This window comes from Lygodium microphyllum, chromosome 24 (genome assembly GCF_053477565.2).
Source record: "Lygodium microphyllum isolate KBCC chromosome 24, Lygodium_microphyllum_v1.1.10, whole genome shotgun sequence".
NCBI lineage: Eukaryota > Viridiplantae > Streptophyta > Polypodiopsida > Schizaeales > Lygodiaceae > Lygodium > Lygodium microphyllum.
Window position 1 is genome coordinate 76,832,411 of NC_141158.1, and position 72,089 is coordinate 76,904,499.

The 72,089-nt window shown below is 40.8% G+C and overlaps 1 long non-coding RNA gene across 1 annotated transcript; it reads right to left on the reverse strand.

Annotated features, from left to right (window-relative positions):
* Window positions 1-21,508: 21,508 nt before the first annotated feature.
* On the reverse strand, window positions 21,509-22,030 carry LOC148015260 (uncharacterized). The gene is made up of 3 exons (XR_015688353.1): window positions 21,846-22,030; window positions 21,648-21,749; window positions 21,509-21,555 (listed from the first exon to the last, which is right to left on the reverse strand). It is a non-coding gene; the product is annotated as an uncharacterized LOC148015260 (long non-coding RNA).
* Window positions 22,031-72,089: the final 50,059 nt, after the last annotated feature.

Genomic DNA, 72,089 nt, shown 5'->3' on the forward strand with positions numbered 1-72,089 from the left:
GGGTCTTATGGGAGAAAGCCATTACCAGCTAAGATACATGGGATTGACAAAATGCAAGATATGTGCATTACTATATCAAAAGCTCAAAGGTTCTTGGGACCATGTGTGTTCACATAATATGTATTCTGCATTTTATATACGTGGCTCATACTCTTTATTAAAATTTAAGGAAAGGTTAGAGGTTCTATTAAGACGACATAAAACACACAAAGGTTATGAAAATTTTGAAAAGGCTCTTAAACTCTGCGCCAACTTTAAGAACATTGGACTACTCAAAAGGGAGATTAATAATCATCATAGTTGATACAAGCCCATTTGGAATTGGATGGGCAATTGGACAAGATGATGATAAAGGATAGGATATGCTACTCGATTTGGTGCTAAAGTTGTGAATGAATAGCAATGACAATATCCTCAAGTGAAAAGAGAGCTTGGAGGGTTGATACAGTCCTTAACTGTGATAAGAAATATTTTATGGGTGCTCACGTTGTCATTCAAACTCATTCCTTTCCAGTATTGTGTATGATTTCTAGTTGTGTCATATTGGACATTGCCATGTTACGATATATAGCCTACACAAAATCATAGAATCCTAATTTCAACATATTATAGGGAGAAATATTCCAATGGTAGACATGTTGTCAAAAGCACAGTATGAAGATCAAAATGGCATGATGGATGAGGAAGGAAAATATGAATTTCATGCTAAAAATGATAAAATTTTCTAAATTTGAATTAGCAGCTGCTGCAATTATAGGTAGAATTTTCATTCATGTAGAATAGTAATAAATACACTCAATATAATATATAAAATGGTTGATAATAGTGCTATAATAGTAAATTCAGAAGTACATAATGTTATTACATTCATGAATACAGTTTGGATAGCAAGGAGGAAGCATGTTGGATGATATGTAAGTATTGTAGAAGTGTTTTTCAAAGACTCATGTATATGTTGCTTATTGAAAATTGAGCAATATCTCAACACTCTAATGAAGAGGGAAGAATAGATAGAAGAGGAATTCAAGAGGATAAAGAGGAAGGCACACGGTTTTTTCTTGTAAGATGGTTATTTATGAAAACATGGTAAGAAGAAGCAAGGTTCTCCACTATGGATTCTTGGTGATACAGTTTCATGAAAGTTTATGGGCTAGTCATAGGGGTGTGTAGGGTACATTTGAAAAGCTCAAAGGGAGATATTTGTGGCAGGGATGTATAAATACATTCCTCAATTTGTGGAATCTTGTGGTACCTCTTTGATGTATTCGATTGTGAGACATCAAGATTGATTACAACTAACTTACCCATTGGCTCTTCACTTTAAATGGGTAGTCGGCTTAATTACTATGCCCAAAAGTCTCTGACACATGAGATACCTTGTGCTAGTATGAGAAGATTTGACAAATCAAGAAGAAGTAAGAGCTTACAAAGACTACAGAGGCAATGCGTACATTTCTCTTGTAAGAGATATTTTGGCATTATGGCTATGTGTACATTTCTCTTGTAAGATATATTTTGGCATTATGGCAATGTGTACATTTCTCTTATAAGAGATATTTTGGCATTATGGCTATGTGGAAAAATTTAGAGTACAAAGAGGAGAGGTGGATCTAGATAAATATCAAGAGTTCTTCTCTCGACTAGGGATTAAGATTGCTCTAAATTTAGCTTACAACTCATAGGGTAGTCATGAATGTGAGAGAGGTCATCCACCTATTATTAAGGAACTGGCAAGTCATGTGGAGGAAAGATAAAAGAGTGGCCATAGTTGCTATCCTATGTTTTATGGACCGATAGAACCACACATAGTGTTGCTACAGATTATATGCAAGCTTAATTTATCTATAGCCAGAATCCGATTATGTTCGTAGAGGAGGTGGAAACTACATGGAGCATACAACCATGGGAAGATGGTTTAAGCTAATAATAATTGCTAGCATTGTGTATTAGACACTTAGAAAGACCGCCAGAGGACATTGAGGTAGCGATGGCAAAGATGGGGTCAGCAAGGATTAAGACAAGAGGCATAGACTCAGACCAAGAGTCATACGAGAGGGGGATTTGATGCTAATTTATGAGTCTAGAAATTTGGATAATCAACATAGTGCAATTCGGAAAGTTTCAAAGTGGTGGCCTGGTCCCTATGTGGTAAGAGAGGCACATGACAATGCTACTTATTTAGCGAATGAATTGGAAGGGATAGCATTCAAGATTTCTATAGCCCAAAAGAAAACCAAGCTCTTTACGAGGTAGGAGTCTACTACATAGGAGCTATATGAGCTACATATAGGTAGTGCACATGATAGTGTGGAAGAGAAGGAAGAAGAGGACATGTTGATGGATGGTGAAGGCTTAGAATTTGCAAATGATTGAGACATAGATAGAGGATGTGCAAGTTTGGAGGGGGGAGATATTAGAGGATTTTTTGTCTATACTGTGAAAGAATCTAACAAGTCATATATCAAATTCTTCCATGGTCTACACGCGGAATAGTAAAAGGAAGAATTTGTTTGTTATTTTCTCATTGCAGTTTACTTGCCAATGCATGGAAACAAAGGTGATAAGTATACTGAGATGGAGATTAGGTGGAATGTCCACTTCGAGTCACATAAGTCAAGAAGAGGAAGTTTGTGTGCATATGGGTTAAATTAATGAGGTAAGTGACTTGTTTTAAGGCTTTTCATGCCAAAACTTTAGGGAGGGGAACATGATGTTGAAAAAGATTAAAAAATGGAGAAAAGAAAAGAAGAGTAGTAGTAGAAAAAAAAAGATTGAGTTGTTTTCGAACTCTTCGAGAGGCCTCCATGGCTCATGAGAAAGCTAAAACAAGAGAGAAACTTAATGGGAGTGGACCTAATAACATCCTAGGAGTTGCTTGATCCTTAGAAGTTGGATCTTGAACACTATATTCTACCATAATAATAGTAACTAAGAGGGTATCTACTATCGTAAAGCATTCATAACATGATTCTAAGTCTTCAAGGGCATCTCCTCTATGTAGTATTAAATCATTGCTAAAATAAAAATCCATTGTTTAATGAATGATTGCACGGGAAAAGGCGTACATTTTCACTACTCTAATAATAGTAACTAGTAGGGTATCTATTGTAACAAATGTTTTTGAGGGTGCTCTAGGGACTTTAGAGGCATCTCCTTCATAAATCTGGTGCTCTCAAGATAATAAAACACTACTAGAACAAGAGTACATTCTGTATGAAGATTTAAGATAGCGTAATGATTATTTATTTTCTATAATAAAACTATCATAATAGGGTTCACCCAATTTTCTAAACTCTTTACTATTCTCAACCAAACATTCACCCACATATCTACAAACTAAAAAGCATGGGGGTCCCTTAATTTTTACCATACTATAATGGCAACTTCCAAGTTAGAGAGGCTCTAGATACCCATGTTGGGCCTAGAATGGAGATGAGAAAACCATTGTGGTCTAACATCTATGGACATTGAAAGACCCTATTCTAGATAAAGGGTAGATTATGGATTGTGTCCGTTGGATTTAAACAATGGTATCAAGGTTCTTTGGATATGCTGGGTCCCAATATAACAAAACATCAACTTGATGTTGAACCTTGGAGAAGGTGTGGATAAATATATTATTGCTACAATTTTCTAAATATTGTTTGATATTGTCTTTACAATTATACCTAAATTATGCAAAAGAATGCCATGCTAGCATCATGTTAGTTAAGGAATTTGTTTTTATATATTGAATTATTTATATTTGGCAAAAAACCCCATCTCAAAAGGAAAGTGAGAGGGTGGGTCTCCAATGAATACTATATTCGATAAGAGCTGTAGGCAAAAACCATCCCTTAGAAGGTTCATAGATACTTTTCACTTATATCACACATCCATCACATATTTTTCACATCAAGCATGGTGAGGTTCATGACATGGCACACATAAAATAGATCCATATATGGAATCCAACAAGTACCAGGATATCGATGAGCATGGGATCACATTGATTCCACCTTCCTAGGATTTTTATGGGAGATAAGGAATCTTTGGCTCAGTCTTGCTATGGATGGCATGAATCCATTTGGACTCCACTAAACTTCTTACAATGTGTGGCCAACCAATAGTCCTTGTGAACTACAACATTTTACCATGGCTTTCTATGAAGAAAGGATACATGATCCTTAGGTTGCTCATTCTTGGATGCTATAAAGTCAAGAATATAGATGTCTATCTCCATCAATTAGTTGAGAAGCTCAATATTTTTTGGGAGAAGGGGATTGGTATGGAAGATAAGAGCAAGTATATTGAGAGGAAATCTATTAATATATGAGTCATTATTTTGTGGAACAGTAGGTGGAGTTGATACTTTAGGCTAGCCACAAAGGGAGGCTCAAGGATGCCTCACTTGACTAGTGGAGGTGGTGTTGTGGCAGTGGATGCCTCATAGAGTTGTAGACTTTCTCTCTTTCTCATTTTAGGGGAGATTTTGGGAGGTATTGTAGAGATACACATGTTGTGACCTAACAGTTGGTTGCTACTCCCTCACTTCCATGATGGTTCTAGAGTGGGTGGCTCAACTTGATTCTCTTAAGGCATTGATATAGTTTCCCATTGGTGGCTCAAGTTGATAGTCTTGAGACATTGATATAGTTTCCCCATTCCATCAATTGAGTGGAAACTTGTCACCTCCAAGATTTGCTAAATTATAGGGAGTATATCTACTCCCTTGACTCCAAGTTTTTCTTAACCATTCATAGGTGGCATTTCTATGGTTGCTATTTCAAGAGATACAACCTTGCAGGTTTCAATGGTCTCCTAGTTCTACCCAGAAGAAAGGTCCTGAGTGGGAGAGGAAACACTTTAGATGCACCCACTACGGTACTTAATGGATGAGAAAAGTGACACCATGCTCATGAATGATGAGGGAAGGAGGGTAACAACATGCATGAGAACTTATGTCAATAATATTTAGGCACAATATTCTAGATCATTGAAAAAATACACGAGAGGTGAGCAAGGACACGATAGCATCCTTGCACAAGAATTTTCTAATACCTACACTCGGAGATTGGTTTTCTATTGGATCAATGATAGACTATATATATACATTTCATGGTTAGATTAATGCAAGGCAATCGAGAGTGGTGCATCACAGCCTGAGTGATTGGATACAAAGGATTGGAGGAGACTCCGAGAAGAGGCCATAGACTCTCCAGAAGAGTGATGGTAGTAGAAATCAGAGGTGGTGAGGACACAATAGAGAACTTAAGGAAGAGGTAATGCATAATCTTGGAGGTAGCACTCATAGAATCTATTTGGAAAAGTTTCTTAATCTTCTTCTTGTTATGTTTAGTTTTTAATTTGGTATTCCACTTGTACTAATAACCTTATTTCTAGCAATATTTGTTTATCCGCCTTGCAGTGTTCAATCACAAACCGCAACCTCATAGGTTTGGAGACTCTGAGTATGCAAAGATACATGGTCTCAATGCATTCATAAATAGATTATATGTATGTGGTAGTCCAATAAGTCATGCTTCTTTCGTGTTTCTAATTTTTAGTTTTTTGGGATACATTGTGTAATGTAGATTAATATTTGGTAAAGTCCATTTGACACTCCATTGCATTGGGACAAGTTGTTATAGTTGGTAAGGAGTTGTAGCACTTAGTTGGATTTATGGAACCTCCATCCCTTTCCTTTTTGCCTCTATGATTTATGCAAGCCCTTTCTATATAGCTTTCCTTAGATATATTTCCTATTCTTTGTATAGACTCCTATTTTGTAATATTTATGGATACATTTTTATGTTTTAGTTTCTTCTCCCTATCAATCCATGTAGTTTTATGATATGTCATCATTAATATTATAATTATTTAAAAATTAAATCGATGGAATGGTGTAGGCCCGTATTATCATTAAAAGAATTGGTGTAGGCATCTCTACAAATTCATTGCTATTTTTGTCACTATTTGAATTGTTGTTAGCATCACTTTTATAATGCAAATAGTTATGCTTTGTTACGCATATATCAACTCGGATAGCAATGCGTGCACTAAATTAGCAACACAAATAGTGATAGTTATAGAGAAAAAAATTTGATGGAAAGACAATAAGCCATCCACAGCACCATGTGCTAAATAATATTCTACAAAGCAATTAAATATTGAATACACAATCATCATAAGACAAGCAAAAAAACTACTTAAATTCACAAGACTAATAACTCATTAAATAAGTACAAGACTAGTGATGAAAACTCATAAAATTACATGAAATTATGGAGAGGAGAGTCCAAAAAAAACATGAAAGTCTATCTATAAATATCACAAAGTGAGATCTTATATAAAAGATGATACATATAAGGAGCACTACATGGAAGAGACTTTTACCAAGAAAGAAACTGATGTATGCTCCATGAATCAAAGTGCATGCTACAACTCCTCACCATCCGAAAGCTCATCCCAATGCAAAGAAGCATCAAACAGAATGCAAAACAAACAACCAAACATTAGTCCACCATACACAATGCATCATGAGAAAACTAATGACTACAAAAAACTAATAGACTATTGATCAGTTTAATGAGACCATGTCTCTTTGCATATCAAATCTAGAAACTTGTGGGATCGCAGTTTGTAATGGAGTTTTGCAAAGAAAATAATGTAGCATTGTTAGAAATAAGGTTGTTAGTAAAAGTGACACTCCAAATAAGAAAGAAAAAAGAACCAAAAGAAAACTTACAGTGTCCTCCAAATAAGTCCTGTGGCTGCCACTCCTTCCCAGATGGTGCACAATCCTCCCTACCTCCAATTGTGCCCTTACTACCTCCTATGGCTGTTGCTATCATCTAGGGGAGTTTGAGGCCTCCTCCTTGAGTCTTTACCAATCCTCTGCATTCAACCACTCAGGCTTTGAGCTGCCACTCTTGATTGCCTTACATGCGTCTGATCATCTATGTGACATGTATGTACACATACACTCCATCTTTCACCTAGTGAAAAATATCTATGATGCTGTAAGTATCGAGAACACATCATGGAAAGGCACCACTACATAGTCCTTGCTCCCTCTAGTATATTCTTCCAATGGTCAAGAATGTTGTGCTTAAATGCTTGTTGGCACAAATCTTTTATTTGAAACATCACCCTCCTCTCCTCATCATTCATGATCACAACACCTATTTTTTCATCTATAAGGTTTTCAAACCCTACTAGGATATGTCTAAGATGTAGCCTCTCCCATCTATGTTCATGCTCTTGGGCATAATGAGGAGACCCCTGTACATCTCATGTACTTGCGGAGGTAGTATCTCTCAAAAAAGCACCCATAGGGGCGTCACAATGCGCACGGTTGAGCAAAACCTAGAATCACAAGAGTAGATGTCCCTATAGGTATGGAAAATCCTTGAGATGATAAGTCTCTACCAAACCGATGAGACCAGAGACAGTGTATCAGTGTCTCTACAACATCCACGTGATCCACCTTTTTGGAAATGATATGAGAGTTAATAGTAGCAATCCTCTATGAAAGGAACCATAGGCTCACAAGATCTACATCTCTGCAACACCTCCCTGAACCACTCCCTCTATGTGGGGCCAGTCTAGAGCATCAATTCCGCCCATTGGAGATCAAAGCATTAGAGCATACTGAGATAGATCTCACAAAAATAGCCAATTGGTAGGACAACTCCTAGTTTACCATACCTCTAAAGTGAGCCATTTGATCTAGAGAAATACATGTGAAGATCTCCTATGGCTCCTCATCGGTCATCCCTCGACTCATCTTGCTCTCTAATATTGTCAAAGATAACCTGGACATACAAAATATGATATTAGCATAATCAATATAAGTTTTTAAGTAAAGTATGACAATATAACTCTGCAAAAAAGGTTATTATTTAAAACACATAGACTAAAGTATCCTTAAAAGAATATTATCAATGAATTGAGCAAGTGAACACAAATATGACTCGCCCTATGGCTCCATGTCAAGATCTTGGCATAGCTCGGCCTATATTGGAAGGTTTATACATAGGTCACCATAGAACGAAGAGTCCACTTCATTCTTGAAAAATTCATGGCTTCCTATCTCTTCGTCTATGTTATATGTGCATGTCTTCTTTGAAAACTCCAAGCCCTCTTTGCTCTTTACCCTTCGCAACATCAACCCCTCTATTTGTATACTCTCCTCGTCCACATTGAGGACATTGTTTTCATCATTTACTCATGCACTCCAAGGTGTTGATAGCATAACATATCACCATCGAGATTGTTAAGGATCTAGATAGAAGATTATCTATTCAAGATGACATACAAGAGTGTTGTGGAAAAATAAATAAAAATGGACAAAACTACAAAAAACTAACGTGATATTTCCAATTCAACACACAAAATGGTGTCCACCAATTGTTATTAGAAAAAAGAATAATAATCAGAGAGCGGACTGGGCTCTCTGATTTGCGGTTCTTCTTCAAATTCCTACTTGAAGTTTGGCCCTTCCTCATGCATCTATTCATAATGACCCAACAAGGTAAACCTATCGCATAGATCCATCAATATTTTCTCAAAATCTACCTCCAAAAATCCAAATGGATCTCGCCAAACAGTTGTACGAGATCCTTTCAATACTACTTTACACCACTATATATTGAATTTGATCATGAAAAATCTACATTAATCCACTGAGATAACACTTTGCAAGTTTCTTAAATACTCTATCTCATCTACTATAGTATTCAAATCCCTAACCTACCGTCCGCTCTATTACATACTCGAACTTTGCCATGACATTACAATTTGTTGTGGAGCGCATTTTCTCGATGCACTCTACTTAAAAATGTCACCCACGCAACCACGTTGTGTTGTACATTTTGTATTGTACACAAACAGTTAGATTAGTTGTCACACATAAAATGCAGATATGACAATAAAGAAAGCATGTGGTCACATGTAAACTACATTCCCTTGAGAATTCCCACTCCTCGGTAGAGATCTACTAGGATCAAAGCTTCATGCAACCATCACATAGACATAAATTATGGCATCTCCCCCATGTGTTGGAGATATCAAACTAGACAATGGCATGTGTACTAGGTTGAAATTCTAATCTCACTCCCTCCAACTCTCTTTTGACTTGCTCGTACCTAGCAAGCCTTTTCTCCATGGATGATAATGCAACATACAAAAGTGATTCACTTTCTCCTCCATGGTACCATCCATTATTTTGTTTACTTCATTTTCAACTATCACATCTCTGGTTAGTCTACCAACTTCCTTCAGCTTCCGTAGAATATTGTTGTCTGAATCCACTATTAGTACCCACTTCAAAATATATACGAATACCTTTAACACTAGCCAACCCTAGACCATACTACCTTCTGGCTGACCTCATTGTTCTAAAAGCCCTTCACGGGTTTCATGAAGCACTCTAAGAACATCCATCCCACATTGATAGGGCCTGCAATCTCCACTTCATCCATGAGATGTACAAGGAGGTGAATTTGTATGAGCATGCTCGTGAGTAGGTACTTCTCAAAGAGACAAATCATCTCCACTACTCCTTGCCTTATGGATTCAATAGAGAATGTCTTGATCTCCTTCTATGAGATCCATTGCACTAAATTCGACAACTTATAAATTGCCAAGTGTATTTCTTGAGTGAGACACCCCATAATCACAATCAGTAGTAGAAATTGTCAAAAATTTAAAGCATTAGAGACATTGAATAGAAACTAAATAGTGAAATACTAAGGTTACATGCTATCAAGGTCAAGACAAACCTAGCATATCTTATGCTAATCTAGGGATTTCAACCTTGATATAGTTGGTCATCTTTAGAAAAATAAGACTTGAGGGAATACATCATATCCTTCTTGGGGTCCAAATAGACCTGATAATTTGCTTCACCATGTGCTCTTCTTTAGTGGATAGGACCCAAGGAGCGGAAGGTAGTTACAAGCGACCGCCATCAGAGCGCCTCCATCTTCCCTACCTCCTTCAAATCCATTTGTGCCCCTACAATGTCTCTCTTTCCTATGATATGGTTCTATATAATAAGCTGCCCACGTTCTCAAAAATATGCATGGAATCCACAAAAAAAAAAGATCTGTAAGTGGGTCCAATATGGCAACTCGTAGAAAATTGAGAACCGACACATTCCACTTGAACTTCATGAACCTCTAGCAAGAAAGTGGTGTGTCCTTGATATGACATCTTCTTCATGGTCCATGGCCTTTGACAATGTAACTATGGCCCATACAGGGGACATGCATAATAATGTGAGATCACCAGAGCTATCACAATACCCATATCTAGTCAACACAAACTTGAAATAGCCATGTTAGATATCATGTATTCACAATCAAATCCAGCGATTATTTTGTAGAATGAATAGGGTCTAGGGCTGAATGAAACTATTACTGCCAAGGCTGAGACTTCAAAACAAGGAACATCTTTACTGAAATATTTAGAAGATCATGATGTAGAAAAATATGTGATGAATTCACCACCCAATTCGAAAAATCAACCTATTTTTTCAATTCCTTTAAGTTCTCCAAAGATAAAGGAAGGAATGGCTCCATTTCCTCAAAGATTGAGAGGATTGAAAGTGACTAAAGACAATGGCAAGGATATAGCAAAATTTTTTGATGTATGGGATGAACTAGAAAGTTTACACTTGTCTATTAATTTGAGATAATTACTTGAAATTTCTCCTACTTGTGGAAGAGAGATATATCGTAGATTAGTATGGTGAAGGGCTAAAAGGAGCAATCTCATGACTATCTTGCATAATGCAAGAAGTGATACTAAAAATTATGGGTGTTCAATCTGTAAGAATCGTTGATTTATTCTTGGATCCCAAAGCTCTAGTGGTAGACATGAAGGTGATGAAGCATATGATATTTGGGTCTCAATTGGATGGTGAAGCAGCAATGAATTTAATGAGAGAATAGAAAATTCTTAAATTGGGGTTGCATGATAAGAAGGACATTCTAAATATTGTTCTACAATTAGCTGATCAATGAAAAGTGACTCCTTTAGGTCTCTTATGTCAAATTCCATCAAATTCCAACTGTAATTGCAGGATTGGACTTTAGCATTAATTTTCTAGTAGTGCAACCTATCCAAGGAGCTACTTCATATCCACTTATTTTGTAGACCTTGGTTGTTGCAATCACAGTGCAACCAAATCTGGCACAAATGTATTATAACAATATATAGGACCCAAGCATGATAGGTTACAGTTGAGAGTTGTGGCTAGGGAGTTTTTGAATGAACCCTATAGACGAATCGGTCTGAAGGCCTTAGAACAGAGGAAAAATTTAATGAGAGCTTAGAGACTAAGGAAAAATATACTTGGTTATATAGAGATTTACATGATTGTGCCTCGTTAGATGAGGATAAGAGAACAGTCAATATGGTGCATCCAAAGAATATGGCAACCCCTTGGGTATGGGGGAATTTTTTTTGCACTATTCTTCAGAAGATGATAGTGATAGTGATATATCTAATTGGTTGACCACCTCTGATAGTGGTTTATATGATCTATTGGTAGTTTTCGTGGATGAGGAAAATGTTGGAGATGAATGGGGGATTACTAGTTTAGATGCTAGAAGCTTAGTGAGGGAGAGCCCAAGGTTAAATGTTAGTGGAATGCAAGAGCATGATCATTTTCAAGATTTCTTCTGTGAGTTTCATTCTTGAGTCAATACCAACACAAAGAAGAATCAGAGGATGGAATAGAGAAGATGAGTGATGAACCAGACATTGAAGAATTTACACTAGTGTTGGAAGTTAATGAAAGGAAAACAGAGAACCTACCTATTATATTTTCTTCTCTAGGGATGGATAAGATTCCATTTGGGTTTGACCAACTACCTTTTTCTATTCAAGAATTTTACTTCCATTATTGGAGAAAAATAATACAAGAATCTCATGGCAATGGGAGTTGTAGGTCTTTCTAGTCTCTATCTTCTAAAGAAGATGATGACGATTCTCGCAATGGTGGAGTTGCCTCCTGTTATGTTACCATGATAGATTGGGAAGAGAAGTGTGGGGATGACCTTAGTTATCATAGTAAAGCTATGGAGATGCCTTGAGGGAATGCATTTTACTCAATGGATGCCTTGGAGGAAGAATTTTATGTAATAAAGATGAGGTAGTAGATGATAGTGATCTCATTCAACCGTTGCAAAATAAAAATCACTCAACTAAAAATAGATAAAGCTACTGCAGAGCGTGAAGCGTTAAAGAATATGAAATTGGTTCAATCTTTACAATTATATTATAGTGAGGAGGTAAACTATCTAGAGGAAATTGTAAGTCAAACTGATAATTTTACCAAGTAGGCGTTACAATAGAAGCGACATATAGAACAAGTACAATTTCAATTGATGGAACAATTAACTATGAAGGATCCAACCATCAGCGCTTTGCAAGTAGAGGCAAGCTCGACATCTCATAACAATGTCTCTTTTGAGAGAAAAAGTGAAAGTTTCCTAGTGTCTCCTAGGGGCCAAGGGGCTACAAATGTCTCTTGGCTCTGTCATCAACTACGTCAAATAGATCATCCAAAAGGGGGAGTGCCTTTGAGATCCAAGATGGGAGATTTATTTTCATGTGTAAGTGACGAATATGGCAAGAGAAAGATTTTACCAAATCCCGCTAATGAAAAGATTATAGACTTTATAGTTAATGGTGATGGGATTGAACCACACCTCTATGTGGCTCCAACAAATTTTACACAGCTAAAGAGAATTATTCATTATTTAGGTTATTGCATATAAGGAGAAGAAAATGAAAAATCTTCATCTATTGATACTTTAGTTGAAACATAAGAGATGGAAGTGGACTTTTCAAGATCAATGATGTCTTGAGTTTCATACTTAGATTTTGTGACATTATCACCAAGGTTTACATGATCAAAGTAAGAATAAAAACAAAAGTACAATGTATTATTCAAAGGACTTACAAGTGACAGTGGGGAAGCAAGATGTGTTGGATCGTTATACAATTGAGATCACTGAGTTTTCTCCACCAGAGGAACGTGCCAGTGCATTAGTTGCGTATCAAACATCTTGCAAATCACCATCTCATGATCCATAATCTAAAGTTAATGTTGGAAAAATTGTGGGAGTCGGTAATTGGCTATGTCATGTACCCATGACGAATCCACTAATGTACTAATTATTACACCTAATAGGGTTTAAACAGCTTATGTGCACAATTCAAAAATTGAAACATGTTTTGAAGTGGCATCTAAATTTTTTAAAAAATTGGGCAGTCAGTTGCAAGGTGTTTTTTTGGAGAAGTTACAAAATGTTCTAAAGAAATATTCTCATGGGTTTTCTTGGAGCTATGTAGATTTGAAAGGCATGAAACTTGAATTGTGCCAACATTATATTGATATTGAACTAGGTGTTAGACCTACACACCAGCATCAATGGTGTACAAATCCTAACTATGCAGATAAACACATGCTAAAACTACTAAATTATTAGGTGTGGGTTTTATCTATCATGTTGTGTACAGTGATTGGGTTTCACCCATAATCATTGTTCCTAAGAAGAATTCCAATAAAATTCGCATAGGTGTGGATTATCGTGCACTAAATAAGCATACTCATAAGGATCATTTTCATTTGCCTTCTTTGATCAATTATTAGATCGTGTGGTAGGACATTAACTATATTCTTTTATGGATGGTTTCCATGGCTATAAATCAAATTCTTTTTAACCTTGAAGATCAACCTAAAACTACTTTCACTATAGAGGGGGAGACCTTTGCCTAGAAAGCAATGCCATTTCGTTTGTGTAATGCCATTTGACTTTAACTTGTCAATCAACCATAATTTACCTTCTTAGGGCTTGCTACACCACCAAATAATTTTTAGAGATGTAAGGCAAAGATTTTTGTAAAAGTTTATAAAACAAGATAAAAAGAAATGTTGTACTAAATGGGCATTAAACAAATAAAATACACCCATGTAACTAGCATGGAATTGAGTAACTACTTAATTTAAGGCCTAATTCATACGATGACGATTTTTCACATGTAATGCTAGAAAAACAAGTGGAGATAGTACATCTTGATATTGTTTTGTAATTCCGTAGTATGAGATGGGGGGATGGACTTCCCTATTTGTGGGTCTTATAGTTCCACAGTATGTTATATCGGGAATTTGACTCCCTAACTATATGACCTATAATTTGCTGGTCTAAGGTGTGGGGAATGGAATTCACTAGTTATATAGAGGGAATCTATATAGAGATACCTAGCATTTCCTACTATGAGATGTGAGGAATGTAAATACCTAGTTATATATAGAGAATGCATGGGTGCATAGGTAGGAAATATTAGAAGATTCCATACATTCCATGACATCTTCTAAAAATGTAATATTCAGAAGCTCCTTGTGTAATGAATCATACAATCTCCAATGATCACTACAACAGAAATGAGGCATAGACGTGCACGTTAGATGCGCAAAGTCGGGCGCGTCTATCAGAGCATCTATAAATGCGTGTAAACGTGCGTGCAAATAGATGCGAATTTTGCGTCTATATATCCGCACGAATAGACGCGCCAGCAGACACACAATTATTTAACCACCTAAAATTAGCAATTTACATAATTGAAAAACCAAAGTTAATAATTATTTAACCACCTGAAATTGATTCTTGAGCATGCGCATGGTAAAAACCATAGAATTAAGAATACACATTGAATCATTAAATTAAAAAAATAGAGTTAATAATTACTTTTTCATTGCTCTCTAATGAATGGCAGTTCCTCCAGTTGACAAGCCTGATATAAGTAATTAGCGGCAAGTGACAGAAACCTTATAAATAGTAGCAAGCATTGCAATATGTATCTCGTAATTTCTCTATGTAATTGAAGATGATAAAAGATACTTCCTTTTTATTATGGAAAATTCAATGCTTGCTTTAAAATTGACTATTGATTCTTGAATATGCACGTGTGCGCATGATAAAAGGCATAGAATTAGGAATACACATATAATGAATCAATAAGAAAATTAAGTATGTTACAGTGAATGATCCATCTCATCTTCAATGAGATCAGCCCTTGCTAAACTATCTACTTCTAGGTCTATGTTACCAAGAGGTAACGAAACAAATAAGTCTATCCCACTATTAGATGTGTTGCTATATTGCTCAATAACTTCATCAATATCATCGACAATCACATTATTGTCTTCTTCTGCATTTCCTTGAACATCATCGCAAGGTTCATCTTGTACTATATCACGCATATCATCCATTATGGTGTCATCATACACATCATCATTATTTGTTGGATTGTCATTTGCTATCTCCATGTCGGTAATATTACCATATATTGGTTTTGAACGATTAGATATAGGGATGACATACCACCATCGGTTATTGTTTACCATTGGATGATACACAACCTGTATTTGAAAAACAAAAGCAAAAAACTTAAGTACTTATTATATTGTGTATATGTATCACATGTATACATATAAAAAAGATAGCCTTTGCATATATACCTGCTCGCATTGTTGAGGTAGTACTAATGTGTCATTCTTGTTTTGGTAAAATTTTGTGGAGTCAATGATTACAAAACCACTTGGATGACGTCTGATTGTGCAATGCTCATCATTTGTTACCACTTCTTAAAACCACTTCACATCCAGTACATATATAAAGAATCGTCTGAAGTAAAGCTTCAGAATATCTTGGATCAAGCCACAATAACCTTCCATGGTACCATTGGCAGCCTCGAAGTGAGCAAGGACACCACAATCTTGGGTATTTCTCTTTTCATCTATACGTTGAGTTCGAATATGTTTACCCTCACACCAAAGTGCATTGAATAATGTGCACTAGTAGTAAAAGATAAAAGATCAAACATGTCAATTATTTATATAAAATAAAACTTATAGAGACAAATTAATTGATAGTATGTCTCACCTTTGAAAAGCAACCTCGTGCGTATTCCCACTCTTCTTGAGATATATTAATTTCCTCCTAGTTTTTCATTCTCTCCATTTCCTCATGTAACCAATCTATGTCAATATGACGTGGGAGCGCATTTAGATGATCTCGAAATGAGACATTACGTCCATATCTAGTGCGAAATTCTTGTCTTTCGCTTTTTCTTCTTGCCCTTGTTTCATTATAGAGTGTCACCCATTTGCTCATAACATCACTATTGAGCACACAAAAACTATTTAACTTACGAAGTTCTTGTTTTGTTAGCACTTTACTCATTCCTTTTCCTTGAAGTACTATAGAGGTCATCCTCAAGTCTTCATCATCTTTCCATAGTCATGGTTGAGAGGGATCCCCTTCAGCAAGATATTCAGAGATATAAACAAGGGATGATTGCACTAACCAACCCTCAGCCATGCTTCCCTTAGGCCGTGCTTTTTGCCTCATAAAATATTTTAAGGTTTTCATGAAGCGCTCAAGAGAAAACATCCACCTTACATGATCTGTCCCACAAAGTGCGATCTCATCAATCAAATGTACGAGTAAATGTAATTGAGTAGTCAAAATGGATCGAGGAAAAATTTCCTCCACCAAACAAACCACCTCAATAGATAATACTCTAGCATCTTGCAATGTGATTGGATCAATTTCCTTCGAGCTCACGTATCTATCAAGATGTATTTGAGAATTGTTTATTTTTGTGTAGAAATTGAAAGATATATAATGAAAAAATACAATGTATACACACCTCACAAGCTCTCCCATCTTGTAAATGATATCACGTACATCTTTGGAGGCACAATGGGATATGCTAGTAGGAAGTACGAACTAAATGTAAACAATATTCATAGATGCAAATTGTCAGTAGAGGAAAAAGTCATCATACCCCAAAGTTTACACATAGTTACGCCACTAATTACAATATTCACGGTTAGAGATACCCTTACTTGAATCAGTTTGTGCCAATCGTGGGACTTCAAACCAGATAGTTGCTCCACACCTCTTTTCTTTTTCTTTATGAAGGCTCCCTTGAGACATCTCATACATCTTGTGGGTGCTCGAAAGCTATATATTTGTTCCTTCACCATTTTTTCCTCGTTCTTTGACAATATCCAAGGTGCATGGAATAGCTCAATCTTTCCTCTGGGTCCAATTCGTGGCTAGGCTCGTCTCATGCGACCAATGTTACGTATATCCTCCCTTACATTAACTGAATCGCGAGCCCCTATCAAGTGATCCCATAATGTAGATACAATATTTTTGAATATGTGCATGGGGTCCAACAGGTGATTGATCTTGAGTTCAGTCCAATACGGAAGACAAAAGAATATAGAGAACCTAACAAACAAAAAATATATTATGTAAACATTTCATCATGCTAAATACTTTAAAGTTAATCGAGAGAAATGCACTTCTTACCGACTCATGCCATGTGGAGGGTGGCTGTCGGCATTAATCCATCTCTCCTTCGAATCTCGAATGGTTAGAGATTGTGGAGTCATTCCATTAGTAGGGAGAACATGTTTGGGATGGTCAATAGGAAGAAATCGATGATGATTGTCGTAGATAATCTTCTTTAAACCTACCGGCCTAGAGGAAACTAGAGAGGGACTGCAAATAGGACATGCATGATATCTTGATGTGGTTAAACCTGAAAAAACAAGTGAATTAATGAAATGCAATTGATTCAAGTCTTGAGTTTCAAATATAGAGTTATATACATATACCTGAACACTCTCCGTATCCTGGAAAGTCGTGCATGGTCCACAACAACATGGCCTTCAATGTGAAATCTCTAGAGGACGCAGATGCACTTGTATCTTGCACCTCAATACCTTCCCATAACATTTCTAACTCTTCAATCAAAGGCTCTAAGTAAATGTCCATGTTTTTTACCTTGTGCTTTCTAGGAATCAGAAGGGACAACATCACATGTCCCTTTTTAATTGCCATGGATGGAGGAATATTATAGTTCACCAATACCACTGGCCATACACTGTATGATGTGCTTTTGATGCCAAATGGATTGATTCCATCCATACCTAAACCAAATCTCAAATTTCTTGGCTCTTCTTTGAAAATGGTCCACAAATTATCTATATGTTGCCATGCGGGTGTGTATGTAGGGATCCTCCATTTTCCATCACTTGAACGATGACTAGCATGCCATGACATGAGCTTTTCAATAGACTTACACTTGAACATAAGTTTTATACATGGAACAATCGAAAAATGTCGCAAAACCTTACGAGGCACATCCATTGACTTCATCTCCACTTTGTATCTTGATTCGCCACAAACAGGACACTCTCATGCGAACTCATGAATCCCATGAAATAAGGCACAATCATTGACACATGCATGGATCTTGACATAATCGAGGCCTCCCATAGATGTCAAGTAATGTCTTTCTTTCTCTCTCTTAGCTGGCAATTTGTTTCCTTTTGGAAGCATTTGTGATAATAACCTACATATATTTTAAAAGTGAGTTAAAAAACCACCAACATATATTTCTGTCTGATTTCAAAATAAAGAGGTTAACAATTAATATTATCATTCATATATAAGCCAAACTGATTTGATACCTACTTCAATAACGCATCCAAACTGACATTACTCCATCCATAAATTGTTTGCAAGTTAAGTATCTCGAGGGACACATGAAGAACGGAGTACGTACAACCTTCATACAACGGAGTAGATGATGCTACATATAGTGGATCATCTGGCTTCGTAGAGTGACATTCTCCCTGAACCGGTTGCCAAAATAGATGGTTCACCATGTTGTCCAAAATCTCATCCTCTACAACTTGATGGGGCATTTCATGAGGGCTACTATCATGGTCGTCAGTATTTACTCTTCTTGAAGACTCTACCTCCTCGCATCGACGTTTTGCAGCCTCTCGACGCCCGGGAGGGAGCATGTGAGGATGTGGCACAGCATCCTGCTCAACCACAAAAGGGAGTTTCATGTACGTTGATATATAATTCCCGTAACATAGACTAGCAATCTTAGTGGTAGAAGAAAACAATGAATACCGGTGATTTTTCTTGGTTCCATTCTCCATACAAACTGAGGTGTGATATTGCAATTCGACGTGCTCGAAAAATATACCCTCGACAACAATCACACATGCATCTAATCTTTCATCGTAGCCATGCATCTCGATTATGAAGACACAATGTTTCATCCTCACTTGAGGATGTGCTCATTGACTCACCAGCTTGCATCGCACTAGGTGATGACGACATCGACATGATTAAACCTAATTCATGACAACATCAAAATATTTGTCCATCATATGTTTACATAAGATCTTAATTTTAAATACACAAAAATCATCATCTTAAAACTTATCTTAACTTATCAAAACTTAAGAAGAATTCACTATCAAAACTTATCTTAAAAACAAAAAATCATGATAAATCCCAAATGCGCGTCTACATGCGCGTCTAACTACGCGTCTAAATTCTTGTCTATACTCACGTCTATCTAAACAACAGACACACATATACACGCGAAAATAGACACACACATCAAAATTCAAACCATATTTAAATCATTTCTTTTCAAATTGCGCCTTTCCTTTCCTGCGTTTTTTGCGGTTCTGAAGCTTGAATTTAGCCGACATGCAGTCTCTTCATGCCTCACCTAGTCTCTTCATGCCTCACCTCCTCATGACTCACCTCTTCTTTCATTTCAAACATACAAGAAGGAAAAAAGGAAAGCCAAGGAGAGGAAGAAAGAGAGAACAAGAAAGAGGAGAACAAGAAGAAGTAGCAAGCAAGCAAACAAGCATCACGGGAGGGTAACTTACCAAGGAGAGGAAGAAGGAGAAGGAGAAGCGCCACCACCTGCCACACCAAACACCCAAGGTGACTCTCTCTCTCTCTCTCTCTCTCTCTCTCTTTGTTTCTCTCTTCTTCTCTCTGCTCTGTCTGTGTATTGCTCATTTGTGATTCCATTATAATATATTGCATTATGTAAATCGTCAATGGCTGTCGTCGGTCTAAAATCGGCCGACCCAGCGCATCTGCTAGCACGTATACATCTTAGTGTAGACGCGGACATAGACGCACAAAAATTGTCTCCTCTCAGTGCGTATGAGAGAGCGTCTTACAGCGCATGTGCTAGTGCGTGTGCTCTGCAATGCACACGCGATGATACACGCGCTGCACAAAAGTTTGACCTACAGTGTACACGCGATTTTAGATGCACATTGACCTATGATACGCGTCTGGAAGCGTGTCTGTGCTGCAGGTTAGATGCATAAATAGACACGCTGGACAGAAGATGAATAGCAATGTTATGTCAAAGGCTTAAAAGCTGCAATGTTATGTCAAAGGCTTAAAAACTGCAATGTTATACTTTTATACACATTAAAAACTGCAAGGTCCTATTGTGTGATATCACCTAGAGCAGAATCTTGTTGCGTAGTATTGATTAACTCCTAAATAGAAGTCTAGTTAGATCTAAAAGTGACAAATTAGGAAATGGTATACTTTTATACACATTTATACAAACATTACATTCTTTACATAAAGTGAGATTGAAACTTGTGTGTTCTATATGTGGATCTCCTGAATTAGAGCCCTCACCTAGGCATATAGGCGTGAATGTGCCCTCTAGTCTATGGATAGTCACCTCCACCCCTCATCCATGAGTTGCTTGTACTGCGCAATATCCTCCTATGTTTTTTGTATGTAAATAAATTTATCTTTTTCGTGTGTTTTTTTTGCAGATCTCATATCCTGGTTCATCTAGCAATGACCTAGATGTGGATCGTATGAATGATACATTGGCCTTCTTTGGTAGGGGATCAATGCATTTTTTGGAGGTTTTCCTAGTAGGGAAGACTTCATGGAAGAGATGACCAGACACCTTGGCTGCTCTCCCATAGCGGACGAGGTATTCAGTGTCATGTCTGGGACGCTTCTAGCGCCTTTGTCTAGCACTACTTCCCAGACTCCACATGCAGGCACTACAAGATATAGACCTTATAGCGACGTTTAAAGCGACGAAAATACAAACAACAAAATTTGCCCCCGTCGTCGCAAAAAGCGTCGTTATTGACGACGCCATGGAATCGTTGCTATTTGCGTCGCTATATGCGTCGCATTTGCGACGTATATAGCGACGCAAATAGCGACGCATATAGCAACGGTTACAGAGAATTTGCGACGCTGATAGCGACGACAATAGCGACGCCTGCAGTAAATTTGCGACGCAAATAGCGACGGTAACAGAGGAAAAAAAAATTTTGTGGCAGGGCAGCAAGCTGCCCTGCCACATATAGCACTGTGTGCTGTATGAGAGCCATATAAAATAGTTTCTGCACTGCTGCATACAAAGCGTTTGCAAACAAAAAGAATCTATACTGAAATCATAAAACTGATAGATGAAATAAATACATGATATCACATAAAATGCGATTGGTACAATCATAAAACAATATCACTAATACATAGAAAATGTCTACATAGATCGGGCGACTAAAAACTAAAGGTATGTGAGCGCTAAGGATCCGAGGGCGAGCTATAAATCGTCGTCCCCCGAAAGCTCGTCCCTCTGCAAAGGAGCATCAAACGGATTCTGCAGAAAAAGAAACAACATATCAATCCACCATACAATAATGCATTCAAATATCTCATGGTAACTACGGACATGAAAGATGAGAGACTTACTGGGCCGCCGCGTCTGTACAATCGGTCGATCAATGATCTGAGACCGTGCCTCTCTGCATATTGAGTCTCAAGGCCTTGCGGATCACGATTTGTAATGGAGTGCTGCAAAGAAAACAAAATGCTAACTGTTAGAAATATGATTGTCAGTACAAATAATATCTCAAAAAAACAAATAAGCAAAACAAAAGAGAAACTTACAAAGTCCTCCAAATATGTCCTGTGGCCGCCACTCCCAAGATGATGTACCGATCCGGCCTCGATTCGTGCCCTCGCCGCCTCCCGCTGCTGACTCCAACGTCCTGGCGAATTTGTAGCCTCCTCCCTCAGTCGGCGCCAGTCCTCTGCATCTAACCACTCGGGCTTTGGAGCCCCACTCTTGATTGCCTTGCGTGCGTCGGATCGTCTATGTGACATGTATGCACGCATGCAATCCATCATCCAGCCCGTAGAGAATCTATCCACTGCGGCTGGCACCGGGAACTCCTCATGCAAGGATGCTACTATGTACTCCTTGCTCCCCTCTGGTATGTTCCTCCAATGATCCAGGACGTTGTGCCGAAAAACTTGTTGGGACAACTCCCTCATGCGAGCTATCACCCTCCTCCCCTCATCATTCATGATGATAGCTCCTGACCTGCCATCCACTAGGTATCCATAATCCCTAGGAGTGTGCCTCGTATGGGCCCTCTCCCATCTCCGTCCACGCTCCTGGGCATATCCAGGAGACCCCTGAACATCCGGTGTACCGACGGGGGTACCCTCTCCCGGAGTGCCACTGAAAGGGGTGCCACCAGAGGGGGTGCCACCAAAAGGAGTGCCACCAGAGGGGGTGCCACCAAAAGGAGTGCCACCAAAAGGCGTGACATCTGCCGACGGCTGCGCAAAAGCCGGAGTAACTGGAGTGGACGTCCCCACAGGTGTGACAAATCCTGGAGGTGACCGAGCTCTAGCTGAACGACGAGACGAAGACACCGCGTCCGTGTCTCCACAGCAGCACCCCCCTGATCCGTGTCTTCATCTATGCCTGGAACATCGCTTTGATCGTATACTCTCGCACCTCTAGGAGTTGAAGGTATAACATACCACCATCGAGGTTGTCGGGGATTTGGATAGAAGATTACCTGTTCACAAACACTTACAAACCGTCTTCAAACCATTGTGACATAAAGCATGTCGTATTACAATTAGCAAGCAAATGACTAGAAGATTACCTGTTCACAATGTGCCGGCAACACAAAGGTATTGCGCAAATCCATCCATTTTTTTTCGGAATCTATTTCGAGAAATCCAGATGGACCTCGTCGAACCGTTGCGCCAGCTCCTCCAAGTCAGCCTGTCATCGTCCTTGAGCGTCCATAGCATTTCATTGTCTGGTTCCACCGTTGGTAGCCATTGTGAGATATGCACTAATGTCTCTGACACCAACCAACCCTCCGCCATGCTACCTTCCGGACAAGCTCGTTGTCGCACAAAGCCTTTCAGGGTTTTCATGAAGCGCTCCAGGAAGAACATCCATCGCGTATGGACAGGTCCGGCAATCTCCACTTCGTCCACAAGATGCACAAGAAGGTGAACTTGTATCGTGAGCATGCTAGTGGGCAGGTATTTCTCAAAGAGACAGACCGTCTCAACTGCTCCCCACCTTGCGGATTCAATAGAGGACGTCTTAATCTCTTTCTGTGAGATCCATTGCACCAAAGTCGACAGCTTGTAAATGGCCCCGCGAATTTCTGGAGTTAGGCATCCCGCGATCGCGATCGGTAGGACAAACTGCCACAAATGAGAAAGCATTAAGAATAATGGTCACTTTTCAAATTTCAAAATGTCCACGCTAATTAAAATCCATTCTGTTCACAAACCTGACATATCTTATGCCAATCATGGGATTTTAGCCCAGACATTTGGTCATCTTTAGAAAATGCGGACCTGAGAGAACGCATCATACCCGTCGGAGTGCGGATAGACTTGATTACTTGCTTCACAATGCACTCTTCTTTGGTAGACAAAACCCAGGGAGCGCGAGGAAGCTGCACTCCCCCTTCAGCACTCGACTGCGGCCAAAGCGCCTCCATCTTACCTACCTCCTTTAAATCCATTCGTGACCCTATAGTGTCTCTCTTTCCTGTGATGTGGTCCCATAGCAAGGTGCCCACATTTTTGAAAATATGCATGGGATCCAACAAGTGGTTGACCTGTAAGTGGGTCCAATATGGCAACTCGTAGAAAACTGAGAACCGTCGCATTCCATTTGGATGTGATTCCGGGTTTACCATTTTCAGCTCGTACCAGCTTGCAGCGTTCATACGTGCTGGAGGTCGTCCAAGAAAACCTTCCCTGAGTTCATGATCCTCCGGCAAGAAAGTGGCGTGTCCTTGATATACCATCTTCTTCATGGTTCGTGACCTTCGGGAGTCTAACTGTGGCCCACATAATGGACATGCATGATAACCTGAGGTAACGAGACCTGCAAGGCGATCCACGACCTAGTGAATACTTGATTGAATGAAATAAAATATAGATATTACCGGCGTGAACAAAGGTCTGCTCACCTGAGCACTCTCCCAATCCCGGAAAGTCATGCATCGTCCACATGAGAATGGCTCGAATGTTGGCTGACCGCCGACCATCGCGCCTGCTCATATCTTGCACCGTGACCCCCTCCTCCCACAAAATCTTAAGCTCATCGACTAATGGACGAAGATACATGTCCATATTTTTTACTTTGTAGCGGCCCGAGACAAGCAAGCTAAGGATGAGATGTCCTTTCTTCGTAGAAAGCCATAGAGGAATGTTGTAGTTGACAAGCACTATAGGCCACACACTGTAAGAAGTCGAGCGCAGACTGAATGGGTTCACACCATCCATGGCGAGACCGAGCCGAAGATTCCTTGGCTCTCGCGCAAAGCCTGGGAAGGTAGAGTCAATGTGGCTCCATGCGCGCGAATCTGCTGATATTTGTTGCACTCCATCCGTAGACCTATTCTGCACATGCCACGTTGTCAAGCTTGCCATGGCAGACGTGCGAAACATGTGGTTTATGCGGGGGATGAGCGGAAAGTGTCTGAGGACTTTTTGAGGGATGGTCTGCCCTTGCAAGTCCTGTCGATACCTGTGAGCACCACACTTTGGACATGTCTCCATAGTCTCATATTCATCTCGAAACAATATGCAGTCGTTGATACATGCATGGATGTTATTGTAGTCCATGCCAAGCTTCCATAAAACATGTCGTGCATCATCACGAGACTCAGGCATGGTGTTTGCAGGTGGCAATATATGATATTTCAATAACCTGAAAACATCATAAAACACCTTGAAAAATCCATCCATATTTACAATAATACTGTTTTTAAAAAAAACAATGAAGTCTGTATGCAAGGTACCTGAATAACTCAGTCACACTCATATCGCTCCAACCGTATTTCGCTTGCACACTTAAGAGTGCAAGCAATGTCTTCAACCGAGATACTCGGCACCCATCATATAATGGTATGGATGCTTCCTCTCTAAGCGGGTCAGATGTCTCAACATCCATGGGAATCAATGCATCGATCATTGCCTCCATCTCAGGCTCCAAGATTGTAGGCAAGTCGGGAAGGTTGTCTGTCTCCTCTGGCATTGACGATAGAGATGGGCCTTGCGAGTGGTCTATTGGCTCCTGCCATCCATCCATCTCACGTCCACGAACTCTTCTAATTGGCCGCAAAGGGTGCACTCCCCCTTGGGTCGAGACATCACCCCCCTGGACACAAAATTTGCCAACAAGACCCAATCTTATTGTGTATGGTTTTCAATTAGCTTGAGAGTACAATGCATGAAAAATGCTAACTTGAAAATACCGTTTGCTGAAAATCTGCAATCGCCTGATCAATAATCTCAGGTTGAAACTCGCCAAATCGTCGTACGTGTTCTATAGACAATCGGCGTTTTCGTCTAATTGCCAACTTGCATTGAGAGCAAGGACATGGGACATGCTGATTAAGATACGACTCGCGGTCTTGAACAATAGGACCTTCTTCGTTTGCCATCTTATCTACATTACAGCAAACGAGGCTTAAATGGATAGCTTTTTGGAGATGTACGTCAACTTGCAAGTTGACCATAAACCTTGCATTGTATATAGTAGTCGAGAGATTTTCCGATGTTATATCTCGGCCTTGTATCATGCTCAACGATTTGTTTGTCCCGGTAGATAATTTTTTGTTATATCTCGGCTTTGAGTATAAGTAATCCATTTTAAAATTAATGCGCGCCATCTATGAAATTTTACAACTATAGTAATAAAATTTATTTCAATCAATTCTACTCATAGTCATAAGACCTGAGAGAAATTATCCTATACTCAATTTAAGGGATCTCCACTTCTATAACAATAATTTTGGGTTAATTTTGATGAAGTACGTGGCCGTATGCAAAGCACATTGCATACCATTATCGATACGTATATTATCTTAAATTTCATTCCCTTCCCTCTCCCTCTCCCTCTCCCTCTCTTTCTCTCACCCTCTCCCTCACCCTCTCGTTCTCTTTCTCTCCCTCTCTCATTTCCTCCCTCCTCCTCCCTCTCCCTCTCCCTCCCTCTTTCTCCCTCTTTCTCCCTCTCCCTCTCCCTCGCTCCCTCTCCCTCCCCCTCCCTCTTTCTCTCCCTCTCTCATTTCCTTCCCCTCCCCCTCCCTCTCCCTCTCCCTCTCCCTCTCTTTTTCTCCCTCTCCCTCTCTATCTCTCTTTCTCTCTCATTTCCTAAACAAGCAAAAAATAAAGTGATTTAAACATCCTCCAAGCAAAAGGGAGAGGGAGAGATACAATGCACTCTCCCTCTCTTTCTCTTTCTATCCCTCTCTCATTTCCTTCCCCTTCCTATCCCTCTCACTCTCTTTCTCTCTCATTTCCTCTCCTAAACAAGCAAAAAATAAAGTGATTCAAACATTAAACAAGCAAAAGGGAGAGGGAGGGAGAGAGAGAATGCACTCTCCCTCCTTCTCCCTCTCTTTTTCTTTCTCTCCCTCTCCTATTTCCTCCCCCTCCCTCTCCCTCTCCCTCTATTTCTCTTTCTCTTTCTTTCCCTTTCCCTCTCCCTCTCCCTCTCTTTCTCTCTTACTCTCTCGTTTCCTCTCCTAAACAAGCAAAGAAGAAAGTAATTTAAACATTAAACAAGCAAAAGGGAGAGAGAGAGAGAGAGAATGCACTCTCACTCTCTTTCTCTCCCTCTCTCTCCCTCTCCCTCTCATTCTCTTTCTTTTCCTCTCCTAAATAAACAAAAGATAACGATTTAAACCTTCAACAAGTAAAAGAAAGAGAGAGGGAGACTCACCAATGAGATATGGCGAGCGTGGGCGGCTTCTCTTTGCAACGAGGGCTCCTCCTCTTCTTCGCGAACAACGACGGTGGCGGTGGCGGCGGCGGCGGCGGCGGCGGCGGCAACAAGTCTCTTCCTCCTCTTCTTTCACAAAGCCTTGGCTCTCTCCCTCGCTCTCGCTCTCAAAAGGCGAAGAAAACAAAATGAAAACGGCGCTCTGGTTTCGGCCGCGCTTTTTTCCCCTGCGGCGTCGCTATATGCGTCGCTATTTGCATCGCAAATGCAACGCAAATAGCGACGCATATAGCGACGCAAATAGCGACGCCAATAGCGACGTCGATAAACGCCGTCGCTAATCGGGGTCGCTATTGCCCCAGTCCCTTGTAGTGAGGTACTCCACATACAGGTACTCCACATACAAGTACTCCATATGCAGGTACTCCATATGCAAGTACTCCATTTGCAGGTACTCCACGTGCTCCACGTGCATTGGCTGAAGCACAAGCATTTGCAGAAGCACGTGTATCTGCAGAAGCTCGTGTGTCCAGCGAGGCAGAGGGCAGTTGATAGAGAGGAAGGAGGGAGAGTCGAGGGGGAGGACGAGGGTTATGTGGGGGTTGCCTAGGAGGTGGCGAGCAATCACCCTCGCCAGTAGATCATGTAGAGGAGGTTGTACGCCATTACTATAGAGTTACAGATGCCGGTGGCATCTTTCATGATGATGAGGGAAGGGATGTAATGGCGTACATGAGGAGCGTCGTGCATGCGGCATATAAAGATTGTTTCATTGCCTTCAAAAATCAGAAAAGCGGCTTGTGGCAGGAGGTGTTGAGGGAAGTCCATAGGAGGTACCCAAATCCTGAGGGTCAGCGATTCTCGGATGATTGGGGACGTACAAAAGTGAGGGATATGCTTCACAACAAAAAATCCCACCTCATGACACAAGCTAGGGAATCAATGCGGAGGCTGGAGAGGGGCGTGGAGCCTATAGCCAACCACCTATGTGCCACCGCATAGAGTGGAAGAAAGCCAAGAAGAAAGCAGCTGAGAAAGTGAAGAGTCGCCAGCATGCAGAGACGCGACAGATCCAAATGGAAACAATGGGATCGTCGCATTACGGATCGGGTGATAGAGAGTCGTGGGAGGCAGAGTTTGTAAGTATATTTTGATTTCTAGTTTTTTTAAATGTATATTTCTTTAAATTGTTTATATATTTTAGTATAATATATTGTGACGTCTAATTGTTTGTATATCTCTAAATGTTTTGCAGACTATCATCGTTGGTAGGACACCTACCCCTAGAGAGGTAGGTTACCATCGAGGCCATAACCGCGCAGCGACATGGCTTCACTTTTATGAAGAGGGTCTCATCATTGAGGACCAACACAACCGGGCCATGAGGATTCGACAGGCAGAGGAGGTATGTTTTTCTTACTTTCCTATTAAAAGTATAACTAATTAGAACTTTTTCTCCACCTTGTCTATGTAAGCAACCCTGATCTTTTGTGTGTGTAGGCGAACCCGGATGTGGAGCACAACAAGGAGGGGGATAGCGACGCTAGTACCCATGGTGGTACTAGCGAGGATGTTTTCTCTTCAGATTCGTAGAGGAGCATCATACCTCCTCATGAGGCCTTCTTTTCTTGTATATGTATGATATCTCTTTGAGCCTACTGCTTGCGGCCACGCTTTAGGTCGCAAGCACTCAAAACTTCCCTTGTAAATGCTTTGATATATAATGAATACATGGACTTTCACTTTCAATTCTCGTGCCCATAAGATACATTGTTTTTTTCCAAAAAACAAAATCTGATGTATGGGAGAGGGAAAAAAAAACCAGAGAGCAACCACATGCTCTCTGGTTTTTTTTTCCAGTTCTGTTTTGCGCGTCTATCAGCGTATCTAAATTGCAGGTAATTCGCGTTTATTCGCGTGTCTATAATGCAGACTACACGCGCTCATACACGTGCTGAATAATTCAAATTTTAAAAAAAAAAATATATCTTTTAAAAAAAAGACATTTTTTGTTTTCCGTTCGCGTATATCAGTGCTTGTAAAAGCACGTCTAAAAGCGTGTCTATATGCGCGGGTATATGTGCGTCTATTGCGCGTCTATTTGTGCGTATAAATTCGTCTATACATGCGATTATAGACGCAGAATGATAGACACGCAAATAGACGGGCGGGTAGACGCGTCCATAAGTTTTTCTCTGTATTCAAAAATCGCGTCTAAATGTATATGTATGAGGCTTTTTTGTTATAGTAGATTGTATGATTACTACTAAAGGATATTCTACGACAATCGAACATACAACTTACATCAATCGCACTATGCATAAAATGTATATTGGGAGAGTGCTCTCTCTCTCTCTCTCTGTGTCTGTCTGTGCCTCTCGTGCACATTTCGGAGGCTTGCCACCAAACTATATATGACTAAATATAAAATCTGCACAGGGTCGTACGAGTGGTTAACGTAATAGGATGTTACAATCGAGCTAGGCGCAATTGGTTGCGCATATTCTGTAGCCGCCGCCAGATGAGGATGTCGAGGGGCAGAAGTAGAAGCGCTTCAGTCAAGGGGCAATCCGCTGCAGTCGTACACATTAGACTGGAGAAGAGCATGTTTAATGTAATTGCTAGCTGCATAAAATTTCGGCGCAGCGCCAGCCGCCAGAATCGTCGTCGTCAGCATCATGATTATCACCACCATAAGCACGATAGAGAGACGGGCCGCTGCTACCTTCATCGCGATTAGCTGGGAGGACATCAATGATGACAAATTTGAACCAATGATGTCAGCTACCAGCAAGCACTAATGGACAACTCAGATGTGCATGGCTACAAGCAGATGATTATGGACGCAGTATGGCCACATACAATGTCTGTCCCCGCTTGCCCTAATTCACACGCACACACACACAGAGCAGATGTCATGGATGTATAAAACACGCAGTACATGTTTTCCAGACGCGTATTGATGCGGGCACGTGACGCAGTGCAGTAGCTCTGTTTAATATTATCGTCAATACTATACTATACCTACCCTCCCTTCTCCGGCGTCTGTGGCATCATTCCGACGGCAAATCCCAAATGTTTTCCTCATGTTCTACATCTAAAAACATCTTGAATATTGTTATAAAGTATTTCAAAATCGAATCACTTAATCAGATTAACGCTTAATGTATATGATACACTTCTAGCATATTTTATAGATATCATGTTTGTGTCAATCAAATATACTTTTGTTTATACTTCGAATCACGTGATGGCATGACTCTTTTCAATTAGTGTCACGTCTATTACTAGGAAATAGGGCTATAGACATAATAATAGACATGTATTTTGTATTTAAAAAAATAGTAACACTATTCACGTGCACATGCATACCTTGAATGATGCACATTTATATAGTCAAAATTGTAGCCCAAAATTGTAAAATTGTAGAAATTGTAGAGAGCTATTGGTTGCAAAATTGTAGCCCAAAATGGAATTATGATGATATAGTCAGTAGTTCCCCAATTTACTTAATATGTGTATGCACATGTATCAAGTATTATTTATTTAAAAAAACTATAACAAATCTAATCAATATCCAAGATGACATAATGCATGCCATGCCATGTTTAAGAATATATGAAGCAATACTAGAAAACACTCGATCCAAATGGATAATTCCAATATAATATGAAAATGAGACTCACCAATTAAGATTTTTTAATATTCATTTATAAATAGTCATGGTTGTGTATTTGTATATTTGTAAATACAATTTTGGCTGGATTTATTAAAGAAAATAGCTAAAGCCTAATGCCTATAAAATGTGCAAAAATGTGAAAGTGAAACTATGCTTCGTTGTGCCCTTTGAGATGCTCTGGAGATCCATTGTCATTGGACCTTCAATCTAGGCTTCTCATGGGATCTAGGATCCTTCTCTTCCTCTTCATCACCTTGTGCCTATTCATATGAGAGATTGATAAATATTTAATATTTATAAGAAAAATATTTCAATATTCACAATAATAAACAAGCTAATAATGAATTCTATTCTCGCAATGTGATGATACCCATGCTTCGCAATTGCTCTCTACTTTAAAAAGTATGCTTGATATGTACCCGCCTAGGAAAACCAAAGTATAGAGTTGGAAAGTCATGTAGCCATATGTCCTAAGTGTCATGACTCGAATTCTATGAGATTCACAAGCTTGGATGGCTAGGCTAGTATTCAATCTACCTCACAGGGGAACTATCCAATTTATGAGGATCAACCTAGATTTTTATTGACTCACGTTTGGTCTCCTAAGCAATATTCTAGTTACTAGTTAATAAATCCACTTTTGTAGAATAATCAAAGCTCAAACCAAGCTAGCACAATTATACTTGATTCAATGAGATGTTGAGGATGCATTGTAGAATGTACTAGTTCATTCATGAAATATTGACCATAATCCAATATCAATCATTAATAGAAATAAATAAAGTTCTCATTTTTCAGGGAATTTGACTAATTGAATATAGAAACTATTTGTGTGTATCAATTTATTTAATTAACTCATAATTGATCATATAATTATCTAACTATAAGGAAATTATTCATCCTTGATAAAGTGTATTTATTAAAATAAAACTTACCAACATTATTAACTAATCCATGATTAAGACTATCACAATTTAGTTAATTAAATAGCATATCTAGAAGACTCATACATGAGTTGCAAGGTGGGTAATGAGGCTTCATTCATGGTTGTAACAATCGGTTTCATCGTAATTGGAGCCTCTTCTCATAACATTCATGTGTTACTTATGGATCATTTTGGAATGTGAATTGCTAATTAGTTGTAAATATGAGCAACATTTTGAGCCTAATTATTTCCTCTAGATTTAGATTAGTTGGATGCTCAAACTACCTGCACAAGGTGGTAGTTTCAGGCTTGTGAGATTATATTTAATTCTTTGTATAAGCAACGGTCTGAATTTAAAAATGTCAGTACCTATATGTCTATGGTGCATTCATCTTCTTTCTAGTCTTCTTCTTCTTCTTTTTCTTATTCTTCTTCTTTGATGGAGGAGGGAGCTACATTCTGAGTGGAGCATCAATAGTAAGCTGGTAGGATTGTTGGAAGATTTCCATGGCTCCAACTTCATCCTTTCTATAACAAGCAATAGAATACTCACTAGACACATATAGACCATAGACGATTGTCAAAGGCATTAGTTGTAAGCAAGCATTGTGTAAGAGGTTTGGTTGAGTAACAAAAGACATATAATTCTCCATGTTAAATCTTAGCTCACAATGGTTTTGATGGTTTTATCTTAACCGAAAACTCTAGGCATTCACTATTGCATTTTAGAGGCAATTGTAGTGGTATAGGATGAGAGGAATAATCAAGACAATTTTCTAGTCGGTGGTCCTTGAAGTTTTTGTGGTACCTCTTAGACTTGGACGATTTTGGGCTATTCTTTTGTAGCTTAAGCGATCAATTGTTCATCTTCCAAAGTTTCATCAAATGAGGCATGGTAGTGTGGCTACTCTTGGTGGTTCTTATAGTGGTGCTTTTTTTGCAAGAGTAGTAGGGGAGTAGGTTGCTGTTTTGATCATCTTCAATTGCATAGCCTATTTGAATCTAGCTATCTCAATCACGTATACTTACATGTCCTATATTCTAGTGAAGGAATTTGAGAACTACTGTGTTTGATGGCTATTTATACAGTTTAGATTTTAATCATTAGGGTATTTAGATCATAGCATTACACTCTATTCCCATATCACTTTCATAGGTCATAATTCTAAGGTCATAAGCCAACTTCACAGATGATCCTTGTTTGTGTCTTCTAGGTCTTGTTGCTTTGTCTTCTAGGTCTTCTTCAAGCCTTCAATGCTAGCATTGAGTGATTTTTTGAGCCCTTCCATGTTGAATTAGAATATATTATTGAGTTCATTGTTTATGGGATGCATTTATTATCTTATAGTTTTGCTATGATTGGTGATGTTCCTCTTTTATCATTTTCTTTTTCTTCTAGTTAACACTATGTTTGCTTCAACCCTATAACGGCTAAGTATTTTCCATTAAGATCCTTTTGCAATATTATTTCACAGAGATCCAAATTATCCTCATGGACTATTTCGAATAAAATGATCTTGCTATGAGAACTAGATCATCTTGAGATATCTAGTTGGTCTACTTTCTTTATGAAATTCTATGTTTCTATTTAGTAAGGGCAATGGTTTGTTCCTAAGGGTGCAACTTTTGGGGAAGGAGAACTTTTGACCCTAGTACCTTAGTATCTGTATGGATACAACGACAAAGAGAATCTCCATTCTAAGCTAGAATGTAGATGGTTTATGCGTATCACATAGAAAGAAACCTTGTGGGAGATTAATCAAATATTGTAAACTTCATGTTATACATTTGTAAGAAACCAAACCTGATGAGAATGATGTCATGAATATTCAATTGATAGGGTGCTCTTTCTATAATAATCTTGAATGCAAAGGTAGAGATCATACTAATGGAAATTAATAAGGACTTATCATTGCTTGAAACTTATAATGATAATAAAAGAAACATTCTGGCTATGAAAGAGAAGTATACTAATGAGGAGTTTGATGTACTCTCTATCTATCCTACTAACTACTCTTGTCATAAAGCTATATGTTGGAAATGGATGGTGGGATCAATACAGAAAAAACTAAGGATAGCCATGACAGGTCTAATGGAAGTGGCTTGCTTGAATTAGAGAAGTTATCATGGAAAACTCTTAAATTGAGGGTTGGTTTGCTAGATAATGTCATATTATGTAGGAATTGCACTTTGACTATCACATGTCATAATAATAATCAAAATCACACATGGTGGGGGGTAGACTTGATAGAATCTATGCTTGTAGTAGAGGCAACTAGTTGTCCTCTAAACTCTCATTGGGTGTATTGGGTGATGTAGGAGATTCAAATCACCTCCCACTTTTAATTATGTTTGGACAAATATACTTAATTAGGTCCCCTCCTCCCTTCAAGCTAAATATCTATTTTATCTTTGAGAAGAAATACATGGAGTAATACTTCTTCATTTATGGTAGACCATATCACTAATTGTTCAACTTAAAGGTTAGGGTGTAATGTGTGGAGAACTACTTAGGGATAAACAATATAATAATTATCTCATTATTGCCATTAGTAATCATGATGAGATAATGGTAAGGGATCATATGAAACTCAATTCTTTTGTTCATGACTACCCATATGCTATGTTGTTGTGATAGTCGTAGTAGTGGTAGTGGTAGTAATAGCGGTAGCGGTAGTGGTAGTGGTAGTTATTGTTTAATTTCTTATTTTCTTGTTGTTTGTTGCTATGGTTGTCGTAGTAGTAGTAGTAGTAGTGGTAGTGGTAGCGGTAGACGTAATGGTAATTGTTGTTTGATTTCTTATTTTCTTGTTTGTTGTTATTGTGGTAGTCGTAGTAGTAGTAGTGGCAGTGGTAGTGATAGTAGTAGTTGTTGTTTAATTTCTTCTCTTCTAGTTTGTTGTTGTTGTGATACTCATGGTCGTGGTCGTAGTCGTTATAGTCATGATTGTAGTAGTAGTACTAATAGTAGTAATAGTAGTTTTCTTGTTTGTTGTAGTAGTAGTAGTAGTAGTTTTTTTTCTTTTCTTATTTATTGTTGTTTAGTTTTCTTGTTTGTAGTAGTAGTAGTAGTTTTTTCTTCTTTTATTTTTTGTTGTTATTGTAGTAGTAGTAGTAGTTGTTGTTATTATTATTGTTTTTTTTTCTTTTCTTGTTTATTATAGTGGTAGTGGTTTGTTGTTATGGTAGTCGTAGTCACCGTAGTCATGGTAGTAGTAGTAGTAGTGGTGGTGGTGGTGGTGGTGGTGGTGGTAAGAGTTGTTGTTGTTGTTGTTGTTGTAGTAGTAGTAGAGTGAGAGATATGTTAAAGGAAATGAGAGAGGGGGAGGCAAAGAAAAAGGAAGAAGGAATAAGAGAGAGGGAATAAACATACAACATAATAAAGAAAGAGAAAAAGAGAGAGATATGGAAGGAGAGGAGATAATGAATGGATAAAAAACAAAGAGAGAGTGGTGACAAGGTCTGGTGAGATTTGATGCAATACCACGAGATGGAAAACACTTCGACATACATTAATTTGTGGGTGGCTAGGTGGAGACTTTACATACGTTAATTTTTTCTAAGTTACAAGAGAAGAAATCCCTTCTCAAACAATTTAAGAAAGAAAAAAAGAATGATAACAAAAACAAATTGTTTGTCGTAACGTAGAAAAAATGGAAAATGATGAAGGTCGTGATGTTCAAGATCGCGAAGTGTATCTTAATCAGCATGTCCCATGTCCTTACTCTCAATGTAAGCTAGCAATTAGACAAAAATGTCGATTATCTATAGAACAAGTACGACGATTCGGTGAGTTTAAATCTAAGATCATTGATCAGGCGATCTTGGATTTTGAGCAAATGCTATGAAAAGTTAATATCAATCATGCATTGTATTCGCAAGCTAATTGAATACCATATACAAAAACATTGGGTGTGGCTGGCAAATTTTCTATCCAGGGAGGTCACGTCTCATCCCAAGGATTTCTATGAAGAAAGGACATCTCATCCTTAGCCTACAATATCCCTCCATGGATTTCTATGAAGAAATGTCATCTCATCCTTAGCTTACTCATTGTCGACCACTACAAAGTCAAAAATATGGACGTGTATCTTTGTCCATTAGTCGATGAGCTTAAGATTGTGTGGGAGGAGGGGGTCACATGGAAGATATGAGCAACTGCGATGGTCGACGGTTCACCAATATTCGAGCCATTCTCATGTGGATGATGCATGACTTTCTGGGATTTGGATAGTGCTCAGGTAAGTAGGCTTCCATTCTCGTTGGTAATATCTATCATAGCTAGTTCAAGTTTGTATTCACTAGATAGAGGTATTGGGACATGTTTGGTTACCTCAGGTTATCATGCATGTCCATTGTGCGGGCCACAGTTAGACTCTCAGAGGTCACGAACCATGAAAAATATGGTATATTAAGGACACACCGCTTTCTTGCCGCCAGAGGGTCATGAACTCAAAGAAGGTTATCTTGGACAACCTCCAACACGTATGAATGCCCAAAGCTGGTACAAGCTCAAAATGGTCCACACAGAGTCACATCCAAATAGAATGTGACGATTCTGAGTTTTCTACGAGTTGGCATATTGGACCTACTTACAGATCAATGAATCCCATGCATATTTTCAAGAATGTGGGTAGCTTGCTATGGGACCACATCAGAGGAAAGAGAGACACTATAGGGGCACGAATGGATTTGAAGGAGGTAGGCAAGATGGAGGCGCTTTGGCCGTAGTCGAGTATGTGCTGATGTTCGCTTGCAACTACCTCGCATTCCTTCGATTTTGTCCATTAAAGAAGAGCGCATTGTGAAGCCAATAGTCAAGTCTATCCGCACTCCGATGGGTATGATGCGTTCTCTCAAGTCTGCGTTTTCTAAAGACGACCAATTATTAGGGCTAAAATTCCTTGATTGGCATAAGATATGTCAGGTTTATACTACGAATGGATTGTAAGTGGCCTGCATATTTTTCTATTTGGAGTAGAGTCATTGTTCATAATGCTTTTTCATTTGTGGTAGTTTGTACTACCGATAGTGATCGCAGGATGCCTTACTCCAGAAATACGCAAAAAATACGCAGGGCAATTTAAAGGTTGTCGACTTTAGTGTAATGGATCTCAGAGAAGGAGATTAAGACATCCTCTATTGAACCCGCCAGGTGGGGAGTAGTGGAGATGGTTTGTCTCTTTGAAAAATACCTGCCTACCAGCATGCTCACGATACAAATCCACCTTCTTATGCATCTTGTAGATAAAGTGGAGATTGCTAGACCTGTCCATACGCGATGGATGTTCTTCTTGGAGTGCTTCATGAAAGCCTTGAAAGGCTTTGTGTGACAACGAGCTCGACCAGAAGGTAGCATGGCTAAAGGTTGGTTGGTGTTTGAGGTGCTAGTGCATATTTCACAATGGCTACGAATGATGAATTCAGACAACAGCATGCTATGGTCACTTAAGGATGATGATAGACTGACAGGAGATGTGGTGGTTGGAAATGGGATAGAAAAAAGAATGATGCTGCAATGGAGGAAAAAGTGAATTGCTTTTGTATGTTGCATCATGCCTGTAACGTGTCCACTAGAATCATTCCGGACACGTCTTAGCAGCCCATCGGGAAGGATGTCTAGAAAGCTCCGCCCGGCACTCCCATGGAATGTTACGGGACTTGCGATCTAGGTCTTCCCGCGTCTGCCACGTAGCGGAAGTATCATGGCCGTTCCCACTTAGGATCGACCTGAATTTGGGTTTTCCTGTTTGGTCATTAGCTAGCAACAACTAGCGTCAGACCCGAGCGAACTACTTTACGCAGAAACGCCAGGTCTGAAGCGGATTCACGCTGCACTTGGTTCAAGGAGAATGGGAAACGAGAGGGATGCAAGGCTCGACCTCTCTGCCATAAGGCATAGTCCCATTCCGTTCCCCTAAAACAACGTGAATCGGGTAATAGTTAATTCTAAGTCATCGTTCTCGTTACTTGTTTCGGTGATGACGATCATCCTCTGTTCGTTGAAGACTTTGAGAAAAGTTCCCGGCTAACCGGGACCACCCATCCATAGGACGGACCCATGGTCCATCCTCCGCACTTTCCTCGGTTTGTTTTAGTTATGTAATTACCTACCACATTAGTTTGACATATAACAAGCAGCTTCTTTGATTAACCCTGTTATGCACTGGTTCCTTCACGTAATCTTATCACAGGACATAAAGAAAAACAATGCCAAACAACATCTTTGTTATCATTTTATCCTTTTATCTTTGAAATACAAGGAGTTCCGCCCGTAGGTATATTCATAATCCGCCCGAAGGCTATCCAGTAATCCACCAGGGATCACTAATCCAAGTTTCCGCCCGTAGACTAGTATGCGGGCCTCGAGATCCAATCCCGAGTCACGTTATTCTCTTGTGCAGGGCCCGGAAGGCGAGGGATTTACGGCTAGAGCCCCCTCTGGCACCCAAGCGTCCTCCTGCTCCAAGTAGAACTCAACGGAGAGACCTCTCACGGCGGGTTCGGTCCACGTTCCCGGCGCGGTTAACAACCCCCTTGGTTAGGGTCAGGCAGGCAGTCGGGGGTAATTGAAGCTGCCTCTCCCTTCAGGCCTTCAACCTGAAGTATTTAGATATCTTTTCATCCTTTAGTTCATTGAGCAAACAATGCAAACAGTGCTTTCTAAACTGTTACAAGCACAATCAATTCCAATGGTCGTTTAGCTGGCAAACTGTTAAGGAGTGACTCCTTTTCTCCGAATGCAACCCGCATTCGATCCGGAATCAATTGCAACTTGGCAAGATTCCTATCATTCTTGGGTTAGGGTCATACCCTACCAATACTTTAGGTTTTGTTATGGTAGATTCCAGCGACCATGTCGCTTCAATCTATTGATTGGTCAATTTCTTCCAGGCAAATACCTAACTTTCCTTTTCCTTAGCAACTATTTCCCAGGAAAGGTGATGTAGCAGGATGATTACTCATCCTTTTGTAGGTTAACTTAGCGCAATAACTTGCCAACATCATTTCCAAGAAATGACAAAACTCTCTTGTGGACAAATCTCAAGTCTATGCGATGTTGCAACTTTTTGTACATGTGTTGTATCTATTCCACGGGATCATTTCACCCATTGAATGGCGTATTCAGGTTACGGAATTAACTTCAGGCGAGTAGCAGGGTTTAGGGTGTCTTCTTACCCAACCCATTCCTAATTATATTGGTCCACGGTCCTAGGAATTTCCAACCCAGTCGGAGTTTCATCATTTGAACGAATGATCCTTAGGATAAAACCTTAGATCATTTTATGCATGAGCATCTAATTGATTCGACATCTCGTGATTGTGTGTAAGATCTTTGGGTTTGCGGGTTTTGACTTGGCAACCAGTGTAAAACTAGGTCTAATTCTTATTGCACTAAACCCTAGTTAGCACTTGAGATATCTATCATATCGACCCAACCATGTCCATAAGAATCCTTGTGGTTTAGGTGACTTAGTCAACTCAATATACTTGTCTTGCGTCATGGATGAACCTTTCCTAAAGGTAATAAACTAGATCTAGTGGAGATTAATAGTTACAATTACACCAATACATGTAAACATGCGATTCACTGCTTCTACGCATCACATGGTTCACAATAACCCTATCCTTCCTTGGTAAGGTAAAAATGCCTGATAACCTGGACACACTAACTTTCCTAGGTCCTACTAGGACTTACATCAAATAGTCATGCCTACAACCTTATTGTCTATACTTAGAATCTTATGCTTTGACTCCTAAATGCGGCTCCTAATGAATGACATTTTACATGATGACTATGCAATACGCAACGTTCTCCTAGCTACAATGAAGTTCATACAAAACTACAGCTAGTGATAATTTATTCCATTTTACATGCCACTTGCAAGCCCATAAGATCATTTCCGTACTCTCTTCTATTTCTTTTCGGATAAAATCTTATGGGTGTTAACTTTTCCTCATGAAGTCATTACGAGGAGGATGTTGCCTAACACGCAGCACATACTTATTCCTACCATGTCTAAGAAGAAAAAATGCACTTATAAATTCCATTTCTTTGCCTAAGTAATATATGTTTAGACTCATTACTTTGATAATGTACCAAGATAGCATCATGCAGCTAGTCTCCTAAGGCGGGCAACCCGTTTCGAATTCATGACATACTTCAACCTTGCCTAACGTTTCAAGAGATACTTTATCAAATGTCTTTTTACCACTGCCACATGCATTAAAATTGAGCGTAAAATGCATTCTTCCCTATGGAGCTAAGCGCACCTAATCATTTCTTTAAGCGAAAATAAACTTGAAAGAACCTGGACTTGTGGGCTCGGGGAGATATCCACTTGTATGCTCCGAGATGAACCTCCCGCAGTCGCTCCTTGTGACTTTGGCTTTGGAGCCATCGTAGATGTAGAGGATTTGGGCTCCGGGGGTTGTCCTTACCCTTTTCGGCTCTTTAAATTTCCTCCGAGTCTTGGCAAGTAGTCTAAAAATATGTTTTTCTTCTCCCTTATGTAGGAATACCCCTTTATAGGGTATGGATTTAAGATTCCGGAAAGCTCGTGGAAACGGGGCTTATGGGAGGTCTTTATGAGCTTCACCTTCTCCTCTACAAGGTCCCGGGGGTGTGAATAGACCTTTGGGGAGATGTCGTGGGAAGGGGGGTTAAGGAAGCCCCCCCTTAGAAGCTTCTAAGAAGCTTCTAGTTGACAGCAGCAACGTCGAGGGGGGAAGGGGGTCGTGATCTAGGCGGCCGGCGGACTGGCGGACTGGCGGACTGCAGCGCGGCGACCTCCTCCTACAGCACGGCGACCTCCTGCTGCGGCACGGCGACCTCCTCCTACAGCACGGCCCTCTCTCTGCACGGCCCTTGCTCTAGCCTCCCCCCCTCTAGCTAGGGGGGTGTTTATATAGGCATGGGGGGAAAGAGGGCCTCCATACACGTGGCCAATGCATGGGTTTCCCCCCCCCCCCATGCAGGCCACGACTCAACCATGGGCCATCCCTCCCCACACTCCCTCTTCCCCAGCCATGCATCGGCTGGGGAAAAGGGATTAAAGAAAAAAAAATTGCCTTAAATATTTAAAATTGCCCCTCCCAAGAGGGTATTTTTGTGAGACTTGCGGTTTTGAACTCCCGGTTTTGATTTACCAATGCGGAGGACCCCATTTCATGCGTGCGGGTCACACATTACACTGCCAATAATTTCAATGCAAGAGATAACCTTTGCACAAGGTTTACGCCGTGTGCGGGACGTCAATATTTACGGTACGCAGTGTGCGGAAATATTACATTCTCTCCCCCTTAGAAGAATCGAGATGTCCTCATCTCGAGAAAAACTGGGGATATTGAAGACTGAGAGAGCTTTCATCCATCCAGGTAGCATCCTCTTCGGGATAATCTTTCCACTGGACGAGGTATTCCTTCAAGGTTCTAGATCTTAGCTGTCTCTCTCTGACATCTAAAATCTTTTCCGGTCTTAGTTCAAGGACTCCTTGACTAGGCATTACAATTTGTTGGTCATCAAGTACATGATTTGGGTTGGGTACATATTTTTTTAAGAGACTAACATGGAACACATTGTGAACCTTTAGGTTATCAGGAAGTTGCAATTTATAAGCATTGGGTCCCAGGCATTTGAGGATTTTATACGGTCCACAATACCTTGGACTTAGCTTCTTGCATTCACCTAGAGATAAAGAACTCTTTTTCGGCCGTACACGAATGAAGACCATGTCTCCTTCTCCGAAGACCCTCTCTTGGCGTTTCAAACCCGCATATGCCTTTTGTCTATCTTTGGCTGCTTGTATATCTTGTCTTATTGACCTTATTTGTTCATCCATGTCCTCCAACATTTGTCTTGAAGCTTCCACCCTTAGGGTAGGATCAGAAAAGTTTAGGGGACTTCGACAATCATGACCACACAATGCCTGGAAAGGCATCATTTGAATGCTCTGCTGGTAAGAAGCATTGTAAGCAAATTCTACTAACGGCAAGTATTGAATCCACCTCTTCGGTTCCCGACAGCAGTAAGCCCTAAGCATATCCTCAATGATTTGATTTACTCGCTCTGTTTGTCCATCTGTTTGGGGATGGTAGGCAGTGCTAAAACAAAGCTGAGTTCCAATAGCTTCAAAGATAGCTCTCCAAAAGTGTGAAGTGAAAAGAGAATCTCGATCGCTAATGATCCTTCTAGGTAACCCATGTAGCTTGAATATTTCTTTGATAAACACTCTAGCAATGTCGGAGGCTTTATAGTTTGTCTTTACTGGAATCAGGTGTGCAACCTTAGTAAGCATGTCAACTACAACCATAATGGAGTTGTACCCTCCTTGGACTTGGGGTAAGCCCACTACAAAATCCATACTGATGAATTCCCATTTCATTTGGGGAATGTCAAGTGGTTGCAATTTTCCTGGCATCATGACATGTTCAGCCTTGATACGTTGGCAAGACAAACATTCAGTGACATATTTGAGGACGTCACCTTTGAGCCTCTCCCAATGATAGCTTTTCCTAACCGCATTAAGAGTTTTTGCATAGCCAGGATGTCCTGCGAAAGGGGAGTCATGAGCTTCCCATAATATCTTTTGCTTAAGTGACTGGCTTGTTGGAATACATAGTCTTGTTCTGTAGTAAATAAGTCCATTGTCAATAGAAAATTCATGATACTTGGCCTGTAACTTCAGATTCTGATCCTTGGTAGATATTTCTTTTATCATTGCTTGGTAGGCTAAGTCATGGCTTGCTTCTTCTTTAGCTAGTTCGAGTATAGGGTTGCTTGGCATAGATACCTTTGTAGCCAGAGATCTGGCCGTTGATGGATTCTGCAAGATTAGGGAGTTTAGGAATGCCTTGCGACTGAGTGCATCGGCAACTACATTCTCTTTCCCCGGTCGATACTTGATTTCAAAATCATACTCCTCCAATACTTCGATCCATCAATGTTGCCTCATGTTGAGCTCGTTCTGGGTAAAAATCCATTTGAGACTCTTATGATCTGTTACTAGAGTAAACTTGTTACCCAACAGGTAGTGTCTCCAAAGCTTTAGAGCATGGATGACAGCTAATAACTCCAGATCATGCGTGGCATAATTCTTTTCGTGACTCTTCAATTTCCTTGAAGAATATGCTACTGGATGACCTTCCTGCATAAGAACACACCCCAAGGCAAGAATGCTGGCATCAGTTACTACCTCGAACTCCTTATTGAGTTCAGGAAGTTTCAGAATAGGTGCTGATACCAAACATTGCTTCAATTGGTCGAAGCTATTTTGTTCGGGAGTTGACCATGTAATAGAAGTCTGCTTCTTTAGTAAGTCGGTAAGAGGTGCTGCAATCAAAGCATAGTTTTTGATAAAGACCCTATACCATCCTGTCAAGCCAAGAAAACTACGTATCTCTTTGACAGATACTGGTATTGGCCATTCAAGCACATCTCTGACTTTGGCTGGATCTATTGATATTCCTTCTGATGATACTATGAATCCTAGATATTCAATCTGACGTTTGAAGAATGCACACTTCTTCATTTTTGCATACAGCTTGTGAGACCTCATTGTCTCCAAAACAATCCGTAGTTGAGGCTCATGATCTTCTTCCTGTTTAGAATAGACTAAAATGTCATCGAAGAAGACAAGCACGAAATCATCAAGATATGGTCTAAAAATATCCTGCATTAATCTATTGAAGGTGGCAGGTGCATTTGTAAGCCCGAATGACATAACCAAGAATTCAAAGTGCCCATATCTTGTATTGAAGACTGTTTTTGGAATATCCTCATCCTTGATCCTGATTTGATAGTAACCTGACCTGAGATCAATTTTGGAGAAGATCTTTGCACCTTGAAGGCGATCGAGAAGCTCATCTATTCTAGGAATAGGATACTTGTTCTTGACTGTTGACTGATTCAACCCACGGTAATCAATACATAGTCGAAGTGTCCCATCTTTCTTCTTCTGGAATAGAACTGGAGCTCCCCATGGTGAATTGCTAGGCCGGATGTAACCCTGATCTAACAGTTGCTTGAGTTGTTCCTTCAACTCAATAGCTTCCGGAATAGACATTCTATAAGGTCTCTTTGCAATTGGCGCAGCTCCAGGTATTAGCCTTATTTCATGATCAACTTCTCTTGGAGGTGGAAGTTCAGTTAATTCCTCAGGGAATACGTCAGCGTATTCTTTTAGCCAAGAGGGTCCCTCATGAGACTCTTGCTTTTGATCTAACTTGTTGAGTTTGATCAAGTAAACAGGTAATCCTTTCCTAACCCCTTTTATGATCTGCGATACTTTGGCTAACTGGATCCTTGGCACTCCCGCTTCACCTTGAGTTGTAACAAACTCTCTTTCAAAGTTTCGGAAAGAAACTTGACCCTTTCCACAGTGGATGTGAGCGTCATTAGGCTTAAGCCAATCCATCCCGAGTAGGCACTCATAGATACCTAAATTCATGACTCTGAATTTGACTGAGGTTTTCTTCCCTCCCAGATAGAACTCCTCCTTAGCAGTTTGCCTAGCACAAGTTACCTCACGACCGTTTGCCAATTCCACAAGTAGGGTAGGTGCTTCTACTGTGGCTATTCCTAATCTCTTAGCACACGCTGGTGAGATAAAGGAATGTGTACTGCCACAATCAATCAAGGTTTTGAAACCTTTACCTTGATAGTCCGACGGTGTTTGAATCACCGAGAATTGGCGATTCGGGCCCTTCTTATGTAGAGCGGCATGGACCATCGCTCTTTCGAAATCCGCTTCCATAGTCGGATCTTCCTCTTCCTCTGCTTCACATCTTTGCCTATTGATAATGCAGGCAGATCTTCCTCTACCACGGGTGGCGGCTCCTTGACCGCGCCCTGCACCTTGACGGTGTCCTTCGCTAAGCTTGGGACATTGCCTTTTGAAGTGACCGAGTTCGTTGCAATGGAAACATCGGATGTTTCGGCCATTACTGTGAGTAGGAACAAAGTTGTTGACGTTATTCATCCTTGCTTTCTTCCTTTGTCCCTGATTGTGGCCTTGAACTCTCTTAACCTGGGGTCTGAATGCTCCTCTGTTCGGGTCGCTATAAGACCAATTCTTAATACCCCTTGGTTTAGCTTGCACTTCCTGAATTATAGGTGCCGCTCGAATGAGTGCATCCTGAAGATCTGATGGACGCATAGATTCGAGACGGGTATTTACAGGTGGATTTAAGCTTGCGCAAAATTTGGACACCTGCTGTGTCGTGTCCATTTGTGGCGCATACTTTAAGAGTGAGACAAATTTAGAGTAGTATGCGTTAAGAGTGAGTCCTATCTGTTTTAGCTCATAGAACTCATTCATTTTCTGTGTACGATATGCAGGCGGCAAATATCTCCCTTGCACGGCTTGCTTTAACTTCTCCCAGGTAACGGACCCCTCTGAAATCCCTTGATCCCTGCACCATTGTTTCCACCATAGTCTGGCTTCACCGGTGAGTTTTAATTTGGTGAGCATGGCCTGATTGGTAGGTGCAGTGCCAGCTGCTTCGAAGTAGTCCTCCATAGATTCAATCCAAATCTCAGCATGCGACTGGACGAATCTGTCTCTCCCGTCAAACTCGGGTGGCTTTATCTGTTTGAGGAGGAACTTCTTCTCCTGGATCACAGTAGTACTTGATGTAGGGGACGAATTTGGAACCTGTACCTGGGGTTGTGCCTGAGTAAAAGTTTTCTTAACATTATTGTATGATAATTGACATTAGCTTATCTTTAGTTCAGCTATCTCGTAAATCATGAAGCTACTTAACTTTTTGCAACAACCCTGATGCACAATCGGATAATGATAAAAAGAAGTCCTTATTTATATTTATATGGCGTAGCCTTATACAACATCTCGTGTGATGATAATCCAATCATTACATTTAGTTTGGGGAGAACAACATTGTATTGGATTTGTCTACAGGAACTGTGTAATAGTAGGGTTTTGGGTCATGAATCTTTAGGAATCGATAACTCATCGGAAGTTCAGGATATCCTTTCCGCTGGAATCCATACTTCCCATGGCGGTCCAATACCTTAATCCTATCAGCTGGAATTACACGGGTTACTTCCTCATATACATATGAGTTCAATTCAACTCTCCGACCTCGAATATGCAAAGTCGAATTTACGTAAGCTTCCACAAAAATGAACAGCTTCATGATTTCCAAATCTTCCAACCACTTGATCCTCTTCAGGTTGGTCTGTAGATAAGCGAACTGGTGGGCAGCTATGTAGTAGATTCCTGAAGACCCCGTCCATCTTCGTTCTATATATAAAGGTGATGAGTTATAAATCTGCTCCAGGATGTTCATCATTTCGATTCTCTGCCTATAATGCGGAGAATGCATTGCAGTCATAAACATGATCCGGAACACCAAAAACTTGTTCCACGCCTCGTAATTCTGCAAGACAGTATTGAAGATGAGGAAATGTCTGGACAGGAACAATTTCTTTACTTTATTTTTAATGAAATCTCATGAAAAAAAAATTCCATTGTTGGTCGGCTCTGATACCAACTGTAACGTGTCCACTAGAATCATTCCGGACACGTCTTAGCAGCCCATCAGGAAGGATGTCTAGAAAGCTCCGCCCGGCACTCCCATGGAATGTTACGGGACTTGCGATCTAGGTCTTCCCGCGTCTGCCACGTAGCGGAAGTATCCTGGCCGTTCCCACTTAGGATCGACCTGAATTTGGGTTTTCCTGTTTGGTCATTAGCTAGCAACAACTAGCGTCAGACCCGAGCGAACTACTTTACGCAGAAACGCCAGGTCTGAAGCGGATTCACGCTGCACTTGGTTCAAGGAGAATGGGAAACGAGAGGGATGCAAGGCTCGACCTCTCTGCCATAAGGCATAGTCCCATTCCGTTCCCCTAAAACAACGTGAATCGGGTAATAGTTAATTCTAAGTCATCGTTCTCGTTACTTGTTTCGGTGATGACGATCATCCTCTGTTCGTTGAAGACTTTGAGAAAAGTTCCCGGCTAACCGGGACCACCCATCCTAGGACGGACCCATGGTCCATCCTCCGCACTTTCCTCGGTTTGTTTTAGTTATGTAATTACCTACCACATTAGTTTGACATATAACAAGCAGCTTCTTTGATTAACCCTGTTATGCACTGGTTCCTTCACGTAATCTTATCACAGGACATAAAGAAAAACAATGCCAAACAACTTCTTTGTTATCATTTTATCCTTTTATCTTTGAAATACAAGGAGTTCCACCCGTAGGCATATTCATAATCCGCCCGAAGGCTATCCAGTAATCCACCAGGGATCACTAATCCAAGTTTCCGCCCGTAGACTAGTATGCGGGCCTCGAGATCCAATCTCGAGTCACGTTAGCCTCTTGTGCAGGGCCCGGAAGGCGAGGGATTTACGGCTAGAGCCCCCTCTGGCACCCAAGCGTCCTCCTGCTCCAAGTAGAACTCAATGGAGAGACCTCTCACGGCGGGTTCGGTCCACGTTCCCGGCGCGGTTAACAACCCCCTTGGTTAGGGTCAGGCAGGCAGTCGGGGGTAACTGAAGCTGCCTCTCCCTTCAGGCCTTCAACCTGAAGTATTTAGATATCTTTTCATCCTTTAGTTCATTGAGCAAACAATGCAAACAGTGCTTTCTAAACTGTTACAAGCACAATCAATTCCAATGGTCGTTTAGCTGGCAAACTGTTAAGGAGTGACTCCTTTTCTCCGAATGCAACCCGCATTCGATCCGGAATCAATTGCAACTTGGCAAGATTCCTATCATTCTTGGGTTAGGGTCATACCCTACCAATACTTTAGGTTTTGTTATGGTAGATTCCAGCGACCATGTCGCTTCAATCTATTGATTGGTCAATTGCTTCCAGGCAAATACCTAACTTTCCTTTTCCTTAGCAACTATTTCCTAGGAAAGGTGATGTAACAGGATGATTACTCATCCTTTTGTAGGTTAACTTAGCGCAATAACTTGCCAACATCATTTCCAAGAAATGACAAAACTCTCTTGTGGACAAATCTCAAGTCTATGCGATGTTGCAACTTTTTGTACATGTGTTGTATCTATTCCACGGGATCATTTCACCCATTGAATGGCGTATTCAGGTTACGGAATTAACTTCAGGCGAGTAGCAGGGTTTAGGGTGTCTTCTTACCCAACCCATTCCTAATTATATTGGTCCACGGTCCTAGGAATTTCCAACCCAGTCGGAGTTTCATCATTTGAACAAATGATCCTTAGGATAAAACCTTAGATCATTTTATGCATGAGCATCCAATTGATTCGACATCTCGTGATTGTGTGTAAGATCTTTGGGTTTGCGGGTTTTGACTTGGCAACCAGTGTAAAACTAGGTCGAATTCTTATTACACTAAACCCTAGTTAGCACTTGAGATATCTATCATATCGACCCAACCATGTCCATAAGAATCCTTGTGGTTTAGGTGACTTAGTCAACTCAATATACTTGTCTTGCGTCACGGATGAACCTTTCCTAAAGGTAATAAACTAGATCTAGTGGAGATTAATAGTTACAATTACACCAATACATGTAAACATGTGATTCACTGCTTCTACGCATCACATGGTTCACAATAACCCTATCCTTCCTTGGTAAGGTAAAAATGCCTGATAACCTGGACACACTAACTTTCCTAGGTCCTACTAGGACTTACATCAAATAGTCATGCCTACAACCTTATTGTCTATACTTAGAATCTTATGCTTTGACTCCTAAATGCGGCTCCTAATGAATGACATTTTTACATGATGACTATGCAATACGCAACGTTCTCCTAGCTACAATGAAGTTCATACAAAACTACAGCTAGTGATAATTTATTCCATTTTACATGCCACTTGCAAGCCCATAAGATCATTTCCGTACTCTCTTCTATTTCTTTTCGGATAAAATCTTATGGGTGTTAACTTTTCCTCATGAAGTCATTACGAGGAGGATGTTGCCTAACACGCGGCACATACTTATTCCTACCATGTCTAAGAAGAAAAAATGCACTTATAAATTCCATTTCTTTGCCTAAGTAATATATGTTTAGACTCATTACTTTGATAATGTACCAAGATAGCATCATGCAACTAGTCTCCTAAGGCGGGCAACCCGTTTCGAATTAATGACATACTTCAACCTTGCCTAACGTTTCAAGAGATACTTTATCAAATGTCTTTTTACCACTGCCACATGCATTAAAATTGAGCGTAAAATGCATTCTTCCCTATGGAGCTAAGCGCACCTAATCATTTCTTTAAGCGAAAATAAACTTGAAAGAACCTGGACTTGTGGGCTCGGGGAGATATCCACTTGTATGCTCCGAGATGAACCTCCCGCAGTCGCTCCTTGTGACTTTGGCTTTGGAGCCATCGTAGATGTAGAGGATTTGGGCTCCGGGGGTTGTCCTTACCCTTTTCGGCTCTTTAAATTTCCTCCGAGTCTTGGCAAGTAGTCTAAAAATATGTTTTTCTTCTCCCTTATGTAGGAATACCCCTTTATAGGGTATGGATTTAAGATTCCGGAAAGCTCGTGGAAACGGGGCTTATGGGAGGTCTTTATGAGCTTCACCTTCTCCTCTACAAGGTCCCGGGGGTGTGAATAGACCTTTGGGGAGATGTCGTGGGAAGGGGGGTTAAGGAAGCCCCCCCTTAGAAGCTTCTTAAGAAGCTTCTAGTTGACTGCAGCAACATCGAGGGGGGAAGGGGGTCGTGATCCAGGCGGCCGACGGACTGGCGGACTGGCGGACTGCAGCGCGGCGACCTCTTCCTACAGCACGGCGACCTCCTGCTGCGGCACGGCGACCTCCTCCTACAGCACGGCCCTCTCTCTCCACGGCCCTTGCTCTAGCCTCCCCCCCTCTAGCTAGGGGGGTGTTTATATAGGCATGGGGGGAAAGAGGGCCTCCATACACGTGGCCAATGCATGGGTTTCCCCCCCCCCCCATGCAGGCCACGACTCAACCATGGGCCATCCCTCCCCACACTCCCTCTTCCCCAGCCATGCATCGGCTGGGGAAAAGGGATTAAAGAAAAAAAAATTGCCTTAAATATTTAAAATTGCCCCTCCCAAGAGGGTGTTTTTGTGAGACTTGCGGTTTTGAACTCCCGGTTTTGATTTACCAATGCGGAGGACCCCATTTCACGCGTGCGGGTCACACATTACACTGCCAATAATTTCAATGCAAGAGATAACCTTTGCACAAGGTTTACGCCGTGTGCGGGACGTCAATATTTACGGTACGCAGTGTGCGGAAATATTACAATGCCTCTATGGAGATGTGTCTCGCTAGCTACCAGCAAGCTAGGAAAGATGAGAGGAAGCACGATCTAAATTTCGACATGCACTACAAGACAAAGGCCCTATAGACGTGCATTGTACATGCAAAATAGTGGGCGCATTTATCAACATGTTTATCAGCGCGTCTATTGGCGCTAGTATATAGACGCGAAAAACGTGTCTATATACCTGCATTTTCAAACGCGCTTATATATGGAAAAATAAACGAACATATGCTTCATTTCTCACAAATACATTACCAACTTTACTCCTTTCTAAGTATTACAAATATACATCCAATCATTCAAAGCTAATTATATGCTACAATGAATGATCAATCTCATGTTCAATGAGATCAGCCCTTGCTAGACTATCTACCTCTAGGTCTATGTTACCAATAGGCAATGAAACAAATAAGTCTATCCCATTGTCAGATGTATTGCTATGCTCAATTTCTTCATCATCATCTGCAACCATATTGCTATCCTCTTCTGCGCTTCCTTGAACATCCTCGCGGGGATCATCTTGCATTGCATCATGTATATCATCAATCATGGCATCATCATGTACATCATCATTGATTGTTGGATTATCATCAACTATCTCTATATTGGTATAATTGCCATATATTGATTTTGAACGATTAGATATGGGGATAACGTGCCACCATCAGTTATTGTTTACCATTGGGTAATACACAACCTGCATTCAAAAAACAAAAAGTAAGCAACTTAGATATTTATTGTATTTTGAGAATATATCAAGGAATAATATATATAAAAATAAATAGCTTTTAATATACATGCTCACATTGTTGAGATAGTACAAATGTGTCATTCTTACCTTGGTGGAATCTTGTAGAGTCAATCACTACAAAACCACTTGGATGACGTCTAATTGTGCAAGGCTCACCCGTTGTTACTACTTCTTTAAACCACTTCACATCTAGTATATATATAAAAAATCGCCTAAAGTCAAGCTTCAAAATATATTGGATCAAGCCACAATAACTTTGCATGGTGCCATTGGTATCCTGGAAGTTTGCAAGGATACCATAATCCTGGGTATTTCTCTTATCATCTGTACGTTGAGTTTGAAAATGTTTTCCTTCACACTAAATAGCATTGAACAATGTGCACTAGTAGTACATTGTTGCGATCATATTAATGGTTTAGTTAAAGATGAAATATGTAAAATTATTATATGATATATAACTAAAGATAATTTAATTATAAGTATGTCTTACCTTTGATAAGCAACCTCATGCGTATTCCCACTCCTCTTGGGATATGTCCATCGCCTCCTCTTTTTCCATCTTCTCCATTTCTTCATGTAGCCAATCTATATCAATATGACGTGGAAGTGCACTTAAATGTTTTGGATATGGGACATTACGTCCATGTTTAGCACAAAATGCTTGCCTTTCACTTACTCTTCTTGCCCTTGCTTCTTTATATAGTGTCACCCATTTTCTCATTACTTCGTTGTTATGCACACAAAATACATTTAACTTACGAAGTTCCTCCTTCATTAGCACTTTTCTCCTTCCTTTTCCTTGAGGTATTATAGAGGTTATCCTCAAATCTTCATCATCTTTCAATAGTTGTGGTAAAGAGGGGTCCACTTTAGTAAGATATTAAGAGATTTGTACAAGGGATGATTGCACTAACCAACCCTTAGCCATACTTCCCTTGGGCCGTGCATTTTTTCTTTAAAAATATTTTAGGGTTTTCATAAAGTGCTCTAGAAAAAATATCCACCTTGCATGAACTATCCCATAAATTGCGATCTCATTAATCAAATGTATGAGTAAGTGTACTTGAGTAGTCAAAATGGAGCGAGGAAAAGTTTCTTCCACCAAACAAACCACGTCCTCAATGGACAATACTTGAGCCTCTTGCAACCTATTTGGATCAATTTCCTTCAAACTCACAAATCTACCAACATGCAATTGAGAACGATGATTAGTTTTGTCCATAAATTCAAGCGGGTTTACTACGTGATGTACGTAATATGTAAACTAAAAAATAAGTATAATATATACATATCTTGCGAGCTCACCCATCTTGTAAATGATATCACACACATCTTTCGAAACACAATGGGATATGCTAGTAGGAAGGATGAACTGTATATAAATATTAATATATTGTTAATTAGTCTACATAGTTACTCCACTAATTAATATATTTATGGCTATGAAAATCCTTACTTGAATCATTTTGTGCCAATCATGAGACTTCAAACCGAATAGTTTCTCCACATCTCTTTTCTTTTTCTTTATGAAGGCTCCCTTGAGGCATCTCACACTACAAGGATTTGAATTGATAGCGACGGCTGGTAGCGACGTCGCTATTTGTGTTGCTATTCAAATAGCGACACAAATAGCGAATGTCCAAAGGGAACAAAAACGGGCCGAAATCGAGGGTGGCTTTATTTCGCATTTTCGCATTTTGTGTTTTGAGAGCGAGAGCGAGGGAGAGAGCGATCGTCGTGAGAGAAGGAGAGGAAGAAGACTTGCTACCGCCGCCACTGCCGCCGTTGTTCGCGAAGGAGAGGAGGAGCTTTCATCGCAAAGAGGAGCCGCCCCTCACTTGCCATATCTCATCAGTGAGTCTCCCTCTCTCCTTCTTTTGCTTGTTTAAGGTTTAAATCACTTTCTCTTTTGCTTGTTTAGGAGAGGAAATGAGAGAGAAAGAGAGGGAGAGGGAGAGAGAGGGAGAGAAAGAGAAAAAGAGGGAGAGGGAGAGTGCATTCTCTCTCTCCCTCTCCCTTTTGTTTGTTTAAGGTTTAAATCACTTTCTCTTTTGCTTGTTTAGGAGAGGAAATGAGAGAGAAAGAGAGGGAGAGGGAGAGGGAGAGGGAGAGAGACGGAGAAAAAGAGAAAGAGAAAGAGAGGGAGAGGGAGAGGGAGAGGAAGGGAGAGTGCATTCTCTCTCTCCCTCTCCCTTTTGCTTGTTTAAGGTTTAAATCACTTTCTTTTTTGCTTCTTTAGAAGAGGAAATGTGAGAGAAAGAGAGAAAGAGAGGGAGAGGGAGATAAAGAGAAAGAGAGGGAGAGGGAGAGGGAGGGGGAGGAAATGAGAGAGCGAGAGAAAGAGAAAGAGAGGGAGAGGGAGAGGGAGAGGGAGGGAGAGTGCATTCTCTCTCTCCCTCTCCCTTTTGCTTGTTTAATGTTTAAATGACTTTATTTTTTGCTTGTTTAGGAGAGGAAATGAGAGAGAAAGAGAGAAAGAGAGGGAGAGAAAGAGAGGGAGAGGGAGAGGGAGGGAGAGTGCATTCTCTCTCTTCCTCTCCCTTTTGCTTGTTTAATGTTTGAATCACTTTCTTTTTTGCTTGATTAGGAGAGGAAATGAGAGAGAAAGAGAGAAAGAGAGGGAGAGGGAGAGAGAGGGAGAGAAAGAGAGGGAGAGGGAGGGGAAGGAAATGAGAGAGGGAGAGAAAGAGAAAGAGAGGGAGAGGGAGAGGGAGAGGGAGAGGGAGGGAGAGTGCATTCTCTCTCTCCCTCTCCCTTTTGCTTATTAAAGGTTTAAATCACTTTCTTTTTTGCTTATTTAGGAGAGGAAATGAGAGAGAAGGAGAGAAAGAGAGAGAGAGGGAGAGGGAGAGAGAGGGAGAGAGAGAAAAAGAGGGAGAGGGAGAGGGAGAGGGAGGAAATAAGAGAGGGAGAGGGAGAGGAAGGGAGAGTGCATTCTCTCTCTCCCTCTCCCTTTTGCTTTTGGAGAGTGTTAAGATATATTGTGAGAGGGAGAGGAAATGCGAGAGAAAGAGAAAGAGAGGGAGGGAGAGGGAGAGAAAGAGAAAGATAACATATATTGGAATGATAGCATATCCATGATTATGGTAATGGTATCCACTTTACTTTTTTTATGGGTACCATTATATCGACTTCTTAAGAGGGCTAAAAATTAGTCATACACTTTATAAAGTCTAATTAGGAGATTTCAGATGCACGATAATAGACTTATCGATAATGGTATGCAATGTGCTTTGCCATGGGCCACGTACATTGGTGACTCTTTAAGATGGCTTAAAATTGGTCATGTCCTTCATAATGTCCAAGTAGGGGATCTAATTGTGATATGCATAATTCATTGTTTTTGTATTAACTTTATAGGCATAACAAATTAGAAATCATGCCAACCAGTCAACGGAAGGACTAAAAGAAAATGATACCCTAGCTAATGGTCACTACGGTACTTCATCAAAATGAACCCAAAAGTATTGTTATAGAAGAAGAATCCCTTAAATTGAGTACAGTATATTTTCTCTCAGGTCTTATGACTATGAGTAGAATTGATTGAAATAATTTTTATTACTATAGTTGATAAATTTCATAGATGGCATTAATTTTAATACGCGATCCTAGGACAAAAAAACCACATTTCTAAGATGCTTTTTGTTGAGACTGATTTATTATTAGACTAAGAGATCCTCAATGATGCTCATAAATGGATTACTTATACTCAAAGCCCTCTAGTGCAGTTTTTTACCATAGCGAATAATTATCTACTAGGACAAACAAATCCGTGAGCATGATACAAGGCCGAGATATAACATCAATAAATCTCTCAACTACTATGTACAATGCAAGATTTATGGTCAACTTGCAACTTGACATACATCTCCATAAAGCTATCCATTTAAGCCTCATTTGCTGTAATGTAGATAAGATGGAAAACGAAGAAGGTCTTATTGTTCAAGATCGCGAGACGTATCTTAATCAGCGTGTCCCATGTCCTTGCTCTCAATGCAAGTTGGCAATTAGACGAAAACGTCGATTGTCTATAGAACACGTACGACGATTTGGAGAGTTTCAATCTGAGATCATTGATCAGGCGATTGCAAATTTTCAGCAAACGATAATTTGACGTTAATATTAATCATGCATTGTACTTGCAAGCTAATTGAAAACCATACACAATAAGATTGGGTCTTGTTGGATAATTTTCTATCCAGGGGGGTGATGTCTCGACCCAAGGAAGAGTTCATGGACGTGCGATGGATGGATTGCAAGAGTCAATCCACCACTCGCAAGGCCTATCTATACCATCAATGCCAGAGGAGACATACAACCTTCCCGACCTACCTACAATCTTGGAGCCTGAGATGGAGGCAATGATCGATGCATTGATTCCCATGGATGTTGAGACATCTGACCCACTTAGAGAGGAAGTATCCATACCATTATATGATGGGTGCCGAGTATCTCGGTTGAAGACATTGCTTGCACTCTTAAGTGTGCAAGCAAAATACAGGTGGAGCGATACGAGTGTGACCGAGTTATTCAGGTACCTTGCACATAAGCTTCATTGTTTTTTTTTTTTGACACTATTATTACAAACATTTGTGCCTTTTCAAGGTGTTTTATGATTTTTTTCAGGCTATTAAAATATCATATATTACCACCTGCAAATACCATGCCTGAGTCTCGTGATGATGCACGACATGTTTTACGGAAGCTTGGCATGGACTACAATAACATCCATGCATGTATCAACGACTGCATACTGTTTTGAGATGAATATGAGACTATGGAGACATGTCCAAAGTGTGGTGCTTACAGGTATTGACAAGACTTGTAAGGGCAAACCATCCCTCAAAAAGTTCTCAAACACTTTCCGCTCATCTTCCGCATAAACCACATGTTTCGTATGTCCGGCATGGCAAGCTAGACAACGTGGCATGTGTAGAACAGGTCCACGGATGGAGTTCAACGAATATCAGCGAATTTGTGTGCATGGAGCCACATTGACTCTACCTTCCCAGGCTTTGCGCGAGAGCCAAGGAATCTTCGGCTCGCTCTCGCAATGGATGGTGTGAACCCATTCGGTCTGCGCTCAACTTCTTACAGTGTGTGGCCTATAGTGCTTGCCAACTACAACATTCCTCCATGGCTTTCTACGAAGAAAGGACATCTCATCCTTAGCTTGCTCGTCCCGGGACGCTATAAATTAAAAAATATCGACGTGTATTTTCGTCCATTAGTCGATGAGCTTAAGATTTTGTGGGAGGAGGGGGTCATTATGCAAGATATGAGCAGGCGTGATGGTCGGCGGTCAGCCAACATTCGAGCCATTCTCATGTGGACGATGCATGACTTTTCGGTATTGGGAGAGTGCTCAGGTGAGCAGACCTCCGTTCTTGCTGGTAATATCTATATTTTATCTCATTCAATCAAGTATTCACTAGGTTGTGGCTCGCCTTACAGGTCTGGTTACCTTAGGTTATCATGCATGTCCATTGTGTGGGCCACAGTTAGACTCTTGAAGGTCACAAACCATGAAAAAGATGGTATATCAAGGACACGCCGCTTTCTTGTCGAAGGATCATGAACTCAGGGAAGGTTTTCTTGGACGACCTCCAACACGCATGAACGCCGGAAGCTGGTACGACCTGAAAATGGTAAACCAGGAATCACATCCAAATGGAATGCGACGGTTCTCTGTTTTCTACGAGTTGCCATATTGGACCCACTTACAGGTCAACCACTTGTTGGATCCCATGCATATTTTCAAGAATGTGGGCAGCTTGCTATGGGACCACATCACAAGAAAGAGAGACACTATAGGGTCACGAATGGATTTGAAGGAGGTAGGTAAGATGAAGATACTTTGGCCGCAGTCGAGTGCTGAAGGGGGAGTGCAGCTTCCTCGCACTCCTTGGGTTTTGTCCACCAAAGAAGAGTGCATTGTGAAGCAAGTAATCAAGTCTATCCGCACTCCGACGGGTATGATGCGTTCTCTTAGGTCCGCATTTTCTAAAGATGACCAATTGTCGGGGCTAAAATCCCATGATTGGCATAAGATATGTCAGGTTTGAACAGAATGGATTGTAATTAGCGTGGGCATTTTGCAATTTGAAAAGTGGCCATTATTCGTAATGCTTTCTCATTTGTGGCAGTTTGTCCTACCGATCGCGATTACAGGATGCCTTACTCCAGAAATTCGTGGGGCCATTTACAAGTTATCTACTTTGGTGCAATGGATCTCACAAAAAGAGATTAAGACGTCCTCTATTGAATCCGCGACGCGGGGAGTAGTGGAGACAGTCTGTCTCTTTGAGAAATACCTGCCCACTAGCATGCTCACGATACAAGTCCACCTTCTTGTGCATCTTGTGGACGAAGTGGAGATTGCTGGACCTGTCCATACGTGATGGATATTCTTCATGGAGCACTTCATGAAAACCCTGAAAGGCTTTGCGCGACAACGAGCTCGGCCAGAAGGTAGCATGGCCGAAGGTTGGTTGGTGTTAGAGGTGTTAGTGCATATCTCACAATGGCTACCAACCATGGAACCAGACAATGAAATGCTATGGATGCTGAAGGGCGATGATAGACTGACTGGAGATGTGGCGGTTGGAAATGGGGTAGAAAAAAGAATGAATGCCTCAATGGAAGAGAAGGTGAATCGCTTTTGTATGTTGCACCATGTCTCCATGGAGACATGGCAAGGCAAGATCGAGAGGAAGCGCAAGCTAAATTCTGACGCAGTATGCGTCATCGACCGATTCGATATCCCAAAGGCATGGAGGAGATGTCGCGGTTTATGTCAACACAATGTTTGCATGGCCTTGACCATAGCATCCAACGAAGGGACAGAGGTCTCAATGGAGGAGTGGGAGTTCTCGAGGGGATGTAGTCCAAAGGTAGGTAAGGGGTTTAGAATATGTCGTATCTAAATTTTATATGCGACATCTAATTTGAGTGTTTCAATGTACAATACAAAATATATAGTGCAGCGTGGTCGCGTAGATGACATTTTTGCGTGGAGCATATTGACAAAATGCGCTCCACAATGGACTCTGGTGTCATGGCAAGGTTTTAGCAAGAGAGCCGGCGACGAGCAACGGATCCGAACACGGTTGTGGATGAGATGGAGTATTTTGGGAACTTGCAAAGTATTATTACGGTGGATTACCGTAGCTTCTCCATGATACTATTCGATGTGCAATGGTTCAAAGTGGTAGTTGGAGGAGCTGGAGCAACAGTTCGACGAGGTCTATCTAGATTTCTTGAAATAGATTCCGAAAAAAAATGGACGGATTTGCGCGACACCTTTGTGTTGCCGGCCCATTGTGAATAGGTGCATAGAGTCATTTGCTTGCTAATTGTAATACGACATGGTTTATGTCACAATGGTTTGAACTCACTTTGTATGTGTTTGTGAACATGTAATCTTTTATCCAAACCCCCGACAACCTCGATGGTGGTATGTTATACCTTCAACTCCTCGAAGTGCGAGAGTATATAATCAAAGCAATGTTCCGGGCATAGATGAAGATAATATTCAAATAGAGGGGTCGATATTACAAGGGGTGGAGGCCGCTGCCGCAAGCTTGGAGCCCGCATCAGCTAACAATGATGGAAATACAGGAGTCCAAGAATTTTTTGAGAACGAGGTAGACTCATTCCTTTGTGGTGACATGTCTATCGACCTTCTAGTGTATGTAGAGTTGTGTTAGGAGATTAACATGGGACCATATGATACTTCATTCTTGGAGAATTTTATTACTCTATTCGTTGTTTAGATCATCCATAAAGGTACATAAGATATGCATTTTAAGAGGGATTTTTTAAAAATGATTTATATTACTGTGCTTTGTATAGTTTAAATTGATTATTCTAACACCATTTTTATCTGTGCAGGTGACATTTTCAAGATGAGTCGAGGGATGAGCGATGAGGAGTTTCAGGACATGATGGCACGCATGTCTCCAGACCAGCTCGCGAGATTCAGAGAGATGGCAGACTAGGAGCTGTCTCGTTCTTCATCAGGGCGCTCTGCTAGATCTGCTTCAGCGCGATCAAATGCATGAGCTTTGAGCAGACGATCTCGACGCTCACGACTTGGGCCAGAGGGAGGGACTACATCAAGATCAGGGATGCTATTGTGGAGACAGTCTCCGTCTTGTCGTTTAGCTGGAGCTGCGTCACCTCCAGGATTTGTCACACCTGTGGGGATGTCTACTCCTCCTACTCCGGCTTTTGCGTAGCCGTCAACAGGTGGCACCCCTTTTGGTGGCACTCCTTTTGGTGGCACCCCTTTGAGTGCCACTCCGAGAGAGGTTACCCCCGTCCGTACACCCGATGTAGAGGGGTCTCCTGGATATGCCCAAGAGCATGGACGGAGATGGGAGAGGACCCATCTTAGGCAGACTCCTAGGGGTTATGGATATCTGGTTGATAGTAGGTCAGGAGCCATCATCATGAATGATGAGGGGAGGAGGGTGATGGCTCGCATGAGAGAGTTGTGCCAACAAGTTTTTCGACACAACGTCCTAGATCATTGGAAGAACATACCGAAGGGAAGCAAGGACTACATAGTAGCATCCTTGCACGAGGAGTTTTCGGTGCCAGCCGCAGTAGATAGATTCTCTACAGGCTGGATGATGGATTGCATGCGTGCATATATGTCACATAGATGATCTGACGCACGCAAGGCAATCAAGAGTGGGGCTACAAAGCCCGAGTGATTAGATGCAGAGGAGTGGCGCCGACTGAGGGAGGAGGCTACAGATTCACCAGGACGTTGGAGTCAGCAGCAGCAGGAGGCGGCGAGGGCATGACTCGAGGCCGGAGTGGTCCATCATCTTGGAAGTGGCGGCCACAAGACATATTTGGAGAACTTTGTAAGTTTCTCTTTTGTTTTGCTTGTTTGTTTTTTTGAAATATTCTTTGTACTGACAATCATGTTTCTAACAGTTAGCATTTTGTTTTCTTTGCAGCACTCCATTACAAATCGCGATCCGCAAGGCCTTGAGGCTCGATATGTAGAGAGGCACGGTCTCAATGCATTGATCGACCGATTATATAGATGCGGCGGCCCTGTAAGTCACTCATCTTTCTTGTCCGTAGTTACCATGAGATATTTGAATGCATTATTGTATGGTGGATTGATGTGTTGTTTCTTTTTCTGTAGAATGCGTTCGATGCTCCTTTGCAGCGGGACAAGCTTTCGGGGGATGAGGATTTGTAGCTCGCCCTTGGATCCTTAGAGCTCACACACCTTTATTTTTTAGTCGCCTGATTTATGTATACATTTTCTATGTATTAGTGATATCCTATCATGATTGTACCAATCGCATTTTATGCGATCATGTATTTATTTCATGTATCAGTTTTATTATTTCAGTATACATTCTTTTTTTTTGCAAGCGCTTTGTATACAGTAGTGCAGAAACTATTTTGTATGGCTCTCATATAGCACACAGTGCTATATTTGTGTCGCAAATTTACTGCTCGCATCGCTATTGGCATCGCTATGTGTATCGCAAATTTACTGGCAATGCATATAGCGATGCCAATAGCGACGTTTCTATGGCATCATCAATAACGACGCTTTTTGCAACGACGGAGGAAAATTTTGTTGTTTGTATTTTCGTCACTTTAAACGTCGGTATAAGGTCTATATCTTGTAGTGGGAGAGGGATGGAGAGAAAGAGAGAGAGAGAGAGGGAGAAAGAGAAAGAGAAAGAGAGGGAGAGGGAGAGGGAGGGGGAGAAAATCTCTTTCTCTTTCTCGCTCCCTCTCCCTTTTGCTTTTGGAGAGTGTTAGGATATATTGTGAGAGGGAGAGGAAATGAGAGAGAAAGAGAGGGAGAGGGAGAGAGAGGGAGAGAAAGAGAAAGAGAAAGAGATGTATACTCAAATGGATAGCTTTTGTCTACTCAAGATGTAGTTCACCTGTGTGTGTATATATTGGAACAGTAACATATCTATGATTATGGTAATGGTATGCACTTTGCTTTTTTTATGGGTACCATTACATCGACTCCTTAAGAGGGCTAAAAATTAGTCAGACACTTTATAAAGTCTAATTAGGAGATTTAAGATGCACGATAATAGACTTATCGATAATGGTATTCAATGTTACCATGGGCCACGTACATTGGTGACTCTTTAAGATGGCTTCAAATTGGTCATATCCTTCATAATGTCCAAGTAGGGGATCTAATTGTGATATGCATAATTCATTGTTTTTGTATTAACTTTATAGGCATAACAAATTAGTAATCATGCCAACTAGTCAACGGAAGGACTAAAAGAAAATGATACCCTAGCTAATGGTCATTATGGTACTTTATCAAAATGAACCCAAAAGTATTACTATAGAAGAAGAATACCTTAAATTGAGCATAGGATATTTTCTTCAAATGTTATGACTATGAATATAATTGATTGGAATAAATTTTATAACTATAGTTGATAAATTTCATAGATGGCATTAATTTTTATACGTGGACCTAGGACAAAAAAGCAACATTACTAAGATGTTTTTTGTTGAGACTGATTTATTATTAAACTAAGAGATCCTCAATGATGCTCGTAAATGGATTACTTATACTCAAAGCCCTCTAGTGCAGTTGTATAAGTAATCCTAGTAGAGCCCCTCTAAGATACTCAAAGTACATAACCTAGAGACCATAGCTAGGTATATAAGGTATAATGGTTGCACAAGAAGACACCTCAATAATTGACTGATCACCACTAAATCCCAAAGAAGAATCATGTTTCATCCCCTTCAACTCTATATTCACCTCATGAAGAACTTCATTAATCATAGCATCCTTGTCACCAATATTTTTGTTGCAATGATGAAGTAACATATTCATCACTTTTCCTTTTAGCATCTAAGGCATTATCCAATCTTTTAGTCAAGTCCAAACATTTAGTCTTTGACTCATGAACCTTATGAACCAATGTTTTTTTTTTTTACAATAATGAATAATTATCTATCGGGACAAACAAATCCTTGAGCATGGTATATGGCCGAGATATAACATCAATAAATCTCTCAACTACTATGTCCCATGCATTCTTTACATCAATCAGTATAGCATTTCTTATATCTTGAAGTTTAGATTTCAACACCATGGATGCATCAATATCAACCTCAATGTTTTACTAAATTTGCTTCTCAATCTCTTACAGAGGCTAAAACCTCTCAAGCAAGAGCTTATGGTCAACTTGCAACTTGACATACATCTCCATAAAGCTATCCATTTGAGCCTCGTTTGTTGTAATGTACATAAGATGGAAAACGAAGAAGGTCTTATTGTTCAAGATCACGAGGCGTATCTTAATCAGCGTGTACCCTGTCCTTGCTCTCAATGCAAGTTGGCAATTAGACAAAAACGCTAATTGTCTATAGAACACATACGATGATTTGGCGAGTTTCAATCTAAGATCATTGATCAGACGATTGCGGATTTTCAGCAAATGGTAATTTGAAGTTAATATCAATCATGCATTGTACTCGCAAGCTAATTGAAAACCATATACAATAAGATTGGGTCTTGTTGGCAAATTTTCTATCCAGGGAGGTGATGTCTCGTCCCAAGGGGGAGTGCACCCTTTGCGGCCAATTAGAAGAGTTCGTGGGCGTGCGATGGATGGAGTGCAGGAGCCAATCCACCACTCGCAAGGCCAATCTATACCATCAATGCCAGAGAATACAGACAACCTTCCAGACCTACCTACAATCTTGGAGCCTCAGATGGAGGCAATGATCGATACATTGATTTCCATGGATGTCGAGACTTCTGATCTACTTAGAGAGAAAGCATCCATACCATTATATGATGGGTGCCGAGTATCTCGGTTGAAGACACTGCTTGCACTCTTAAGTGTGCAAGCAAAATACGGGTGGAGCGATATGAGTGTGATCGAGTTATTCAGGTACCTTGCACATAGGCTTCATTGATTTTTTTTTGACACTATTATTACAAACATTTGTACTTTTTCAAGGTGTTTTATGATTTTTTTCAGGTTATTGAAATATCATACATTACCACCTGCAAATACCATGCCTGAGTCTCGTGATGATGCACGACATGTTTTACGGAAGCTTGGCATAGACTACAATAACATCCATGCATGTATCAACGATTGTATACTGTTTCGAGAAGAATACGAGACTATGGAGACATGTCCAAAGTGTGGTGCTCACAGGTATCGATAGGACTTGCAAGGGCAAACCATCCCTCAAAAAGTTCTCAGACACTTTCCGCTCATCCCCCGCATAAACCACATGTTTCGTACATCCGGCATGGCGAGCTTGACAACGTGGCATGTGCAGAATAGGTCCACGGATGGAGTTCAACGAATATCAGTGGATTCACGCGCATGGAGCCGCATTGACTCTACCTTCCCAAGCTTTGTGCGAGAGCCAAGGAATCTTCGGCTCGGTCTCGCAATGGATGGGGTGAACCCATTCGGTCTGCGCTCAACTTCTTACAGTGTGTGGCCTATAGTCCTTGTCAACTACAACATCCCTCCATGGCTTTCTACGAAAAAGGACATCTCATCCTTAGCTTGCTCGTCCCACGCGGCTATAAAGTAAAAAATATGGACGTGTATCTTCGTCCATTAGTCGATGAGCTTAAGATTTTGTGGGAGGAGGGGGTCACTGTGCAAGATATGAGCAGGCGGGATGGTCGGCGGTTAGCCAATATTCGAGCCATTCTCATGTGGACGATGCATGACTTTCCGGGATTGGGAGAGTGATCAAGTAAGCAGGCCTCCGTTCTCACTGGTAATATCTATATTTTATCTCATTCAATCAAGTATTCACTAGGTCGTTATGTTGGAACATGTCAGGCTACCTCAGGTTATCATGCATATCCATTGTGTAGGCCATAGTTAGACTCTCGAAGGTCACAAACCATGAAGAAGATGGTATATCAAGGACACGCCGCTTTCTTGCCGGAGGATCATGAACTCAGGGAAGGTTTCCTTGGACGACCTCCAACATGTATGAAAGCCACAAGCTGGTATGAGCTAAAAATGCTCCACGCGGAATCACATCCATATGGAATGCGACGGTTCTCAGTTTTCTACGAGTTGCCATATTGGACCCACTTACAGGTCAACCACTTGTTGGATCCCATGCATATTTTCAAGAATGTGGGTAGCTAGCTATGGGACCACATCACAGGAAAGAGAGACACTATAGGGGCACGAATGGATTTGAAGGAGGTAGGTAAGATGGAGGCGCTTTGGCTGCAGTCGAGTGCTAATGGTCGCGTGCAGCTTCGTCACGCTCCTTGGGTTTTGTCCACTAAAGAAGAGCGCATTGTGAAGCAAGTAATCAAGTCTATCTGCACTCTGACAGGTATGATGCGTTCTCTCAGGTCCGCATTTTCTAAAGACGACCAATTGTCGGGGCTAGAATCCCATCATTGGCATAAGATATGTCAGGTTTGTGCTACGAATGGATTGTAATTAGCGTGGGCAATTTGCAATTTGGAAAGTGATCATTATTCATAATGTTTTCTCATTTTGTGGCAGTTTGTCCTATCGATTGCGATCGCAAGATGCCTTACTCCAGAAATTTGCAGGGCCATTTACAAGTTGTCGACTTTGGTGCAATGGATCTCACAGAAAGAGATTAAGACGTCCTCTATTGAATCCGCGAGGCGGGGAGCAGTGGAGATAGTCTGTCTCTTTGAGAAATACCTACCCACTAGCATGCTCACGATACAAATCCACCTTCTTGTGCATCTTGTGGATGAAGTGGAGATTGTTGGACCTATCCATATGCGATGGATGTTCTTCCTGGAGCGCTTCATGAAAACCCTGAAAGGCTTTGTGCGACAGCGAGCTCGGCCAGAAGGTAGCATGGACGAAGGTTGGTTGTTGTCGGAGGTGTTAGTGCATATTTCACAATGGCTACCAACGATGGAACCAGACATTGAAATGCTATGGACACTAAAGGACAATGATAGACTGACTGGAGATATGGTGGTTGGAAATGGGGTAGAAAAAATAATGGATGCCTCAATGGAAGAGAAGGTGAATTGCTTTTGTATATTGCACCATGTCTCCATGGAGACGTGGCTCGCCAAGTACCAAATTGCAAGGCAAGATCAAGAGGAAGCGGGAGCTGAATTCTGACGTAGTACGCTTCATCGACCGATTCGATATCCCGAAGGCATGGAGGAGATGCCGCGGTTTATGTCAACGCAATGGTTGCATGGAGCCTTAACCACAGCATCCAGCGAAGGGATAGAGGTCTCAATAGAGGAGTGGGAATTCTCGAGGGGATGTAGTCCAAAGGTGATGAGGGGTTTAGAATCTGTCGTATCTAAGTTTTATATGCGACATCTAATTTGAGTGTTTCAATGTACAATACAAAATATATAGTGCAGCGTGGTCATGTGGACGATATTTTTGCATGGAGCATATTGACAAAATGCGTTCCACAATGGACTGTGGTGTCATGGCAAGGTTGGAGCAAGAGAGCCAGCAACGAGCAACAGATCCAAACACGGTTGTGGATAAGATGGAGTATTTTGGAAACTTGCAAAGTATTATTACGGTGGATTACCGTAGCTTCTCCATGATACTATTCGATGTGCAGTGGTTCAAAGTGGTACTTGGAGGAGCTGGAGCAACAGTTCGATGAGGTCCATCGGGATTTCTCAAAATAGATTCCAAAAATAAATGGACAGATTTGCGCGACACCTTTGTGTTGCCGGCCCATTGTGAACAGGTGCATGGAGTCATTTTCTTGCTAATTGTATTACGACATGGTTTATGTCACAATGGTTAATCACTCTCTTGTACGTGTTTGTGAATAGGTAATCTTCTATCCAAACCCCCGACAACCTTGATGGTGGTATGTTATACCTTCAACTCTCCGAAGTGCGAGAGTATATTATCAAAGCGATGTTCCGAGCATAGATGAAGATAATATGCAAATAGAGGGGTCGATATTACAAGGGGTGAAGGCCGTCGAAAGCTTGGAGTCAACATCGACTAACAATGATGGAAATACAAGAGTCTAAGAATTTTTTGAGAACGAGGCAGACTCATTCTTTTGTGGTGACATGTCTATCGACCTTCCAGTGTATGCGGAGTTGTGTCAGGAGATTAACATGGGACCATAGGATACTTCATACTTGGAGCATCCACTTACTCAATTCGTTGACCAATCTCTTATAAAGGTACATAACATATGCATTTTAAGAGAGATTTTTTTAAAATGATTTATATTACTGTGCTTTGTATAATTTAAATTGATTATTCTAACATTACTTTTTATCTATGCAGGTGACATTTTCAGGATGAGTAGAGGGATGAGCGATGAGGAGTTGCAAGACATCTTCGTACGCATGTCTCCAGACTAGCTCGTGAGATTCAAAGAGATGGCAGACCAGGAGCTATCTCATTCTTCGTCAGGGCGCTCTGCTAGATCTGCTTCAGCACGATCGAATGCTTCGGCTTCGAGCAGAAGATCTTGACGCTCACGACTTGGGCCAGAGGGAGGGAGTGCATTGAGATCAGGGGGATGTTGCTGTGGAGATACGGATGTGGTGTCTCCGTCTCGTCGTTCAGCTGGAGCTGCGTCACCTCCAGGATTTGTCACACCTGTGGGGACGTCTACTCTAGTTACTCCGGCTTTTGCGCAGCCGTCAGCAGGTGGCATCCCTTTGGGTGCCATCCCTTTGGGTGCCACTCCAAGAGAAATTACCCCCATCGGTACACTGGATGTAGAGGGGTCTCCTAGATATGGTTGATAGTAGGTCAGAAAACATCATCATGAATGATGAGGGGAGGAGGGTGATGGCTCGCATGAGAGAGTTGTGCTAAGAATTTTTTCGGCACAACGTCCTGGATCATTGGAAGAACATACTGGAGGGGAGCAAGGACTACATAGTAGCATCCTTGCACGAGGAGTTTTCGGTGCCAGCCGCAGTAGATAGATTCTCTACGGGCTGGATGATGGATTGCATGCGTACATACATGTCACATAGATGATCCGACGCACGCATGGCAATAAAGAGTGGGGCTGCAAAGCCCGAGTGATTAGATGCAAACGAGTGGCACCGACTGAGGGAGGAGGCTACAGATTCACCAGGACGTTGGAGTCAGCAGTGAGAGGCGACGAGGGCACGACTCGAGGTCGGAGTGGTCCATCATCTTGGGAGTGGCAGCCATAGGACATATTTGGAGGACTTTGTAAGTTTCTCTTTTGTTTTGCTTGTTTGTTTTTTTGAAATATTCTTTGTACTAACAATCATATTTCTAACATTTAGCATTTTGTTTTCTTTGCAGCACTCCATTACAAATCGCGATCCGATAGGCCTTGAGACTCGATATGCAGAGAGGCACAGTCTCAATGCATTGATTGACCGATTGTATAGATGCGGTGGCCCTATAAGTCACTCATCTTTCTTGTCTGTAGTTATCATGAGATATTTGAATGCATTATTGTATGGTGGATTGATGTGTTGTTTCTTTTTCTATAGAGTCCGTTCGATGCTCCTTTGCGGCGGGACGAGCTTTCGAGGGACAAGGATTTGTAGCTCGTCGTTGGATCCTTGGAGCTCACACATCTTTATTTTTTAGTCGCCTGATGTATGTAGATATTTTCTATGTATTAGTGATATCCTATCATGATTGTACCAATCTCTTTTTATGCGATCATGTATTTATTTCATGTATCATTTTTATGATTTCAGTATACATTCTTTTTGTTTGCAAGTGCTTTGTATACAATAGTGTAGAAACTATTTTGTATGGCTCTCATACAGCACACAGTGCAAGTTGCCCTGCCACAAATTTTTTTTAATCCCTGTTACCATCGCTATTAGCGTCGCAAATTTACTGGTTGCGTCGCTATTGGCGTCACTATCAGAGTCGCATTTGCGACACTAATAGCGATGCCAATAGCGACGTTTCTATGGCGTCGTTAATAACGACGCTTTTTGCGACAATGGGGGCAAATTTTATTGTTTGTATTTTCGTCGCTTTAAATGTCAGTATAAGGTCTATATCTTGTAGTGTCATATATCTTGTGGGAGTTTGAAAGCTATATATCTTCTACTTCACCATCTTTTCTTCAGTCTTCGACAACATCCAAGGTGCATGCGGTAACTTTATATTCCCTCTGGGTCCAATGCGTGGCCAAGCTTGTCTCATACATCCAATGCTACATAAATCCTCCCTTACATTGACAGAATCACGAGCCCCGATTAAGTGATCCCATAATGTAGAGGCAACATTCTTGAATATATGCATGGAGTCCAACATGTGATTGATCTTGAGTTCAGTCCAATATAGGAGATGAAAAAAATATAGAGAATCTAAGGCACAAACAATATATTATTTCTTGTTCTCATAATGGAGTGTACTTTAAAGACAAACAAAAGAAGTAAACTAGTTATCGAGTGGAGGATGATCATTGGCGTGTGTCCAAGTGTCCTTCCAATCTTGAATGGTCAGAGATTGTGGAGTTCTTCCATTAGTGGGGGGGTGCATATTTGGGGTTGTCAATAGGAAGAAAATGATGATGATTGTCATAGATAACCTTTTTCAAGCGTGTCGGTCTAGAAGAAACTAGAGAGGGACCGCAAATTGGACATGCATAATATCATGATGTAGTTAAATCTATAGAAACAAGTGGGTTAATGATGACATATATTTGATTAAGGGTAAGAATGAATAAAATAGAGTACGAAACTATCTGAACACTCTCCATAGCCTTGAAAGTCATGCATGGTTCACAACAAGATGCCCTTTAAAGTGAAATCTCTAGAGGACAATGATGCACTCAAATCTTACACCTCAATACCTCTCCATAGCATTTCTAGCTCCTCGATCAAAGGCTCTAAGTAAGCTTTCATGTTTTTTACTTTATGTTTTCCTGGAATCAAAAGGGACAACATTAGATGTCCTTTTTTTATTGCCATGAACGGAGGGATATTATAGTTCACCAATACCACTGGCCATACACTATATGAGGTGCTTTTGATGCCAAATGGATTTATTCCATCTAATCCTAGACCAAATCTTAAATTTCTGGGCTCTTCTTTGAAAGTAGGCCACAAATTGTCTACATGTTGCCAAGCTGGTGTGTCTAAAGGAAATTTTCACTTTCCATCACTTGAATGGTAACTAGTATGCCATGACATGAGTCTCGCAATAGATTCACACTTAAACATAAGTTGAATATGTGGACTAATAGGAAAATGTCGCAAAACCTTACGAGACACATCCATTGATTTCATCTCCTGGTTGTATCTTGGTTCACCACAAATAGGACACTATCGTGTAGATGCATGATCCCCACGAAACAAGATGCAATCATTGACACATACATGTATTTTAACATAATCGATACCTCCAAGAGATGTCAAGAAACACCTTGCTTTCTCCCTTCTAGTTGGTACTTTATTCCATTTGGAAGCATTTGTGACACTAACCTATATATATTGTACAAACAGAGTTCAAAAACCGCGAATATTATCTAAAAGCATTTATGAATTAATATCAAATGATACATACTTCAATAATGCATTCAACTTAGCATTATTCCATCCCTAAATGGTTTGTAAGTTCAGTATCTCAAGAGATGGACGTAGAACAGAGTATGTGCAACCTTTGTACAATGGAGTTTTTAATGCTATGTGTAGCACGTCATCTGTCTTTCTAGTGGCGCCCTTCCCCCGAACCTCATGGGAAAATAAATTGTGTACCATGTTGTCTAAAATCTCTTCCTCCAAAACTTGATGGGGCATTTGAAGAGGGCTGCTATTGTCGTCATCACTCTCTACTCTTCTTGAGAACTCTGCCTCCTCCTGTCAACGCTTCACAGCCTCTTGACGCCTTGCAGGGACTATTTAAGGATGTGGTACCGCATCCTGCTCAATAAAAAAAAAGGAGGTTTTGTTTAATGGTGAAGAGGCAACATAGACTAATAATATTTGTGTAAATAAAGTAGTAATAATTACTGGGTCATTTTCTTGGTCCCACTCTCCATACATGTAAGGTGTGACATTGTGATTTGATGTGCTCGAAAAAAACATCCTTGACAATGTTCACACATACATTTGATTTTCTGTCGTAGCCAAGCATCTCGATTGTGAAGACACAATGTCTCATCCTCACTAGAAGATATACTGTTTGTTGACTCAACATGTCCCATACTAGTAGAAGATGACGACATAATTACGCCTAAATCATAAGGACATATATGATTTCATTTGGTATATATGTCATATTCCCTAAATATTTTAATACTTACAACATGGAGATAAACATTTTGATATTGAAATACTAAGAAAGTCATGTTGATCCAAAAACAATCATAAGCTAGCATTTTAATAAGTTTAATTGTAATTGCGTGTCTATCAGCGCGTGTAATATGTTTTATCTGCGCATATAGACGTGCAATTACATGTGCTTACAAACGTGCCACACGAATATAAAAAAAGTTTAAAAATATTTGTGGCTTTCTTTTCAAACCAGTGCTTTCTTGCGTTTTTTGCGTGTTTCTTGTAGTTCGAGCTCGACATCACTAATCATGTCTATCTATCACCTCATGAAGATAATGAAGGAAGGAAATAAGAGTAAAAAGAGGACGAAGGAAGAGTCAGAGAGTAAAGAACAAGAGCTAAACAACAAGGAAGAGAAGAAGAATCAAGAAACCTACCAAGGGAAGAAAGAAGAAGGACAAGGAGCTTGCAACCTAGCCATCACCCATTGGAACAAGCAAAGAAGGTGAGTTCTGTAAAATATTACACGGCGCAGCGAACAGAATCTGAGAAAGAGATAGAGAGTACACAACAGATAAGAGGAGAATCAGTAAATTCTTTAACTCCAAACAACTGATACAAAGATGGCTCTGTCCACCCGTGCGCTTCCACTGTGTGAAGCTTAGATGGCGATCTAGACAGAAGATAGGTGAAGAGTTTAAGGCCAGCTGGAACAACAACTCTGACTGGGTGAAAGATGAGTGTATGATGGCTGCGAAGGGGTTTAGCTTTTATAGCCCGCGAAGGTCGTTAGGTCGGCCTGCTGACCGACCTACCATATGAGCCTCCACTAGTCGGCCAGGGAATATTCCCTTTACCATCGGGCCGGGGGCGCTGCCCCCAGATCCCCGCCAGGGGGGCCGCTCGCCCCCCTGGGACCCCCCAACCAAGGACCGCTTCCGCGGCCCCCGGACCCCACAATAGGGGCCCCTTTTAACTCCCTTACCACGCAACTCAATGCAATGTGCCTCGAGTTGCTACCAGCTTAACCACTCCGTCTAACCCAAAGATTAGACCCACAATAGTCACCTTTTTGCCATCTGGTCACATAGACCTCATTTGATATACAAGTCAGGACCCAACCAATGTCTGGGCTCACATTTGGCTTCTCCTCATAATGGGGGCCTTACAACTTTGAGCACCATGGATCATTGGTAGCACCTAATGAGGGTGGGGCATTGATCATATCTAACACCCCCCCTCAATGTCCACCCATAGGTGAACTATCTCCTCAGTCCAATGCCGAGTCTCTGAAGATGAACTTGAAGTAGATCCTTCGTAAGTGCTTTGGTGAAGATATCTGCTCCATTCTCCTCTGTTGGACAGTAGACCAATTCCACTATCCCATCCTCCATCAAATCACGCACATAGTGATACTGGATCTCTATATGTTTGGTGCGCGCATGAAAAACTGGATTTTTGGCAATGGCGATGCAACTCTGATTGTCACATCTCAGCACCGTTGGTTCTTCATCCGGCACTCCCATATGCCATAGAATCCTTCTCAACCATACGGCCTCACATGTAGCAAAACAAGCTGCCTTGTACTCTGCTTCGGTAGAAGACAATGCCACTGTTGGTTGCTTCTTACTAATCCAAGAGAAAATTCATGAACCCAAAGAGAAACAATAACCAGAAATTGACTTCCTGGAATCAATGTCTCCTACCCAATCTGAGTCACAGTTCCCCACAAGAGAAGTTCCGAAATTGTATGTGATACCATAGTCAAGAGTTTTCTTCAAGTATCTGAGCACCCGCATCCCAGCCTTCCAATGACTCTCATGAGGTTTGTTTGAGAACCTGCTCAAAACACCAACAGCAAAACTGATATCTGGTCTGGTGTTACACAAGTAGATCAGACTGCCGATCAACCTCCTATACCTCCCAATGTCTGCTAATGCTGATGTATCCTCGATGGATAACTTTGCATTCACCTCCATAGGTATAGCTATCTCCTTGCACTTGATCATGCCAAATGCCTTCAAGATCTCCCATGCATACTTCTTCTGAGAGATGAAGATCTTTCCTGGCTCTTGCCAGACTTCAATCCCCAAACAATAGTGCAGCAAGCCCAAGTCTGTCATTTCAAACTCAGAACTCAAAGCCTTTCGAGTTTGGTTGATCATATCTTCATAGTCACCTGTAATAAGAAGGTCGTCCACATATAGGACAATCACTACAGACTTTTTACCATCCCTGTAAACATACAAGTTAGCATCTAAG